We start from the raw sequence: 72089 nt of genomic DNA on the forward strand, positions 1-72089 counted from the left end.
CCAACACAAAGTAACCACTGGTGGCCTCCTCTAGGTAGCTCTGCAAAACCAAAGATCATTTCAGCCTGCCTTCCTGGCATCTGTCCCAGAGTTACTCATTCTTCAAAGCTTTTACCATGCCAGAACTTCCAGTTACCCACAGCCCCAACACTCAGCTAAAATTGAAAACAAATGGAGGATTCATTAAACAGTAGCTGAAATGATTCAGTGGAAGTGGCTCTCTGTGCCTCTGGCTGATGTTCACAGAATGAACAATTAAGTAAGAGTCAAAGAAGTAAGAAAAAGAAAAGGGACAAGAAAAACTGCTACACTTAGTAACATGTAAGAATAATGCAATCATGTCAGGCCCAACTGGTCAACCCACATCTTTCTGGAGGAAGAGCCCTGGACTACTTTCAAGTTCTGTTTATGTGCCCACAGGAAGCAGGGTTATAAATATCCCCTGATGCACCAATTGAGCAGCTGGCCAGTCCCAGGGAGTTTCAAACATTAAACATTAATTTCTCCGCCTTCTGGTTCTTCCTATTCTGTGTCCTCCCCTTGCTCTCAGTCTCAAGGCAGAACAAAACTGGGTTCTGAACTTCACTGTAGAAAGACAAAAGAGTTTCTGCAGCTTATTCCATCCGGGGAAGCAGCACAGACTTCAGGTGCTTGGGGAAGCCATCTGTAGCTCTTGAGGCGATGGAACTGGGCTGAGAATGAATGCTTTCTGGCTGCTCTGCTTCCAGCTGGAAAGACCACTGAGGAAGCCCATCAAGTAGCACTGTCTGCAGAATTGCCCTTATCCATCCCATCTGCTGCTTTCCAGTGATGGAGAGCTGCCTGAAATGTCCCAGACCCAGGGAAGGGCTGCCAGGGTTCCTTCCAGAGAGGCATGGGGGACTGTGTTTTCCAGGTGTACCATAGAGTGTTGCATCACACCTGCCATGTGCAGGCAGCCTGAGCCTGAGGCTGGGGCAGGGGCTCAGATATATGTCTGAGCAGATTGGGTGGAAAGGGAGGGATTGATTGTCTCAGGTGTATAGGAGAAGAGAAGCTGAACCATATAAAGCTGCTTTTGAAGTATGCAAACCATAGACCAAACTCTACTCCATGAAATCACAAAACAAATCATGGCACGTTTTAGCTAAAAATGTGGATGTAATCTGACTGAGATGAAATAGATATCTCAAAGGTATACACAAAGGAAAGCCTAATAATGTCCTGGGAATGTGAAAAAGAAATGAAGAGGAGCTGAGGAGAGAGAAAGGCAAGTGAGCAAGGACAGGAGGGAGACGTACTTATCCTGTGTAAGCAATCTCCGGGGAACAAGGACCTTCATCTCCCTGCCCACTGCTTATCAAGGCACATGGGAGAGCAAAGCACAGTGTGCTTTTTGTATGTTTTTTCATCATTTTTTTTTTCAGTATGTTCTGATTGAACCAGAGCCTCCATGTGGCACGCTAACAATACCCTTTACCCTCCTTTTATCCAGCCTGTTCTCCAGACTTGTCATTATTTCTCATACCCCACGTGTTGGGTTCCTTTCATCTTTTCTCAGAAATGATTACCTTCAGACCTGTTATGTGAAAAGCTATGACATAGTACATAATACCCAAGACCTTTCAAACAGACCGCCTTGAAAAATCCTTGTTAGTACGATGCAGGGACCTTCTGGATTAATGTTTGTCATATATTATTAGCACAAGATATGTAGGAAGATACCTCCAGACACACTTATCTGTAAGATGCTGGGGAAGACGAAGAGAGAAATCTGAGATGTGAATCCACTTTATGTTTTTTTTAGAGAATAAATATTTTTATATTTGGTAAATTTATATATAACCTACTTCTAATAATGACTTGAGATGTCTTATGCAAAATACCTTATTCAACAATAGGCACAGATAATTAGAATAAGAAAGATGGAGAAGAATATCAATACACCAAAAATATGAACTGTTATAGGAACAAGCAATGCATTTATCTTCCTGGAAGCCAAGCAAAAAAAAATATAAGATACTTATTAATAGTTGAGGAATGAAATCAAAATGGTTAATTAATGGGGACAAATATCTTTCTGTAAGTAAATTCTAAAATATGTTTCAACATATTTGGATACCTTTAGTTAGATAAATAATCATGGGAGATGAACAAAGTCATGGAAATATTTGTGTGTGGCTTTGAGAACCACCTTATTACTTCAAATTTATTCCTCATATGTTGGTGCATATATGTAAAGGCTCTTAAAACACAGTGGTATCAAGCTAGAGCAAAGCACATCAGAATTAGGATGGGAAATTTTTTAAATGTGCGCATTCTTTGTATCTTCCAGAAAATTCTGATTTGAAGGATGTAACAGTAAGGAATATGTTCTTAGTAAGTTATTGAAGTAAATCTTTCCCTTCCATATCCCTTCCTAGTAGAGAATTTGCTGGAGCAGCAGGGAGAAGTAGAAAGAAGGTAGCAGCCACTGGGGATGGCCTTGTTCTTTAAACTAGGCAGGTGTGATCTATAGGACATATCTGATTTTAGCTTTCTTAGGATATTTTCCGGTGTAACTAATATCCTGGATTTGTTCTGTCCCATTAAGATACAGAATCTTTTGGTTTCCACCTCATTGCCCTGATCACTAAAAAAAAATGTATTTTTTTCTGAGCTGTACCTTGCAAAGGACCCAAAATGTTCTAAATAATCAAGAAGTAGGAGACATTTCTTCTTTCTTTAAATGGTCCTTTGAGATAAGTCCTCTTCATTGTCATTTCTTGAGTGGGGGGGGTTTGTCACAGCTCCATCCATGCCATCACTATGGGTTTTCACTAAAGTTCTGAAAACCTAATCTTGTAGCATGAAACGCATCAGCAAAGGATGTCACTATGGCATTCAGTCTAAAATGTAATGATTACTATCATTTGTTGATATCTAATAATGGCCAAGAATATATAATTTCATTAATGAATCCTATGAGACCAGTATTACTACCTTCCTTGTTTTACAGATAAGTAAACTAAGCTAGTGAGGGAAGTAACTTTCCCATGTATCATGAACAAAATAGATGGTAGAAGGCATTCTGGGCAGGGCCATAGATCTCAGCAGTTATTACAATGAACTTGCACTACCTCATGTACCCCTAGTGGTCATGATCTTATTTACCCCCTTCAAGATTTCACACCAGATAGAATCTATTTTGGAAAGTTCTTTAAAGCAAGGTCAAGGGCTTTGCCAAACCTATGCCAGCATTCTAAGAATATCCCCATTGAGCATCAGTGAAAGGTAAGCCCCTGTTCATTGAGTTAATTTCTCAACTTGAGAGTATCTGCAGTTAAACTGTAGCTTTGCTGCTAGAGAAGCATAGACCCTGGAGTCATACTGTCCATGTTCAAATCCTTCCTCGACACTTATTAGCTGTGTGACTCTGCTCAAGTTAATAATAATATCTCTATGTCTCAGTTTTCTTTCCTATAAAAAGATAGTAACTGTGGTGCTTATCTTAGTGGTTTCTGGTGGGAATTGAATGTGCTTTTTACAGGTATAGTGTTTATAAGATACCAAGCACAGAGTATGCATTCAATAAGCTAAAGTTAGCACTGTTTTTACTGTTTTTTTTCTATTAAAATTCATCTGTTTGTCACCTTCTTTGGACATCACATTCATCCTGTTCTTTTTCCAAAGAACACGCATTTTAGGGTAGACATGTGTGAGTCCAGTGACACTTGAGGCAGCATCAAAGACAGCTTCCCTTCCAGGCCTCACAAAATGCAAACCTTTACCAAGCTACAAAAGAAAACTCTATTTCTCCTCCAAGGGTTGCTGTGCCTTCTGGCTCCTAAGTCAGAGCATCTGAATGAGGGAAACTTTCTCTCTGGCTCGGTCTCTTTCCCTTTCTCAAATAAATGCACAGAATTTCTTACAAGATATTTTTCTTTCCATATCACAGTCTCTTTTTTTTTATGTTTCCCAATTTTAAATTTAACAGACTACCTATGCTGGGAATTGTTCAGTGATGTTGATTTATGAGACTTATGCAAAAAAGGACAGCCTTACCAATGCACGTATCTATTTGGCAAGGCAGCAGTGATTTATAAAAAGACAGGCTGGTGACACTCATATAAAGGCAGCTTTCATGTGGCAAGTATAAAGGCAAAAAGAAAATCTCCTACCAATTGAATGACAAAATCATTGGCTACTTTATGAGTAGAGTAAATTCCACCCTAGCTTCAACTCAAAGTCCACCTGTGGAGAATGTGCCATCTCAGATGGGGTGCCCAAAGTGAGCTTGTATTAACTTTTCTTGATCTCTAAAGTTCAGTTTCAAGTTAGGTTGGTTGGTTTTTGTCTAATCACTGTTCAATGGGTCTGTCGGCCATGAACTTCTCTCAACTTCATTAAAGCTCTGTACATTTTGTAGAATTTTTTCATCTAGATGACCTACTGGGGAAATGGTATGTAATATCAAGATTCTTTTATTTGTCCTAGAAAGATAAACTTTATATTTTGTAAGATGTGTTATATGAAAACTAGACTTGGGAAATTAGACTTCACTCATTAGGTTTTTCTAGACCATTTTCCAAAGTCCTAACCTCAATTATCATTGGTCTTTTTCTCTCTTTTTTTAATGTTTATTTTTGAGAGAGAAAGAGACAGCATGAGAGGGGGAGGGGCAAAGGGAGAAGGAGACACCAAATCCGAAGCAGGCTCCAGGCTCTGAGCTGTCAGCACAGAGCCCAACGTGGGGCTCAAACGCACAAGCCATGAGATCATGACCTGAGCCAAAGTCGGACGCTTAACTGACTGAACCACCCAGATGCCCCTTATTAGTCTTGTTCTTGAGACTCACTGTAGTTCAGCACAAACAGAAATTCAGTTTTGTCTCCAGCCCTTTCCCTGGCAATGCAAAACCTATCAGACAGAATGGCTGTAGTGAATTATCAAACCCTTTCCATGACTGCAGAACATCACATACATTGAATAGAAGTGACTGCCTGAATGCTTCCACTTGTCACATCAGTTAAAAGTTCACCTTTATCTGTCAAGATAGGCTTGCTGCCAGAGACTGAATGTCTAAGTACCCCCATCATATGTTGGTTATAACCACTGTTGCAGCAGTTTACATCAGCAAAGGTTATTTCCTACTCAAACTGCATGTTTGTAATGGGTCAGATGAAGCTCTGTTCCTTATCATCTTCACTCCTAGACATTAATGGAATAACCTCTATCTTGAATTTTTCCAGTCTTGTGGTAGAAGAAAAAGGAATCATACTGAAAACTATGAAAATGGCTACTCAGAAGTGACCCACATTTCTGCTCAAATTTCATCAGCTGAAGCAAAGCATACAGTCAATATGTACTAGTCAATAATCCTCCTCTCAGGAGGGGAACCATTGGAAGTAAAAAATGGAATATTTTTCTATAACAGAGAACTAACATGATCCTTCAATTTATGATGAAAACTAAAGGAGCAGGAGTAAGGTGGTCACTGCAATAATCCTATAACTGGGTCTTAGGATAAGATGTTCAGTAGTGGAATGATTGGGGCAAGCCATTTTTTCAATGAACATAAACACTGGAAACTTCTAGAAAGAAGCAGTACCTATTTACCACATGTTCATCATGTGTATAAGTTATGAATGTTAGCAAAGCAGGAAGGTGATAATGACTGGTTTAAATTGTTAGACACTCTGAGAATTCTCCCAGAATAGTTTTTGTAGAGGGCAACAGACATAACAAAATCAGAGAGCCTGGGCCCCACTTAAAATAAACTTTTCCCTACCCTGAGGGTCAGCAAAGTAAAGAATGACCTCCCTCTTGAGAAGGGAACTGCCTTATATGGTGAGCAAGAGATACTATGCAAGGGACTGACTGGGGGGAAATGCTTTGCAGTGAACAGAAGCACCAGACATTTCCATATAGAATAGAAATTCCCTTTACTTCCAAAAAGGAAAGTAGCAGCTGAGAGTGGGTGAACATGAATTGCAAAGAGAGGAGCATAGAACACTAAGAAATGGAAAAGGAAAGGAAATTGAGAGCTTAGGTTGAGGGGAAAAATGGGAATGCTAGTTAGGGTGAGGGCAGCGGACAGAACAAAACCTGGAGGAGAAATGAAAGATAAGGAATCTGGAGAAGGAGAATATTTTTTTCCTCAAAAATCTTAGTAGTGAGAATAGTAGCCTTGCTTTCTCAAGTCAACAAAATCTTCATATTCTTCTATGGTAGGCTCTATGCCAGATCCAGAGAATGGAAAATTGAATAATACACAGACCCTGACTTCCAGAAGCTTATATTCTAGTATGAATGATGGTCTATAAATAGAAAAATTCAATATTGTGTGATTAATCACAAACAGAATTAAATTAAGATGGTAATATAACACAGGAGAAAAGCACCTGGGTGGCTCAGTCAGTTAAGCATCAGACTTCAGCTCAGGTCATGATCTCACAGTTCGTGAGTTCAAGCCCTGCATCGGGCTCTGTGCTGACAGTTCAGAGCCTGTAGCCTGCTTCAGATTCTGTCTCCCTCTCTCTCAAAAGTAAATAAACCTTTAAAAAAATTTTAAAACAGAACACAGGAGAATGGCATCTAGACAAACACAGAGAAGTAATGGAGAAAGACCAAGAAAGATTTCCTAGGATAGTAATACTTGACTATCATACTGAAGGATATAGAAGACTTCACTATACAAGGGAAAGTTAGAAAAGTTGCACCTCTTTGCATGGCAAAGAGCAGATGCAAGTGCTTAGAGATGTCAGAACCGTTAAATGGAAGGTCACATTCAGGGAACTCAGCACGAGATGTGTTGTGTGGCTAAAGCTGAGGGGATAAATATGAATCACAGTCCAGGGTCCTTGTGTCAGCTCTGACACTAATAAGCTGAAGGTTGAGCCAAGACTCAGCTTCTCTGGGCTCAGTTTTATTTCTGGCTAAAATGATGGTGTTGAAGGAAGTGAGACACCCTTGACACCTGACATTATAAAAGGTCAAACTCAAGAATTTTCAATGGATGGCTAGACATCTGCGGCACTTTATTAATTAGCTGTTGGTATCTCTCCTCTTCATTGCCTTTGCTCTAAGTCCTAAAGAAAGAAGAAGCTCAAAGTTTGTTTAGGTCATTTATCTTTTAACTCCAACTTCCCACATTCAGCATCTGTTCTACCCCCTTCCTGAAAGGATTATGTCTGGGAGCTCATTACCACCATGGGCAGCCTTTTTCAGTGACAGGCCCCTTTAATGTCTGGAAATGCTCCTTAGACTGTGCTGAAAGACCATAGATGAGGCATGGCAGTCACTGCAGCATTTCCAAACTCCCCCACAAGTGCTTAAGAGATGTCACCATGTAAGGAACTGATTGCAGAGAACAGAAGCACTGGACATTTCCACATCAGAAGAAAGAAGGTGCAGCAAACATGGATTGTGGAGAGCAGAGAATGTTCAGAAGTGAAAAAAGAAAGGAAGTTGAGAATCTGAAGTTGAGGGAAGAAGAGAGGACACCAATTAGGGTAAGGGTAGCAGAGAGAATAAAGCTAGAGAGCTGGTGGATGAAAAGGAACCAAGGTGAAGGAGAATGTATTTTTCACCCATAAAGTTCAGTAATGCTTTTAGAATTGCAAATATGCATTTAAATTTAATAATACAATTATGGTATATTAAATGTCAAATGACTGTTACAGAAAAGCACTTAAAATTAATACATATGCATGAGATAAATCCTGTCTAGTTGTCAAGGTCTGAATTCAAAGTTACATAAGCCAGGCTTTTGCACTGAATTTTCTTACAGCTTAAGGTTGCAAAGTTCCATGAATTTCACTGGTATTTAACAAAGAAGCATGAGTAAACCTTACTTAGAACCAAGAGAAAAGACAGGTGTCCAGATAGTGAACAACCAAGCCCAAATGGTATTCAAATAAAAGTAAAGTTGAAGGCACTAATGGTCTTCATCACTCTTGTCATTATCACCATCAATATTGACAAATGGTTACTGAATTCAGTATAGCTCTATTACCAAGGAGTCTCCCTTTCTTTCCTCCCTTCCTTCCTTTTACAAAACAACAAACCCACAAAGTTCATATATATGTATATATATACATGTATATATACATGTATATATACATGTATATATACGTATATACATGTATATATATACATGTATATATATACATGTATATACGTATATATACATGTATATATACATGTGTATATATGTATATATACATATATGTATACACACACACACACGGTTTTAATCCTAAATATATGCAGTAAATATATATTTAGTAACGAGTGAAAATTTCTTGTCACCATCAGTACTCCTCCACCAATTCTACTTTCCAAGGAACTCTTCTTCAACAAATTTGTGGAATACTTCTAGAGGACCTATCATTTTGTTAAGCAAACAATGGACAGTGGGCAGACACAACAGGCATGCTTCACACACATGTATTCTGTACACAATGGGGCTCTGAGAGAGGGTCACCATCTCCCCATGAGTGGAGGCTCTTGGAGAACATACTTTCTCCACTTATTATTTTTTGGTATAATTCAGTTCCTTATGGTTGTGGGGCTATGTCCCTATTTCCTTGCCGGTTGCCTCAATCCCTGGATGACCCCCTATATCCCTTGATACATGATCTCCTTTATCTCCTTATCTAAGGTAAACTGTGCCATGTATACAAGGGGAGTGAGTAGAAAATCTTGGAGGCCACCTTAGCATTCTGCCTACCACAAACCTTCTTCTGACTTTGGAACCAATAAAAAATAAAACATAGGAGATGACTATGAAAATGATAAAGCTGATTAGAGAATATGATCTTTGGACTGTGACAAAAGGGATTACAAAAATTTCCCTCAGAAAATTAAACCATATTACTTTCCCCATCCCTGACAACATGTACAATTTCAGGTCTCTCCAGAATAGGATACTGACTTAATAAACATATCTCCTATCAGGAGAGGTAAGCCAGAATGCATCTTCTCCTTAGCCAAGCAAATCTGATGGGTCAGAAATCAAAACACAAAAGCAACAATGAGTTGGGACTGAATCATTCTGAGCCATAATATATTTTATGTATTCTTCCATGTTCTCTCTCAGCATAACTCAGCAGAGTGAGAAGGTGGAATCAGAAGATGGAAGAAGTTTGAATTACCAAGTCCATCAAGTATAGGAGAACCCGAAAGAAGATCCATTTGACCAACAATGGGCTTTTTGTGAGTGAGGGTTAAACTTTTTTTGCATTCAGCCACTAAGATTTAGGCTAGCTAACACTGAATTCTCTGACAAATGGCCAAAAGATTCATTATAAACTTAGCATACTTTTCCAACTCCAGCCATACAGTCCATATGTTTTCACACTTCTGTTCCATTACTAATGTTGTTACCTTAATCATCACCCGAAAACTATTCAGCCAGTGACACCAGGAGTGTTTTTTTTGCCCTATTCTCCTTATTATCTCTTTCTGTATCTATCATTCAGAATCAAAATGCAATACCATTATAATAGCATCATATGGTGACAGATGGTGGCTACACCTGTGGTGAGCATAGCATAATGAAGTTGCCCAATCAGTATGTTGTATACCTGAAACCAATGTAACATTGTGCATCAACTATGCTTCAAAAAAAAAAGTGCAACACCATTAAACAATCCCTATTTTTAAAAATAATCTGACAAAAAATTATTTCCAAGTATTAAAATATACCATAAATCTATGTTAATTAAAATATATGAAAAAATCATAAAAAATGGACAAAAAGTTGGGGCGCCTGGGTGGCGCAGTCGGTTAAGCGTCCGACTTCAGCCAGGTCACGATCTCGCGGTCCGGGAGTTCGAGCCCCGCATCAGGCTCTGGGCTGATGGCTCAGAGCCTGGAGCCTGTTTCCGATTCTGTGTCTCCCTCTCTCTCTGTCCCAAAAATAAATAAACGTTGAAAAAAAAAATTAAAAAAAAAATGGACAAAAAGTATTTACTATGTGGTAGTAATAAAGGCCTTTCAAATCAGTAAATATAATGCAGTTAACACATTATGTTGCAATAAATAGCCATTTGGGTAGGGAGGAAAATATGGATCATTTTCATAGTTATAATTATTTAAATACAACATTTAAACATAAAATTACCAAGAGTAAATAGGTGCCTGGCTTTTTAAATATTAGCATAGAGAAGACCTTTCTAAGCATAATTCCAAAACAGAATAGAGCAATAATTCACAAAGATTTTATATAAATCGTGAATCATTAGAAAAAAATGAAAAACCTAGTAGCAAACTAGGCAAGATAAAAAAAAAAAAAAAGCAATTCACAGATTAAATTAAAATAGTCCCAAAACATGTGAAAATATTTTCTTCATTCCATCTGAATTTAAACTTTATGAAGACAGGCTCCTTTTCAAATTTGTTCATCAACATACCCTACCAAGGAATGTCCCTGGTAAACATTAATTTGATAAATAAAAGACTGAATAAATGTATGAATCAATCAATAAACCTTAAATATCAGTCTGCTGTCTTCTGTTTTTGCTTATTAAGTTAGCTTCACTAAAAGATCTGTTGATATACAATGCCAACTTAGTTAAATTTTCTGAATAAGACTTTCCAATACCCTTTTATAGGTAAGATTCATATAGATAAAAGAAACTAACAGAATAATCTAATATTTGTTTTATAAGCTTCGGAAAATATGAAAAAATACTACTTTTAAAGACATCTGTATATGGTATGTGGAAGCAACAACAACTAGATGAGCTAAAATTCCAGAATAACTATCTTGAAATAAATACCAGTTGCCATTCATTTTGTTCCTTGGGGTATTTATCAAATCAGGCATGTGCTATGTATTGAGCCAAGGGAAAGGACACTACTATGGGAAAGAATAATTAGCGAAGCTTTTAGTGGTGATACAGGGATAGAAAACAATATTGGGTATTGCTTTTTCCTTGGCTGTCCTTTCTTATGTAACTTCAATTATACATGTATTGCAAAAGCAATATCTAAACCTATATCATTTCATAATTTTCCAGAAATATTGAAAGATATCAAGCCACAGATTCAACAAGGTCTGAGAAACCCAAGAAGAATAAGTGTAAAGAAAACCACAGGTTGACACACTATAATAAAGTTACTAGAAACCAAAGACAAAATAATGTATGGTCAGCAGAAGACATGCATCCAAATGTTCAGATCAACACTATCTGAAACACTAACTGCAAACTACCCAACTGACCTTGAGCATCATAATGGATAAACATATTTTGACATATTCATATAATGGAATACTGTAAAGCAATGAGAGTAGACTTTACATGGTAATATTAATACAACCTACAGACAATGTTCAACAAAAGTATCCAGTAACAAAAGAATATACATTATATGATTCCATTTTTAAATATAAAACTGTCAAACTAAACAGGTTTTAGAGAAGTAGTGATTAGAGAAGTGGTGATTATATACTGGTGATACAGTTGTGGTTAGGTCAGAAAACTCTGACTATACATGTATGATATATACACATTTATGTATGTGTATTATACTTCCATAAAATGCATTAAAGTAATTAAAATTATGGGAATTGAAAAAGTCCAGTTTTTGACCTTAGGAGTAGATAGCAGAATTAGAATATAGGTAGAGTTAATTGGAGATGAGAATTTCAAGAATATAAGCAGCCAAATGTTGGATACACTGTTTAAATGGACATGGGGGAAGGGAAGGAAAAATAAGATAAAAACAGAGAGTCTGGCAAACCATAAGAGATTCTTAAAGAGAACTGAGGGTCGTATGTTAAATGGGTGATGGACATTAAAGAGGGCACTTTTGGGGATGAGCACTGGTGTCATATGTAATAGATGAATCACTGGGTTATACTCTTGAAGCCAAGGCCACACTGTATGTTATATAACTTGAACTTAAATAAGGAAGGAAGGGAGGAAGGGAAGAAGTGGGGGGGGGGGGATAAATGGGCATTGGCTGTCCTCCACAGGAGAACAGAAATTTTCAAGGCAGAAATTGAGAAAGACTGTAAGCCAGCTGCTAAAATGAATACAGCGGAATGAAGAGGTTGGAAGGCAACGTTTCTGATAATGTTCATATGATGGCTTTTGGCCAAGAGTAACCTTTGAATGGGACAGTGAAAGGTAATGATTTGGGATTAAAATTATGGGGAAAAAAAGAGGGCCCATCTCCCCAAAACATGACAAATGGGTTGTGAGAAATAAGGATCCCTAACTTTGGAAGAATGCAGGTCAAGCAAAAGACTCAGGATAGAGCTATTTTTTTGTTATAGTAAGAAACAGAGGTAACACATAGTAATACTTTAGGAATATAGGAAATACTTTGTACCATAGAAAATGGATTCCAGGCACACCTGAGTGGCTCAATCAGTTGAGTGTCTGACTCTTGATTTTGGCTCAGGTCATGATCCTAGAGTTGTGGGATTGGGGCCCTCATCAGTTTCTATGCTGAATGTGGAGCCTACTGGGGATTCTTTCTCTCCCTCTCTCTCTGCCCCTCCACTATTCTCTCCCTCTCAAAAAAAAAAAAAAGTTGGGGGCAAAAAAAACTAGTAATACTAGAAAGATGTGAGAGAGGAGTAAAAGGTAGCAAGGTTAGAAACACTGAAAGAATGAATAAACAGAGGAGCCCAAATATTAGATGTTACCAAGGATAACAAGCCTCAGAGTATATCTCAAGCCATGTGACTGGGCTTTTAACCTTGATTATTCAGTTTGTGGCATATACTTTCCAAAGTACTTGAAGATAATGACACATGCTATAGTGGTATGCATGGGGAATGAGAGGGAAGAGTGGTACCCTTTCTTTATACTATAGCTCCAGCTTTATATAAAACTTAAAAGACCTCAGTTACTTTGATCAGGTAGATGTACTGGAGATCACTTACTCCAAGCATGCAGACAATATAAGACTCTTTTATAATATCCTTGAAAAGAAATCCTCTACTCTCTCCTTTAATACTCTAAGCAGTGGAGAACTGACTGCTTCATGAAATTGCCCTCTTCAATTTCAAATAATTTCAATTATTAGAAAGTTCTTCCTAATCTCAAGTCCACATCTGCCTCCATGTAATTCTCACATATTAGTCCTAGTTCTGCCTGATGGAGCCAAACAGAGCAAGTCTGCCTCCTGTTTCACATGACAGCACATCAAATATTTATTGACAGTTTGCATGTCACCAGTGTTTTCTCCAGGCCAAACTCCCTTAGGTCCTAGCTGTCTCAGAATCAATGGACTATGGCAACACAGATGATGTATCCTTCATTTCCAAACTACTAACACCTGTTTCAGATACTAAATGGTAGCAAAATAAAGAAAATCCTGGTCAGCATTTACATCTAGGCTTCCAATATAATATAATAAGACAAGTCTGTATATGGAAAATCAAATGATTCATCTTCAAAGTGATACCATTGTACAGTAACTTCCAATACCCCTAGTGGATGCCTGAAACTGTGGATAGTACCAAATCCCATGTATAGTATGTTTTTTATTGTATCTGTATACCTATGATAAAGTTTAATTTATAAATTAGGCATAGTAAGAGATGAACAACAATAACTAATTATGAACTAGAACAATTATAATAATATGCTGTAATAAAAGTCATGTGAACCTGGTCTCTTGATGATACTGTACTCACCTTTCTTTCTTTTTTTTTTTTTTTCAACGTTTATTTATTTTTGGGACAGAGAGAGACAGAGCATGAACGGGGGAGGGGCAGAGAGAGAGGGAGACACAGAATCGGAAACAGGCTCCAGGCTCTGAGCCATCAGCCCAGAGCCCGACGCGGGGCTCGAACTCCCGGACCGCGAGATCGTGACCTGGCTGAAGTCGGACGCTTAACCGACTGCGCCACCCAGGCGCCCCGTACTCACCTTTCTTATGATGATGATGATGATGTGACATGATAAAATGCCTATATGATGACATAAAGTAAGGTGAAAGACATAGGCACTATAATGCCATGTTAGGCTACTACTGACTTTCTGATATGACAGAACTAGGATCATCTGCTTCTAGACTGCCATTGACTGCAGGCAACTGAAACTGAGTAGAGTAAAAGTGCAGATAAGCAGGGACTACTCTATTGATAAATACATGCTCCACTTCTATTCAAACAGAAAGAATACTTTACAATCCAGGCATATATTGGTTTCAAATCACAATTACAGTTTCATGGTTGATAAGTACCAGTTATAAAATACTGATTTTATGAGAATTGTGGGTCAAATGAACTGAACCATGAAACAGCAAATTTGTCTAAAGATAATATTCTGTCACAAGGTTAAGTTATATTCGTACTCCAAAATTTTACTTTTGAGAACTTAGGAGTAAAGAATTGCTTTAGGAGTTTCAAACAATACCAAGCTTCTCCAATTAACTTCTACTTGTTTCAGAAGTGGCTTCTAGACTCACTTGAAGCAAGAAAGGCAAGGGAAATTTATTTTTTCTCTCTAGTGAGATGGAATATCCACATGGGTTGAACAGTATGACAATTATTGACTATGGGTCTTTTTGCTTGCATTGCTAGCACGATTCACCACATAATGCAACTCTTGCCCAACTAACTACCAAACTACACACACCTTCTCTGAGCAACATGTTTAGATGTTATAGTGAATTCTGCAGGTGTGTATGCCACTGTTTTTTTCTTTAAAGAGCTTCCAATATGGTTGAAGAGAGAAGACTAAAACTACAGTGTGATTAGCCTAGAGTGATCAATCGTAATGACAGTGAAGGTATGAATGATAAATGTGTGTGTGTGTGTGTGTGTGTGTGTGTGTGTGTGTGTGTGTATAATTAAAGAGCTGCATGTGAATCCTGGCTTTATCATATATTAGCAGCATGGCCCTTGACCAATCACTAAAATTTTATAAGTCAATATTAGGAGGATAGTAGTGACTTCTATATTGCTGTATTACATGGCCTCTTCTCTAATCTTCTTAACTCCAAAATGACATGGAATATCACTGATTTCTCCCTCATTACTGAAGTTTTTGTCTAGGTGTCCATAATACCATAGTCTTTTGGTTCTGTTTTGCTATTTTTTCCATCTCCTCCATCCTCACACAACAGAGAGGTTAATCTTTTTAAAAAGTATAGCTAGGATAAGTATACTCACCTGCCTAAAATAAACAAAACAAAAAACCCAAAACACTATAGAGGTTGGGGTCCAAGATGTCAATGTAGAAAGACCCTGAAATCATCTCTCCATGGAACGTACCAAATTATACCTATTAATAGACTAATTCCTCCTGAAAAACATAGGACTGAATGAACAACTACGAAAAACCAAAGATAGAACAGCAAGAGAGACATGGTAACAAAGAGAATCCCTACCCCTGACGCTGCCAATGGCAATGGGAAGGATAGTACTGAGGGACAAGGAACAAAGTCTTCTGTACTCAGGCCCATTAAAAAAAAAGCTGTGGTTTAAAAAAGCAACTAGCATGGAAAAGAGACAATGCTAGAATGCTGTGAAGCACTGGAGGAGCTGTAGCAATGTTATCCAGGTTACGAGGACTGGAAAACAATGACCATCAAAAAAATATTGACTGCTATTTACTTTGGATGTTATATAACCTCATGGTACTCACAAATCCAAAACCTACAATAGATACACAAAAAAAATTAAAAAAAGAAATCCAAACATAGCACCATAGAAGCTCATCAATCACAAAGAAAGAGAGCAAGAGAAGAAGGAACAAAAAAGAACTACAATACAGAAAGAACTGGAAAAAATATTTTTAAATGGTATATACCCATCAATGATTGCTTTAAAACTAAATGGCCCAAATGCTCCAATCAAAAGACATATGGTGGCAAAATGTACATATATATGTACAGATATATATATATATATATATATATATATATACACAAAATGTACAGATATAGATAGATAGATAGATAGATATGGGTATATACATCCATAGATATATATGGATATATATCCATAGATATCTCATATCTAAAGACACATACAGACTGAAAGCGAAGGGAAGGAAAAATACAATGCAAATGGAAGTGGAAAAAAAAAGCCAGGGTAAAATACTTATATCAGACAAAATAGACTTTAAAACAAAGATAGTAACAAGAGACAAACAAGAGCATTACATAATGATAAAGGGATCATCCAAAAAAAGGAAAGAACAATTATAAATATCCACGCACCTAACACTGGAGCACCTAAATACATGAATCAAATATTAAGATACATAAAGAAAGAAATTGATGGTAATACAATAATAGAAGGGGATTTTAATATCCCACTTACATCAATGGATAAATCATCCAGACATAAAATCAGTAAGAAAACAATGTCTTTGAGTGACATATTGGACCAAATGGATATAACAGATATATACAGAACATTCCATCCCGAAACAACAGAAAACACATTATTTTCAAGTGCATATGGAACATTTTCCAGAATAGATCACATGCTAGGCCATAAACAAGATTCCATAAATTTAAGAAGATTGAAATCAGACTGTGCATCTTTTCTGATCAGAATGGTATCAAACTAGGAATAAACTACAAGAAAACAACTGGAAAAAACACAAATACATGTAGACTAAACACCGTGATACTCAATAACCAATGAGGGAATGACACAATCAAATAAAAAATTTAAAAATATATGGTGACAAATGAAAATGAAAACACAACACTCCAAAATCTTTGGGACAGAGTGAAATCAGTTCTAAGGGAAATATATAGCACAACGGGTCTGCTTCAAGATACAAGAAAAAGCTCAAATAAATAATCTAACCTTACACCCAAAGGAACTAGAAAAAGAAGAACAAAGAAAGTCCAAAGTGAGAAGAAAGGAAATAAGAAAACAAGAACAGAAATAAATGGCATAGAAACAAGTAAAAAGAGAATATCAATGAAACTACAAAAGTCCATTGCATTCTATACACTATTAAGAGACAACAATCATAGGATCATCTCAATAGATGGAGAAAAGGCATTTGACAAGATCCAACATCCTTTCAATAGAGTTAGAGGGAACAAACTTCAACATAATAAAGGCCATATATGAAAAACGCACAGGTAACATCATACTCATTTGTGAAAAATTGAGAGTTTTCCCTATAAGATCAGGAACAAGATGAGGATATCCACTCTTTCCACTTTTATTTAATATAGTACTGAGAGTCCTGGCCACAGCATTCAGACAAGAACAATTAAAACAAAAGAAAGAGAGAAAAATGAGAGGCACTCATATTGGTAAAGAAATCAAAGTGTCAGTAATCTCAGACAACATGATACTATACATACAAAACCCTAAAGACTACACCAAAAAGCTACTAGAAGTAATAAACAAGTTCAGTGAAGTGGAAGGATACAAAATTAATACCACAAAATTTGTAAAGTTTCTATACACTAATGAAGTAGCAGAAAGAGAAATTAAAAGAAAATACCATTTAATATTACACCCAAAAGAACAAAATACTTAGGAAAAAAACATAACTAAAGAGGTGAAAGACCTGTACTCTGAAAATTATAGGACACTGATGAAAGAAACTGAAGATGATGTGAACAAATGGAAAGATACTTCATGCTCATGGACTGAAGGAACAAATACTTTTAAAATGTCAACGTTACCCAAAGCCATCTACAGATTTAATGTAATCCCTATCAAAGTACCAACAGCATGTTTTTCTTACAAAACTAGAGTGAGGAATCTAAAATTTGTATGGGACCCCCCCCCCACACACACACACACAAACCCAAATAGCCAAAGCAATCCTGGGGTGGGGGGGCAGGGGGAAGCTTGAGGCATAACAATAGAAGATTTCAAGATATACTACAAAAATATAGGAATCAAAATAGTATGGTATTGGCACAAAACAGACAAATAGATCAAAAACAGACAGAATAGAGACCCCAGAAAAAAATTCCAGGATTAAATAGTCAATTAATATGACAAAGGAGACAAGGATATGTTATTTGGAAAAATTCATTTTAATAAACAGAAAATTGGACAGGTACGTGTAAAAGAATGAAACTGGACCACTTTCTTACACCATATACAAAAATAAACTCAAAATGAATTAAGGATCTAAATGTGAGACCTAAGACCACAAAAATCTTAGGAGAGAACGCAGGCAATGATTTTTCTGATTGGCTATAGCAGCAGTTTTCTAGATACATCTCCTAAGGCAAGGGAAACAAAAGCAAAAATAGATGATTGGGACTACATCAAAATAAAAAAGCTTTTAAAAAGAAAAGGAAACAACCAACAAAACAAAAAGACAACCTCCTGAATGGGACAAAATACTTGCCAATATTATGTCTGATAAGTGGTTAGTATCCAAAACATATAAAGAACTTATACAACTCAACACCAAAAAAAACAAACAGTACAACTAAAAAAAAAATGGGTAGAGGACCTGAACACACATTTTTTTTCCAAAGAGGACACAGGGCACATGAAAAGATACTTAACATCACTTATCATCAGGGAAATGCAAAACTACGAGATATTACCTCATACCTACTATAATGGCTAAAATCGAAATGACAAGAAATAATAAGTGTTGGTGAGAATTTGGAGAGAAAGGAGCCCTTGTGCACTGTTGGTGAGAATATAAATTGGTTGCAGCCACTGTGGAAAACAGCATGAAGATTCCTCAAAAATAAAAATAGAAATACCATACAATCCAATTATTCCACTATTGGATATTTACCCAGAGAAAATGAAAACACTACTTTGAAAAGATATGTGCACCCTATGTTTATTGCAGCATTATTTACAGCAGCCAAGACACAGAAGAAACCCAAGTGTCTTTCAACAGATGAATGGAATACACACACACACACACACACACACACACGCACGCACTGGAATACTACACATCCATAAAAATGATGAGATGGTGCCAGGTGAGAATAGAACTGGAGGGTATTATGCTAAGTGAAATAAGTCAGACTGAGAAAGCCAAATACCATGATTCTATTCAAAAATGTAATCTAGAAAAATGAATACACAAAAAATAGAATCAAACTATAAATACAGTGAACAAACTGATGGTTGTCAGAGGGGACAGGGGTGGGGGACTGGGAAACCAGGTGAAGGAGGGAGGGAGATACAGGCCTCCAGTTATGGCATAAATAAGCCACGGGTATAAAAAGCAGAACATAAGGAATACAGTCAGTGATATTTTAAATAGCAATGTAATGGGACAGATGGTAGCTATACTTACAGTGAACAAAGCATACTATATAAGCTTGTCAAATCACTAGTTATACACCTGAAAGTAATGAAACATTGTGTGTCAAGTACACTCAAAAAAATAAATCTTTTTAATTAAAAAAAAAAACACTCCAGTAGTTTTGCATTTTATGCTAAAAAATGGAAACTCTTCACATGACCTATGAGGCCTTACATTATCTGCTCTGGCTACTTCTCAGACATCCCCTCCTACAACTCTCCCTTTCCTTGCTGTGTTCCAGCCATAATAGTCTCATTGAACATGGTGAGGGGTCATTTAGTCCTGGAACCTTTATAATAGCCGTTCCTTCTGCCTATGACCTGTGTCCCACATCTCTTCATGGTTGATTCCTTCTTTCATCCATGTCTATTCTTCTTCTAGGAAAACTTCTTTCAGTGTAAAATAAATGTGATAGTCACGAGACTGCTCTCAGACACTCACCCATAGAGAATACAACTGAAACAACTGTTGCAATTTGGTACGCATCACTGTCTTTGCACCAAACTCATGCCTCCTCCAGCCAATGAGAGTTTGGTCGATATGAAGGCACACCATTGGCAGGAAACATGCAGCTCCCCTGATAGTCATCTTTAGCTTGAAGACACATATGGCCTTGCCAAACCTTAAACTGCACAACAATCTATGATACATTCACCCAAACTTCCTTCCTGTCTCCTTCACTCAGGGTCACACTTGCATCAGGGTATTCTGTTCCCCCAGCTTCCCTCATCTCCTTCCCTCTTTTCTTTGACATAGGCATTTTCACTAGTAAAAATCTTAAACATTTAAACCTTTGTTTGCGCCTGTTTCCTAGAGAACCCCAATATGAGATATTAATGATTTTTAAAATCTGCACATAATTTAAAAATTGTTTTATTGTTACATTATTCACCCCACATACAACACTATCCTCATTTTATGCATTAGTTGCTGAGGCTTAGAAATAATAAATGACTTATGCTAAGGATCATAATAACCAAGTGCAAAAGTAGAATTTGCCTTCTCACTCTAAACCCTTTCCACCATATCTATTGTATGCCCTCCTCCGTACAAAGGAGGGCTTCAGAGATGCCTAAAAAGACTGAAAACTCCACCAGATCTGCATCCAAATTATGCTCTGAGGGTTTGGACTTTGGTTGTCACTGACCCTAGGGTTATGCATTTAGTTGGGGAGGACAGAATGCTTAGCATTTTTATTATACATGACATTCTTCCTCAGCAGTAACACACACACTCTTTACATTATGCAAATGCATTTTCTTCTGGCCTCTCATTATTTTAGTGAATCGAGTCTACCAAAGGTCAATGTCTTTGTCAGCAATAGGGTGGATGCTGGCAGTGTGACGTGACAAAAGCTGCAGCCTGTTAGCAGTCACTGTCAGCCGTAAGCTGTGATCCTACCTCTACTGCCTTAGCAGAGCTGTTTTGCTCTCCCTTCACACCAGCCCAGAGGAAAGAATCCCCTCTTCTTTTAATATTTAAAAGCCAGACCTACCTACTTGTCCAAGGACCCAGCAGAATTGCTGCTGGCTGTTTGGAAGGGTCACTTTATCAACTCTTTACTGTAAATACTTTCCACTCCTTCACTCAGCTATCATTCCTGAACCAACGCTCTTGCTTCTCACTTCTCAGAAGACATAACAAACCTCAGAGAGACTGGGGAGTGCAGCCACCCACTTGCAAATTCTGAAATATTCTAAGTAGCAGGAGTTCTCAATAGGACCAGTACTTCTCTGTGAGATCTGGATGGCATGCCATCATCATTTCCTTTGGAAAAGCACTGATCTGCCAACCTAGCACCCATATAAACTTTGCGCTATTTATTCCAATACAAGTTTTCTTCTAAATTTTATATTCAGATGTATTTTCATTTTATATATAGGTGTGGCAGGAAACTATTTGTTGAAAAAAGTATGTGAGGAGAAAAAAAAAGACGTTTGCTGTCAGAATCATAGGAAAAGTGCCACCATATATTTAAAGGATGAATACATGGTGGTGAGGGAGCATAAGCAAGCTGAGGGCAAAGTACCAGCTAACAGCACCCATTTACCCCCAAGGTGGCATATGTGTGATATTCCTTGGACACCCCTGGCTGCCAAAGAACAAAGGAAAGGAAAGAAAGACAAATGGTTGACTGATGGAGATCATAGTCATGTGGGACAGGAGTTTCCTTCAGTTTATGGATAACTTAGTAACCTGCATGAAAAAGGCAATCTTGTCCATAGCCTGATCTCCAGAAACTTATAGACTCCATATTCTGGAGCCCTAATATCACCCTCATCAAGATGAAAGGGGATTTAAGTGCTTGCTGTGGTGATGTGGGAACAAAGGCGAATGAAAAAGTAAGTTTCCTTACTGTCTACAGCCCATGGACAAGGCCTTGAAACAGGGAGAGTGACCTTCCTGTAGGAGCTCAGCTGCCTCAATGATGATTCTTTGCAAGAGGCAAAAGGGAATCTTGCCTTAACATTATCTTGACCACCTCCCCCCTCAACAGGACCTGTGAGTCTCCTTAAACACATAAAAATTCCTTTACAAACCTCCTTTATCTTTAAGCCCCAAGCATATGCTGACAATTATGCTCCAAGCATGTGGCCCCTGACATATCTCTGAAGGGTCTCATGACTGAGGTTTTACTAAACAGTAATAAATGATGTTTTCCTAACAGCAAAACCCTCAAGGTCCTAGGAATCTTGCTTCCAAAATTCCTTAGAGATTTATGCTGTCTCTAACCCCCTCCCAACCTGAAGGTATATAATCAGTCACTCTTCACAACCACAGTGCAGTTTTTTATGCCCATGGGTCCTGTCCCCATGCTTCAATAAAATCACTTTTTTTTGCACCAAAGATTTAAGAATTCTTTCTTGGCCATCAGCTCTGAACCCCCACCATCACCCCAAAACCCCACCAGTGGGATTCTAAAATAATGAGACTGATTTTCAAGTGTAATTTACAGATACCTGCTTAAGAATCATATCCATTTTTTTTTAATTTGCATCAACTACAAATTATTATGTTTACCAAAGTTAGAGGATATACTGTAATTTTTATACAAAATCTGGTTAGTATGAAATGCCACTACTAAAATTTTACAAAGTGAAGTTTTCTGATAGCAACTTTATATGAGAATCAGTTCACTCACACAGTATTATCTTTTTGCAGAAAAGTAAAACTGGAATGCAAAGAGAAAAATTAAGTTTCCCAAGGTCATACATCTGGCTAGTGACTATAAAGGGATTAGAATCCAGATTTGCTAATACATAATTAATTTCATGCTCCATACTCATCTTGCAAATATCTGAATACCATAGTATAATTGGTTCTTAACAATATACTCCCTATATGATACACCAAGGTAAGATGACTTTATCTTGGAAGTGTTGTGGTTTTGTATTCCTAGAAGTGTCCAAAGAGTAACTGGGAACAAGCTATCAGGAAGTTTAGGGAGATTTCTACCCTGGTTTGGAAAAGGTGGGACTTGACTTGAGCTTTGAAGAATGGAATGAGATCCAGAGCAACCAAGAGAAGACAAAGAATTTAAAGAACAGTCCTAAAAGAGAAAAGAGTGAGAACATTTGGGGGCAGTAACTATATTACCACAAACAGAAGACAGGCTGCAACACAGGCTGGAGAAGTCAGGGGAACCAAATGTGGGGCTCTTGATAGCTTACTGGAGAGGAGATGGTGGTTAGGTGTAATGAACTTAAGTGGGAGCTGGCCTAGATAAATGGCCAACGCAAAAAGAGCTGGCAATGAGAGAGATATCTTGGAATTTTTCAGAACCTTACTTTCTGCCCAGACCTAATTTCTGACACAAACTTGAAATCAGAATTTATATGCTCTTGCTGTACCCAAAGGTGGGTGCACATTACCTGCAGCTTCTAAACAAAACTTATAGTCACATATGGGAAGGTGGTTTTTCAGAGAGCCAAACACACCGAGCAGTAACACACAATGCAGACTCAGGAACCATAGACTTGACTTTCCATAACTTCTCTGGAATATGGTCACAAGGGATCAATGCAAGAAGCAAGTTGAAGACCACAAAAACAAGCGGGGCAACTCTTAGCAAGGAGAAGAAAACAGTGATTGATTTACAGAGAGGGAATTGAGGGTTCTAATACTACAGATAAGTAAAAAGAGGAGCATGTAAAAAAAAAAAAAAGAAAAATTGTTTCATCTTCCTTTTCTCCCTACCTTTACTTCCCACTTCCATGCAAAAGGCATCAGCAAGTGCTGAAGTACCATCATTCATTATAAATGTCCTTAAAGCAACTGAAACATGTGTCTCAGAAGCAGATGCAACCTCACAAAGGTTCAAGAGCCTACAAATGACAATACAGACTGTTACCAGCATAAAACATGTAGACAACCATCAAAACTCAGAGAAAAAACCTGTTTTCATATTAGGCAAAAAAGTAGGCCAATAACTTAGGTATTTAAATTGATGCATGAACCCCACAGGGCAGGAGGAAATCCAATGTACTCCAGAACCAAATTACAAGGTAGAAAAGTTCAATTCTCATAAATACATGGATTAACTGATCTGAGAACTGGGTTCAATTGTCACCTTTGGGAAAATAAAATCTGTCATATTAATAACAAGAGTATTAAGATGATCCTCCTATTCAAATGCTAATCACAATAAGGGCTTTTCTGCATGTTATCAAGCAAAATAAAACATTTTTCAAATATAAAGATTCTGCAAACTTCATAATACCTCCAGAGCCTTATTAAAAGTGTTCACATATTTAAGTAAAATTAAATTCCAGCTTAATCACCTAGGGCAGATATCTTTCCATGTGAGGTGGTTTGCCCCCGGAGTGACATCTGAAGAACCATACGCATGGGATTTCACAGTCATTTATCTCTTAGGGCATTACATATATTGAATTCAGATTATTTATGTTGTGAAACTTGTGGTTTAATGATCTGGAGGCCATGTCCACAACCTTAGTACCTGATCACCTTGGGCAGTGTTGAAGAGAGCTGATATTAAACAAACAAACAAACAAACAGACCAAAAAAACACAAAAAAATCTCCTAGAATAAGACTTATTTCTGGAAGGCAAGGCTGCCAAACCCTTATACCTAAGAAGGATTACATTTTATATTCAGAACACCACAGCCTGGATTCTTCAGGTAATTTGGAGATAAATGACAACCTCATTAACCACAGAAGCTTACAGTCCCGTACCCTCTGCACTCACAGCAACAAAGCCAAAGACTCAATCCCAGACTGAGTTCCTTGAAGATTTCATTCAACTATCTAGCCTAGTGATGAGCATCATATGATATTTAGCAAAGTCCTATGGATTTTATTCTCATCACTTTATAAAGTGTACTAGTGATGAGGGAGAAAAGGCAAGCTGAGGGCAAAGCACAAGCTAACAACCCTTCCAGCCACCCCTACTCCCCAGGTAGGATAGGTGTGACATTCCTCAAAAGTCCTGGCAGCCCAAGAACAAAGGAAAGGGAAAAACAAATGGTTATATGATAAAGATCACAGTCATGAAGGACAGGAGTCTCCATCAGTTTGCAACTGTCTTAATGATTTACAAGAAAAGAACAACCTCCAGAAACTATAGATTCAGTATCCTGGAGCCCCAACATCACCCTCCTCTCCATAGGATAGAAAATCTTTTATAATCAGTCACTCCTCACAACCCCAGTACAGCTCTTTCTTCCCACGGTTCCTCTCTGTGCTTAATAAAACCACCTTTCTATTTCTACACTGAAGACGTCTCAAGAATTTTTTCCTGGCAATCAGCTCCAAACCCCAACACTCCAAACTGTATCTTTAGGAGAATGAACAACACCCAGCTACAGAAACTACCAATTTCTCATTCTGTGTGATTTAATACAATGGAAGCATATTCCCATTCACCTCACAGTCCCCTTGGCTTTCATCGGGCAGACTCCTGGTTCTTATCGACTTGTGTCACCACCATATTTGAGGGCCTTTTCTCACTCCTCCACTGAGTTATTTACATTCACTTAGCAAACTAGTAAAAAGAATAAGTGTAGAAAATAAGGGACAAGAGAAAACGGACTGATAATCCAGTCTCTGCTCTGTAAACTGCCTAATTTGTATATAAATTCAAAAAGAGGAATTTCATAGGAGAACATGGGAATGGTAGAACAAATGACAAAATCCCCTGAATAAGCTATAGCTTTAACAAAGAAAATTCTCAAGAGAAAGTTTATGCCCCATACATCCATTCCCCAGTCAGCCACTGATGCATACATTGTCCACCTAGTCTTTTTCACATTCCCAGGGCTGGATTTGAGCCTCTACAACCATCCCCATGCCCAAGAGCATGCAGAATTCTGGAAGAGTATGTAGGAAAGGGGAAACAATTAATAGAGGAATACAATATGGTGGGAACAAGAACAGAAACAATTTTAAAGGTGCTACCTCTTTTGGATTCCTCTTTGTGTCTGCTTAGTCTCAGAGATTCTTTGTGACAAAAACACATTTACCTTTGAATTGCCACTTCTTGGTCTCCCGGAAAAGGTGTGAGGACCATGGAGTGTCTAAGAGCAAAAACAAGAGGAAAAATATATAAAATACACAGAATTTTAAAAAATTAAATATTAATGCCTAGTCTATAGCAAAAACCATAAAGGTATTCATTTTTTCTAAGGTAGTCATTCTTTTCATAATAATTTATCCTAAAGAAATCATTCAACAGAAGCAAAATGTTTTATAATCAACAGATCTACTGAAGAGTAAGTTATAATAGTTAAAAAAAAGGAGAACGAATAGCCAAAATATTCAATACTAAACTTACATTTACTTGATGGAATATGACAGACTCATTAAAATCATACTAAGTTGCCACATCAAAATGTTTATGTCACTGCTATTTTAATACAAGAAGACAATGAAATGTTTCTTTCACATAGACTATAAAAAATGAAAGTAATTGGCTTATTGGGATGATGAAATGACAGGTAATTTTTAATTCAAACATTATCTTTAATATTGCTACATCAGCTCAGTAATTAAAACATTTATACTTGGGGCGCCTGGGTGGCGCAGTCGGTTAAGCGTCCGACTTCATCCAGGTCACGATCTCGCGGTCCGGGAGTTCGAGCCCCGCGTCAGGCTCTGGGCTGATGGCTCAGAGCCTGGAGCCTGTTTCCGATTCTGTGTCTCCCTCTCTCTCTGCCCCTCCCCCGTTCATGCTCTGTCTCTCTCTGTCCCAAAAATAAATAAACGTTGAAAAAAAAAAAAAAAAAAATTTAAAAAAAAAAAAAACAAAAAAAAAACATTTATACCATCTGCATGTGGGAGAAAAAACACAATTTATTATTTATTCTGAAAAAAATGTCATTTCGCAAAATTACTAGCATTTGTCATCTAAGATTTTTTACTTTGATTGCTTAGCCCTCAGAGGGCTGGATTCCTTGGGAATGGGGAAAGCCCACAGACATGGCCATTCCCAGCAGTCATGATTTGCCGTCTCTTTCCTAAAATCCAGAAAATCCCTAAACTCTGGAGCACAAAGGAATTGTGTTTGCTCTGAGTCATACTTGAGGCAGGAGGTAAACTATAGCTTCAAGACACAATAAATGTCCTCTGGAGTTGAGAACTAAATAAGATAATATATGTGAATTCTCAGATTAGGAATGCTTGGCTCTGTAGTAAATTGCTTCAGGTCAAAATCTGACTTGTCCTCTTACTGTGATATTGAGCAATTTATTTAAAACTTCTGTGCCTCAGTTATATCATCATGTGAAGAAGGGGAAAGAGAAGAGGAGGAGGAGGGGAACTGCTACCACACAGAGGCAGCACAAGGATTAAATGAGATAACGAACATACTTGCTTAGAACTATCTTGGCATATTGTGTATACTCAAATGGGTCAGCTATTTTCTCAGTAATAGTTATGAGGGTGGAAAGATATTGTATTTTCATTTAAATACAGGTGAATTTTATAGAAGCGACCAGGTGTAAAATTCCTCAACTTTCTTCCCTCCCTTCTGTAATTGTCATCTGCATCTCAGGTGACAGGTATCCTTGTTCTTACCCACTCCACTTGTGTTCTTGTCCCTATCTCTTCAAATCCTCCATATTAACCAATAATTCTTCTCTCATCTTTTCTTTATCTTCAACCAGCCCCTTTTGGTTATCTTTCAACCCACTCTTGTAAATATATTCAAATTTCTAACATTCTCTGGGAAAAAAAAAATCTTTCCCAGATCATTTTTAAGCCTACTCTTTCTTTCCCCTTCAATTCTCAACTCAATTTCCAGCTGTAGCCATCTGCTCTGTTACACTCAGTTTTTAATCTACCCTAAATAGTTTCTGGCCAGACCATTCCATTGAAACTGCCCTGGCTGAAGCTATCAATGAGCTTCATATCAGCAAAGAATATTTTTCATTACTTATTAGATTTCTCTAGTAAATCTAGTATAATTTTATTATTTATTTCTGTTATTTATGTTTATTTTCTTCAGTCTTTCACTCTTATTATCTGTACCTCCTCGGCTTCTGTAATTCTATTCATATCTTTCTGTCTGCATCCGCTACTTTACTACCTTTTCATTTCCAGATTCCTCCTCCATCAACCAGTAAAACCTGAGCATCCCTCAAATTCTGCCATTTAATCGCTGCTCTTCTCTCTCCCAAGAAATGCTCGTCAACCTCCAGTGACTCCTAGTTTTACTTATGATGTCGAAATTGATAACTTCCAAATCTATATTTATATCCTTGACCAGTACTCTGAGCATATTAGAAACAAGAGCGAAATAGCACTAAACCTGGTACATATTGACAATAAATATTTGTGGAAAAAATACAGCATTTCAATGTCCCAGACATGCCTCAATGGCCAAAACTAACCTAAGGAGAAATTCCAGAGGGGAAGCAAAACTTCTCTTTATTACTAGTTTCTGTGAATGGCTACAACACACAGCCATTTACTCAAATCAGGGATGTGGATCTCATCGAAACTCTTCAATCTATCCTCTTTCCATATCATGCTCCTTCAAGTTACCAGTAAATAGTGTTGATTTTACCTCCTGGAATATCCCAAATCCATTCTTCTATTTCATCTCTACTTCTCTAGATGATTTCATCATCTTCTGCCTGAAACACTGCAGTAAGGAGCCACCTAATTGGTCTTGCCTGAGAGTTTGAACTGTCTGAAATTTACTCTGCCCTCCAGAAAATCTACCTAAAACACAATAAATACTTCTCTCTTTGCAGACCTTCAGTGGCCTTTGATTACTTGTATTATTCTGATAATGTGCCAGATTTTCAGCATGCCATGCCCCTTCAACCATGTTTGCTCTTTGACTCACCTTGGTATGTACTTGACCATTTTTAAGACTTATTTTCTGTAGTAAAACATAGTATATAATGAAAAGTCTCAGTTTTATAATTCTCCATGCACTCATGAAAGCAAACTCAAATTCTGTAGACTCAGAACTTTCCTTCAACTATAGCCTCAAATAATTAAAATATAGTTTTTAGATTATGACATCATAGGCAAAAGTCACCAAACACACAAGAAGGCATCCTGAACAGGACCAGACAGAAACAACAGATCATAGAATCAGATGTCCAAATACTTTAACTGTGGAATTATGAGACACTGAATAGAAAATAAATATGTTAATACATTAAAAGGGAAATTTAAAATGTAAGAAAATACAAAATGTGAGACTTATTTGGAAAAAAAAAGCCAAATATGTCTTCTGAAAATAGAAAGTATAGTATTAGAAGTTTTGAAAAATCTATAACGGCAGGCTTAAAGGTAAGTAGACATGATTGAAGAAATAACTGATGCAATTATCTAAAATGTAGCTAAAACAGATGCAAAGTATGAGAAAGAGGTTATGAGACAAAGTGAGAATATCCATAATACACCTAATCTGATTCTAGAATAAGAATAGATGAGGGATGAGTAGAAGCTGTATTTTAGGAGATAATGACAAAAAGTTTTCTAGAACTGGGGTGCCTGGGTGGCTCAGTCAGTTAAGCGTCTGATTTGGGCTCGGGTCATGATCTCACACTTTGTGGGTTTGGTCCCCACATCGGGATCTGTGCTGACAGCTCAGAGCCTGGAGCCTGCTTCAGATTCTGTGTCTCCCTCTCTCTCTGCCCCTCCCCGCTTGTGCTCTCTCTCTCTCTCTCCCAAGAATAAATAAAACACTAAAAAATAAAAACAAAAATAAAGTTTTCTAGAACTATTAACAGTTAGACATCAATAGCTTCAGGAAAACCACACACCTATTTAGCTAATTACTAACTATCAGAAACAAGCAGATGACTCTAGAAATGGCCATAGTAAAAATACAGATTACTTACAGAGAACGATTATTGGAATAGCAGCTGCTTTCTGAGCTGCAACGATGAAAACTGGAACACAGTATAATAAAATATTCATTGTCTAATAGGCAATAACTGTCAATGTAGAACTGTGTTCACAGTGAATGTATCTTTCAAGAATGAGGTATAATAAATACAGTTTTTGACAAGCAAAAAGTGTGAATTTGCTACCAGCAGATCTCACATACTACTGGTAGGGATGTAAATTGATAAGACCAATTTAGAAAACAGTTTGGGATTACCCATTCTAGTACACTTGGACATGCACACACCCTCACATCCAAATTCTACTCCTACACATGCACCATAGGAAAAACTCTCATATATAAGCACTAAGAAAAATGTATGGGAATATTCATAGTGGACACAATGTCAATAAGTAGGATATTAAAATGGGAAGCTATTATTATTATATATTAATACAATGTAACAAATAGGTAAATCACAAACTGAAACAACAAGGCACAGAATATATGTAGTATGACCCCATAAATTTTCAAACATATGGAAAGCTAAACCATGTATTATTTAGAGGCATAAGTGTATGGTAAAAAATAAGAAAAAATAATAAAGAAAATCAAGAATCTGATAAATGCAAAAATAAGGACAATGTTACCTGAGTGGGGGTGGAAAGCAATGGAATGAGAAGTAATATCATGGACTTCATGAGTCATGACCATTTTTAAACGGAGAAGAGGATACATGAGTGCTCACTGTATTGTTATCCTTTATCTTATCTTTGTTTTTATAAATATTCATATGTATCTACCCAATATTTAATCTGAAAAGTTAAAGTGAAGAAAAGGCATCCAGTCAATACTCAGTTTTCTTCCTAATTGCCTGTACACAAGCTTCTCCTGTGTGGAATACCGCTCTCTCCTACTTTTGCCTGGCTAATACTTGTACTTACCTTTACTCTCAGAACCTTTTTATCAACCCCATGGTGGATTTAAGGTCTGTCTTCTGTAACCCTTCCCCCAAATACAGATATACACGCCTTCTTTCATTCTTTTTGAGTGCAAACCAATCTTTATCATGTTTTATCTAATATGCTGAAGACACTTTACTTTCACTTCCCCAACACATTGCAAGTTCTTATAAAGTGGGCATTTCCTCTTATTTTGCATGCCCAGTGTCTGGCTCATAGTAGATGGTCAATGAAAATTACATGGATTGTCACTTGGTAGTAGAGTTATGTCCCTATATCCATCAGAGTCATTCTGGAGGAGGTGAAAACTGAACAAGTTCTGAAGGGAGAAAGAGGAGGAGAATAAGGAATTTGAAGGCTGAAATGACTAGGAATTCCATCAGGATTATAAATTATTCTGGTGTTGTTTCTACAATTATGGGTAGAAGTTCTTACTGCCCCAATAATACACATGTGCATCTGTGCTTCCAAGTCTTGCTTCAATCCTTCTTTCTCTTGGTATGTGGAATTTGCTCCTCTTCCATTCACACTCAACCCATGTATTAAAGAACTTGATCCTAGGAAGACAACTTTCCTCATTCATCTCCAGTGATTATGGATCATTTAATTATATCATAAATCATTAACTGAGCTGGTGGCTAGCTGGTCACTTTATGTTTTCATGACTCCTGTTAACCTTCGAAATATAAATAGCCCTGTAAGACAAGTAAGCCATTTGGGGTCTAACTTCTGTAAGATTTTTTTTTCCAAGGACAATGTTTGCCATATAAGAAAACACATCAAGAATAACTTTAGCTATGGATGAGAGATAAAAAAAAATAAGTCCAAGATTTCTAGAACCCAGTTCTCATATAAGCAAATATAATACCCTTGTTTGTCATCATCAGCAATACACATTTCCATAGTACTGTTCTCCAGGGATATATCTTCTCAGGGCCAAACAAAGAGGTTCTATTGAGTACCTAATATGCATTTAACTCTAAGGAAATAAGGAAACAGTACTTTGTCTTAACCTTTATGATGTAAAAATCATTTGTTGAGAAAACAGTAAAGCATCCATTTGGCAGCAAATAATATAAAGAGGCTATTCAATTTCATTATAAGTATTAATGAACATCTATGACATATACAACATTCTTCTAGGTGTGTGAAATAACTATGATTGAATTATGTTGTGAAATCTAGTCTTCCAGATATTTTGAATAGCCATCAAGCCTCCTCTATTTTCGCTGCCTCTCAGGCTCTAGAATGGTGCTTTAAACAGGTTCCATGCTCAATCAAGGTGTGTTTTAGACAATCATGGCAGCTATGTCTATATAGTGGAAGTTGGTGAACTAGTTTGTTGTTTTAGAATACCTCAGTGGCTTTGGAATTGTATAGGGCAAAGACATGGTTTTGAGTTTATTTTATGTGTATTTATTACAAGCGGATTCTGACTATTGCCTCCATGGTGGTACTGTCCACTAACTACTGAACTCATACTTCTTCCATTAACCTGACTCAAGGGTTGCTGGACATGCTATTGGTCTGAGTTAGCATGAATTAGGCTATCAGTCACAATTGTCCTGTGAGCACCCTCCACTGCCCACCCAACCATGTCTGGATCACTATCTAAAGATTGCCTGAGAGCTGAAGGAACCAAATGTGGAAAAAAAGAAGGGTGGAGGGTAGGACTACATTCCTCTGGCTTACTCATAATGCCTCAGGTTTAGAGGAAAATCACAATGGGATCCTTGAGTTCTCCATCATCTTTACTACAGGAAATCCAGGCTCCTATTTCCTTCCTATCTGAGGACATACACAGCTTATGCACCCCCTTCCTGTCAGCCATTTCAGTTATTCAATACAACAGTTTATTCTCTTTTATAATAGCTCTTTCCTTTCTTACTAGTCCTAAGGGATAAAAACTGGTTTATTACATTTTCAAAGATCCCGCTTCTCACTCAGTGTTCTTCATCTAAAGACTCTGTCTTTTGGCTTCATTCTCTCTTCCATCAGTGATGGAAACATAAAGGGCCAGGCATCATTGGATATGTACCACAAAGGCCAGGCAGCTAGTAGACACAATCTACTATAATTCTCAACACCAAATCAGCTGTTATTATTATCCTTATTTGCAGATAAGGGACCTACATTTCAGAGAAATTAAGTGAATTGCCTAAGCAATTCTGAATTAAACCAACCATTCAAACTTTCAAACAAATTGGATCAAACCCAACCTTGTGTTGTTTACACTAACCCTACCATAACCCTTTGTTTTGTTTTGTTTTTTAATTTTTTTTAACGTTTTATTTATTTTTGAGACAGGGAGAGACAGAGCATGAACAGGGGAGGGTCAGAGACAGGGAGACACATAATCTGAAACAGGCTCCAGGCTCTGAGCTCTCAGCACAGAGCCCGACGTGGGGCTCGAACTCATGGACAGCGGGATCATGACCTGAGTCGAAGTTGGCCACTTAACCGACTGAGCCACCCAGGCATCCCTTGTTTTGTTTTTTAAATGTTTATTTATTTTTGAGAGACAGAGCATGAGCAGGGGAGGGACAGAGAGAGAGCGAAACACAGAATCCGAAGCAGGTTCCAGGCTCTGAGCTGTCAGCACAGAGCCCAATGCAGGGCTCAAATTCATGAACCGTGAGATCATGACCTGAGCTGAAGTCAGAAGCTCGACCAACTGAGCCACCCCCAAAACCCCTTGTTTTTTTTTGTTTTTTTTTTTTTTTTAAATTTTTTTTTTTCAACGTTTATTTATTTTTTGGGACAGAGAGAGACAGAGCATGAACGGGGGAGGGGCAGAGAGAGAGGGAGACACAGAATCGGAAACAGGCTCCAGGCTCTGAGCCATCAGCCCAGAGCCCGACGCGGGGCTCGAACTCACGGACCGCGAGATCGTGACCTGGCTGAAGTTGGACGCTTAACCGACTGCGCCACCCAGGCGCCCCAAAACCCCTTGTTTTTTAAGGAAGGAAGAAACACTAACAGTAAGGGAGATTCTACTCTCTAAAAAAAAAAACTTATAGAATTTTATCATGAGAACTTCACTAGGGAATATTTCATATTTCCTAAGAATATATGAATATAAATATTTCATAAGAAAAGAAGTTTTATGTGTGTGCATATATGTGCTAAATCTTAGTTCACTGTAAATTATTGACCCTTTTATATAAAGAATTTGAAAATATTTGTATTTTTTTTTTTTTTTGCAGATTCCAAGATTTTCATTGTTCTTACATTCTTAGGAATTAAGAAAAAAAGAGGATGGTCTCTGCAGTGTTCTTTAGTAATCCTCAAAAGAAATATAAAATGTGACCTATACTTCCTTAGCCAAAACTAAATATAAAATCTGCCACCCTGAGATGAGTAGTCCTTATGCTAACTCTTGGAAAGGAATGGCCTGTTTCCTCTCAATTCCATCTGGATCTTTCTATTCAGCTGAGATTAATGGATTCAGCTAATGAGTCACCCTGTCAGTGTCTAGTTGTTTAGCACTGGAGGAAAAAAAAAACTCCCACCTCTCCTTATAGCAATTAAATTTCTTAGCTGAAGAAAACATGTTAAAGGAATATATAAAGTTATGAAAAATAGAAGATCTGCTTCTTTCCAAATAACAGTAAGGGTATTTTATGATGTATGATTCCAAAATGGCCACATTTGGATGGGTTCAGATATAACAGGGTATGTACAAATTGGATTTGGTATTTACTGCAGCAGTTGAATGAGATATTATGACCTTTCCTTTACATACTTGGCTGCCCAATGTATTACATGTGTGATTAATGTGGATGTGTGTGTATATGTGGCTGTGTGTGCTTACCAACTCTGCCTATTTCCTTTGTGGAACATGATGGATGATGACTGTAAAATGATTACTTATGGACTACCAGAAACTAGAGCCCCTTAAATAGGGAATCCCAACTTTATGCCCTTCTTTTTCCTGTAATTGACTTCCTCAAGAATTAGACTTAGGTGAAGAAGAAGGAGGAAGAGGACATTTCTGAGTGCCTCTGATTCACAGGAATAGCTTATTTATGTTGGTTGTAATTATGTCATTCCAGGTGATGAATAAGAGAGAAAGAAAGAAAAGGCAGGACCAGAAGAGCCACAAACAATATTTCAGGACAGATATAATGGTGAGTACAGGTGATGACCTACAAATAAGGATTTCTGGGAGAAAAAGATCACAATGAAGCACTGAGACAAACTGGAGATAAATATGCCAAAGATAAAAGAAAGTTGCGTTTTATAAAGTTTCACGTACCTGGAAACAAAATCCCAGTTTATGACCCAGGAGAATGCATAGTCTAACAAGACGAGAAGCCCAGGACATTAATCTGCAGCACTTTCAGGAACATTCAAGACTCAAAGTCTCAGTAGTTTTAATAAATGTCACATGTGTTAGGTTAAGATGTTCAGAGTCAGTTTTTGGAAGTAATGAATGGTTAAATACAACAACTTGTATCTCCTAAAAAATAATTACAGAGGATGAACCTGGGACGCACTCATCAGAAAAATGCTAAACTCATGAGTCTTTAGATGTGGTCCTGGGAAGACTATTTCCAACAAAAGAAACACACTTCCTAAGGACTGAATCAGCATCAGGAAGGCTGGACTAGCACTGACATGGAAAGAAAGACACCATGAAAATTGTTTTCCACAACCTTGAAAGTGGAGAGAAGCCTTGGGTGTTTACTACTTCAAGGGGCTCCTCTGGTGGTGGGAAATGCAGTGGATTATGTAAACAACATATATATATATATATATATATACACATATATATATATATGTATGTATATATATGTATATATATATACATATATATATATATGAAAAGTATAATCTTATAGATAAAGGATATTAAAAATCAATATGATATTTATCTATTCAAATATTCAAACAGTTGAATGACCCATTTGGTCATACTGTATTATTATTTTTATATATTATCAAATCCAGTATGCTAAAATTTTCTTTAGAATATCTGCATCTGTGTCATAAAGAATATTGGTCATAAGGTTTCTTTTCTTTTTTTCTTTTTTATTATTTTATTTTTCATCATGATAAGTGTACTCTTTAATCCCCATCATCTATTTTACCCATCCCCTCACCAACCTCCCCTGTGGTAACCATCAGTTTGTCATCTATAGTTAAGAGTCTGTTTCTTGGCTTGTTTCTCTCTTTTTTTCCCTTTGCTTATTTGTTTCTTCAATTCCACATGTGAGTGAAATCATATAATATTTGATTTCTCTAACTTATTTTGCTTAGCTCTACTAGAAGCTAGCTAGCTCTATTAGAAGCTAGATACTCCCTAGCTCTATTCACGTTGTTACAAATGCCAAGATACCATTCTTTTTTTATGGCTGAATATTATATTGTATGTATGTGCGATATACATGTGTATGTGTGTGTGTGTGTGTGTATAATATCTTTTTTATCCATTCATCTGTTGATGGACATTCAGGCTGTTTCCATATTTTAGCTACTGTAGATAATGCTGCTCTAAAGTTAAGGGGTGCATGTATCCCTTTGAATTAGTATTTTTGTATACTTTGGGAAAATACGTACTAGTGGAATTGCTGGATCTCAGGGTAGTTCTATTTTTAACTTTTTGAGGAACTTCCATACTGTTTTCCAGGGTGGCTGCACCAGTTTGCATTTCCACCAACAGTGCAAGAGGGATCCCCTTTCTCCATATCCTTGGCAACACTTGTTTCTTGTGTTGTTGATTTTAGCCATTCTGACAGGTGTAAGATGATATCTCATTGTAATTTTAATGTGCATTTCCCTGATGATAAATGACTGTTGAGCATCTTTTCATGTGTCTGTTGGACCACTGTTGTATTCTTTGGAAAAATGCCTGGTTATTCCTTCTGCCCATTTTTAACTTGGAATATTTTGGCTTTTGGGTGTTGAGTTGTATCAGTTCTTTATATATTTTGGATACTAACCTTTTATCAGATATGTCAGTTGAAAATATCTCCAACCATTCAGTAGATTGCCTTTTAGGTTTTTTGTTTGTTTGTTTTTTGTTTCATTAGCTGTGCAGAAACTTTCTATTTCAATGTAGTCCCAATAGGTTGTTTTTTTTTTTTTTTTGGCTTTGATTTCCCTTGCCTCAAGAGACATATATATAAAAATTACAGTCTGTTGTTACAGTCTGAAGGTTTGTTTTCTTATAATATCTTTGTCTAGTTTTTTCATTAGGGTAATACTAGCTTGAAAACATAAGAAGTATTCTCTCTGGTTCAATTTTTGGAAAGGTGGGTTTTTGTTGTTGTTGTTGTTGCTGTTTTGTTTTTTGGGTTTTTTTGTTTGTTTGTTTTTTTGTAGAATTGGCAGTATTTCTTCCTTAAATAATCACCAGAATTCACCAGAGAATACATCTGCATGAAGGATTTTCTGTGTGGAAGATTTTTCACTAGAAATCACACTATTGTGGTTGATTTAGACCTATAACATTTCTCTCAAAATTAGGTTTTCTAGTTGGAGTCAAAGAATTTGTTTGTTTCTTCTAAATTGTAGTGATTAGCATAAAACTGTTCAAATACTGTCTTATTAACATTTTAATATGTGTCGAATGTGTACCAATGTCACCTTTTTCAATTCCAACACTGACAATTTTGTATCTTTCTTTCATTGTTTTGATTAGGCAGGTTAAAGATTTATCCATTTCTTAAAATCTTTTCAAAGAACAAAAAAGATCATTTGGTTTTAATGTCTTTCTCTATTTTTCCTGTTTTTATGTATACTGATTTTTATCCTTTCTTTTCATTTATTCTGTAAGTAATTTGCTCTTAATTTATTAGTTTTGCAAGGTGAGCTGAGGTCATTGGCTTTCTATGATTCTTGTTTTCCAATATAGGCATTAATGGTATAAGTTTCCCCCCAGCTATTGCTTTAGCTTTATCCCAAAATTTTGATTTCTTGTGTTTTATTTGCATCCAGGACAAAATGTTAATATCTCTTTTGCTTCTCTTTTGGATATGGGTTATGTAGAAGCATGATATTCAGTTTCTAAACATTTGGAAACTTTTCAGAGATCTTCCTTTTTTTTTCTAATTTAGTTCCCTTGTTGTCAGAGACTATATATATATATATATATATATATATATATATATATATATATATACACACACACATATTAAACAGTGAAATCTATTTTAATGCCTGAATATTTTTTTCCTGGTAAATGTCCCATGTTTACTTGAAAAAAAATATGTATTTTGCTATTGTTAGGTGCTGTGTTCTATAAATATCAATAAGCTCAGGTTGGTTCATTGTTGTGATGAACAATTTTATGCATCAACTTGAGTGGGCTAAAAGATGCCTAGAAAGCTAGTTAAACATTATTTCTGAGTGTGTCTATAACAGGGGTTCTAGAATAGGTTAGCATGTAAATCAGTGGACTGAGTAAAAATCACCAATATGGGTGAGCATCATCCAATCTGTCAAAGGCCTGAAAAGAACAAAAAAGTTGGAAGAGGGACAAATATGCTCTCTGCTTGAGCACCTAATTGTGCCATTGGACATCAGAACTTCTGTTTTCTGGGCCTTTGGATTCAAACTGGAACATATAACATTAGCTCCCTCATTCTCAGGCCTTTGGGTTGGATTGAAACTGAACCAACAGCTTTCCTGGGCTCCCATCTTGAAGATGGTAGGTCATGGGACTTGTCAGCCTCCATAATCATGTGAGCCAACCCCTCATAATAAGTTTCTTTCTATGTATCTTTTTATAGACATTCCATTGGTTCTATTTCTCTGAAGAATCCTAACTAACACAGTTGTGTTATTCAAGTCCTTTATATACTTAATGATTTTCTTTTTACTTGTTTTATCTACTATTGAGGTAGGAATACTGAAGTATCTAATTACAATTGTAGCTTATCTATTTCTTCTTTAAGTTATATCAAGTTTGCATGTATATTTTATTTATTTAATTTTATTTTTAATTTGCATCCAAATTAGTTAGCATATAGTGCAAAAATGATTTCAGGAGTAGATTTCTTAGTGCCCCTTACCCATTTAGCCCATCCCTCCTCCCACAACCCCTCCCATAACCATCAGTTTGTTCTCCATATTTATGAGTCTCTTCTGTTGTCTCCCTCCCTGTTTTTATATTATTTTTGTTTCCCTTCCTTTATGTTCATCTGTTTTGTCTCTTAAAGTCCTCATATGAGTGAAGTCATATGATTTTTGTCTTTCTCTGACTAATTTCACTTAGCATAATACCCTCAAGTTCCATCCACATAGTTGCGAATGGCAAGATTTCATTCTTTTTGATTGCCGAGTAATACTCCATTGCATATATATACACCACATCTTCTTTATCCATTCATCCATAGATGGACATTTGGGCTCTTTTCATACTTTGGCTATTGTTGATAGTGTTGCTATAAACATGGGGGTGCATATGTCCCTTCAAAGCAGCGTACCATTATCCCTTGGATAAATGCCTAGTAGTGCAATTGCTGGGTCATAGGGCAGTTCTATTTTTAGTTTTTAGAGGAATCTCCATACTGTTTTCCAGAGTGTCTCCACCAGCTTGCATTCCCACCAACAATGCAAAAGAGATCCTCTTTCTCCGCATCCTCTCCAACATCTATTGTTGCCCGAGTTGTTAATATTAGCCATTCTGACAGGTGTAAGGTGGTATCCATTGTGGTTTGGATTCATATTTCCCCGATGATGAGTGATGTTGAGCATTTTTTCATGTGTCGGTTGGCCATCTGGATGTCTTCTTTGGAGAAGTGTCTATTCATGTCTTTTGCCCATTTCTTCACTGGATTATTTGTTTTTTGGGTGTTGAGTTTGATAAGTTCTTTGTAGATTTTGGATACTAACCCTTTATCTGATATGTCATCGGCAAATATATTCTCCCATGCTGTCAGTTGCCTTTTAGTTTTGCTGATTGTTTCTTTCGCTGTGCAGAAGCTTTTTATTTTGATGAGGTCCCAGTAGTTCATTTTTGCTTTTGTTTTCCTTGCCTCCAGAGATGTGTTGAGTAAGAAGTTGCAGCAGCCAAGATCAAAGAGGTTTTTGCCTGCTTTCTCCTTGAGGATTTTGATGGCTTCCTGTCTTACATGAGGTCTTTAATCCATTTTGAGTTTATTTTTGTGTACGGTGTAAGAAAGTGGTCCAGGTTCATTCTTCTGCATGTCGCTGTCCAGTTTTCCCAGCACCACTTGCTGAAAAGACTGTCTTTATTCCATTGGATATTCTTTCCTGCTTTGTCACAGATTAGATGGCCATTTGTTTGTGGGTCCATTTCTGGGTTCTTTATTCTGTTCCATTGATCTGAGTGTCTGTTCTTGTGCCAGTACCATACTTGATGATTACAGCTTGAAGTCTGGGATTGTGATGCCTCCTGCTTTGGTTTTCTTTTTCAAGATTGCTTTGGCTATTCAGGGTCTTTTCTGGTTCCATACAAATTTTAGGATTATTTGTTCTAGCTCTGTGAAGAATGCTGGTGTTATTTTGATAGGGATTGCATTGAATATGTAGATTGCTTTGAGTAGTATCGACATTTTAACAATATTTATTCCTATCCAGGAGCATGTAATTTTTTTCCATTTTTTTGTGTCTTCTTCAATTTCTTTCATAAGCTTTCTATAGTTTTCAGTGTATAGATTTTTTATATCTTTGGTTATATTTATTCCTAGGTATTTTATGGTGCATGTATATTTTAAAGCTCTATTTTTGGGAATATAAATGTTTGGGATTGTGATGACCTTTTGATGAATTGACCTTTTTAACATTATGAGGTGACCTTCTGTTTACCTAATAATATATTGCCTCTCTGCAATCAAATTCATGTGACCTTAAAAAGTCACCATAGCTTTATTTTCATTAATGTTAGCATGCTATACCTTTTTATATCCTTTTATTTTCAACTTATATCATTATATTTAAAGTGCATTTCTTTTTGGGTCTTCCTTTTTATTCAAACTGAAAATCTTGAATTTTTATTGGGATTTTTAAACCATTTACATTCAGTACAATTTTGAAATGGTGAGGTTTAAGTCCAATGTCTTGAAAACAATTGTTTCATACATTTTATCTGTCTTTTGAATATTTGGAGGATGAACTCAGATACTTTTATTCCATGTTAACCATATGTGGAAATTGTTATATTGGAATTTAATTACATGTTTACATTTCTGTCTCATACTCTGTCATTAATGCATTAAGAACAGAAACTGCCTCATTCATCTATCTTGAACTTTTGACATTATTGGTACTTTAGAGATAGAATCTAAAGTGCTTGACTATATTTGTACAGCAGATAATGGCATGGATACATCCATTCATTCTTCACAGAGGAGTATCAGTTGCAAATGGATGCTTTATATTAAAGTTAACTCCTCATTACAAGGCCATAAATATCATCTGGGTTGACTATTGTGCTTCTATTCTATGATCTCAGAGTCTATTTTTAAGTTTAAAGCACAGTGGAGGGGGACACTTGGAACAGATTTGATGTTTTATCAAATATACCACAGGTATTCCAGTGGGAGTGTTATTGAATCAAGTATATGTTCCAACGGGATGTAAGAGAGAAAACTAGCATTAATTACTTGCCTGATGACTTCTTCTTGTCTTACAGAATAAGATACTTGTTTTTAAGCGGCATAAATGCTGTTAATTCAATACTGGAAAGAAACAAAAAGGAATATTTGACAAGCACAGCTATTGCATTTGATTGAAATACTGGTTTTATCCCTCTGCAAATCCCAAATGTGGAAAAGTGCAAAACCATATGAGAAACTTGACCTGTCTCAATTAGTCAGAATTTCTTTTTAAGTTTATGTATTTATTTTGAAAGAGTGTGTGTGTGTGTGTGTGTGTGTGTGTGCGCGCAAGAGAGAACACATACCATGCGAGCATGAGTCAGGGAGGGAAGAGGGAGAGCAGAGAGAGAGGGAGGGAGAGAGAATCCCAAGCAGGCTCTGCATTGTCAGCACAGAGCCCAACATGGGGCTCGAACCCGCTGAGATCAAGACCTGAACTGAAACCAAGAGTCCGACACTTAACGGACTGAGCCACCCAGGCACCCCTCAATTAATCAGAATTTTTAAAACAGTAACACTGAATTTAAAACCATCTTCAAAGAATTAAAGAACAATTGGTTCAAATTAAGTTAAAGAATATTATTTTATGAATACATGTATTAGGATTAATTGAACTTGATCAATATTAATGCTATAAATACACTTTTAATTTCTTTTTTAATGAACAACTTTTGTGCTCATTGAGGTATAACAAACATAAGATGCTTGGATTTACTTATTAAGCCACAGATAAAATTTTGCTGTACATTTGGACTGGTACTAACTAGAAATTTTAAGGGGAAGAAAAAAACAGCCACATCTTATATTTTGAAGAAGTTGTAGAAAATCTATCCTTAAAGAATGCATTTTCCAAAAGGAAGAAAAGAGAATATGACTTTCTCTCCTTAAAAAAAAACTATGAGAATATGAGTGAAAGATGAAAAATGATTCTTTCTCCGTACAGTGAAACCACAGGCAAAACAGAATAGTTTTGCCATCTTTGGAGCTATAGAGTGAAAAATGAGTACCTAGGAGTAGATAATTCTATTCTGGTTGTTCAGTTAAAGCAACTTAAGGGAAACATTTTTCCATATAGATAGATAGATGGATAGATGGACAGATAGATGTATATACTTGAAATATTATAGATTGGCCAACATATAAACTGGTAATATTCAAAGTATATGAAAGACAAAATTATAATTGGACATCTTTTATCACAAATGACTTAAAAGTGAGATTGGGTTCCATAGAATATGAATCATCTGAATACTTACATATTCTGTTGCATCAACTTGGTGAGCTATTGCCACTGCTGCTCTAGCATGTAATTTATTAATAGTAATATTAGGCAATATTCCCTTGATTTCCATAACTGTAGTTTCCTAGGACAGTGTGATGCCACAAATACGCTAGGATAATGGTTGTTGTCATCTGTATTCATCATTTTGGAAAGCTGCTCCAAAAACAGAACTACTAGTAATTGTTACCATGTCTGATTTTGTGTTCAAGAAAGTGTTATGATTTTAATAAATGCTTGTCCTGTTATGAACTACAGTTTGCTGGTCTCCTGCCAGCAACACTGAAGTTTACCTAAACCAGGTAGGTCTTTAAGGGACTGTTCCCAAAGGCTTAAAATTACCCAAAGGCACACTTAATAATTTACCTGGACTGAAGTTGCACTTCAAGGCATACTGTCCCAACCAGTCGTATAGGCTGGCAAGATAGTTTACATATACAAGAACTCACAGTCCCAGACTTTCCTCCCCTGAGGGATGTTTTTCCAGTTTTTCTTTAAGCACATCATACTGTTCCCTTCCATTTAAAGGCCTTGGCCTTCTACCACTGGATAATAGCATGTTTGAGTAAAGAAGTGACATTTGGAGAGCAGCTCTTGAATGAGGAAGACCTGAAGAACTGTGGCAGGAAGGGTAGTTTACAAATGTCAGAGATGATTATTCCCCAGAATATAAAATAAAGGTAAATAGCATAAATCTTGCCTTTCTACACTGAAGCTTTTATTGTGTTTCCCCCTAGTTATTGCAAATCCAATTTTCATTGGAATCCCATTGGGAGTGTGGCTCACACTAATTTTTGAGCTTGAAGAATTATCAGGGAACAAAATCATTGTATTGCTTTTGGACTCCAATGCAAATCTAGTATGAATATGGAATAGGCATTTCTGTACATTGAGAAAGTGTGTTTCTTTTCAGCTTAAAAAAACAAGCTACAAGAGACATATTTCTCTCCAAACATTAAGAAACAACTGAGCTAAGTTGCAAAATACCTTCTCTTCCTAGGTTGCCAGAACATGAAAAATTGCAGAGCTTCTAGGCCTTGAGCCAACCTTTTCAGGACTCAGAAAATTAAAAAAAAACAGTCTGGGTAAATTCTCAATGCAAACTGCTATGGGAGCATGTTACTATGTAAGCTTAAAGAGAGGATGCACCTGTACGTCTGTCTTGCCTTTTTGTTATTCCATCCTGGGCAAGAGGCAAACCAAGTTTAAATGCCTCCCTTTCACTCAGCTCACTCAGGTAATCTTTACAGACTGCATCCACACACTGTGGCTACACACATTTCCCAAGTATTTCCAAATCAAGTGGTCAGATTTATCAATTACAAGGAAAAAAGTAGATAATAGTCACATTGTATGATTGAACTGACAAGGTCTAAAACCAACAAACAATTCCACAACAGCCCTGATTTTCTACTGTGTTTAATTCCAGATACTTTTCATCAGTTGAAATAATCCCCCAAAATCCAATATATTAAAATGAATAAGCCAGAGGACTCTGGCTTAAATGTTCACAGAGATCTTTGAGCCATCCTTCCCCTTCTAGAGTACTTCCCCTTCCCTGAACTATTGCTAAGACCCCATGGCTTCACCTGGCTCAGTGTACAAATCTCCATCATAGGATTACCCAGGCTCAGATGCAGGCCATGTGTATCCCAAACCTATAATCATCACTAAAATGAGGTATGTGTTGAAGTGGGACAAGATTAATGGAAGAGATACTAGTATTCAAATATGTATTAAATAGAGTCTAAAAGAAGCCAGATGAAGTCAACTCTGATCTTGATATCTGTCTAATGATGAGTAAATAAAATAGTAACCCCTCCTTATAGTCATGATCATCTCATTCTTCATCAGTTCTTGAGGATACCTATACATGATTCTCCTTTTGAACTTCCAAGGAGATGGAAATGCTCACCTCAATATGCCAGGGACCCACAAATCTAAAGGCCATTGTTTCTTCCCAGACTAACACCGTCTTCCCTGTGCTTGAATCTCTGATGATACCTTGAGCCCCTCTGACCTTCTGCAACCATCTCCTAGCAATTTTCTATTCCCAATAAATATGAAGCTCAAGAAGGCTCCTATTAGAATTGAGGCAGATCTTTGTTTAACCCAGGCCATAGATACATTCTGGTTTGCTCTTCAAGATTAACTTAACTCGAATATCTTAGTTAAAAGAATTCTAACCCATACTGGCCAGGTACTCGTCCCAATTGATGTTCCTCCATGAATCACTAAGTCTCCTGAACAGCAGAAAACATTGCCATGTCTTCTACTGCTTTTCCAGAGGCCACCAGAAATTCCATGTCTTTAGACAAGTGACAACCTCTTTTTACAATGGAAAACTTAGAGAGTGGCCCTGGACTTCATATTAGGCTCTAGGAATGCTAGTTGCTATGTAACACTCATGCTGATATTTTCCAAAATAACCCATCCAACTTATGTAACAGAATATTCAGGGAACAAAAAAAAGTAAATCTTTTCCCAATAGGGTAGATAACTTGCTCTAGAAGGAATTAGTTTTTGAATTTTCAAAGATAAAAAAGAAATGACTAGAGGCTGAGTATGTGTCCAGGTAGGGAACATATGGGAAATCTCTGTAACGTCCACTCAATTTTTCTGTAAACCTAAAACTGTTCTAAAAAATAAAGTCTATTTGAAAAAATCAAACTAGTCTAAAATAAATACAAACATCTGGAATAAAATAAATTTTAAATACAGTGAAACCCTGGATTGTAACTTGGTCTTTTTGATAAACAAGCAATGTCTTGCAATACGAGTAGTAGTGACACTAAACATAACATGATCACAACTGAGCCAATGGTTCTTGAAATTTGCTTTGATATACAAGTGCTGGATTACATGCGTTTGCTGAACGAATTATGCTCACAAACCAGTTTTACTGGTAACTCTTAACCTTTGCCCTGTCAATACTATTCTGATTTTTACTTTTTTTCTATTTTTAAAAGTTTATTTATTTATTTGAGAGAGACAGAGACAGTATAAGTGGTAAATGGGCAGAGAGAGAGGGAAAGAGAATCCCCAGCAGACTCTGCACTACCAGCACAGAGATCAACGTAGGCTCAAATTCACAAAACTGTGAAATCATGACCTGAGCTGAAACTAAGAGTTGGATGTTTAACTGACTGAGCCACCCAGGTGCCCTTTTTATTCTATTTTTAAATACTGTAATAAAATATATGTAACATAAAATTTACCATTTTTACCATTTTAAGTGCACAATTCTATGGCATTAAGTCAATTCACATTATTGTACAATCATTACCACTATCCATCTCTAGACCTTTTATATCTCCCCCCAATAAAACTCTGTCTTTATGAATTTGACTACTTTCTAGGTATCTGAGGTAAGTAAAATGACACAATATGTTTTGTAACTTTTTTTTTCCATTTAACACAACAACAAGATTCTATGTTGTTACATGTGTCAGAATTTTTTTCCCCTTTAGTAAAACACTGAATGATATCCTGTTGTATGTATATATCACGTTTTGTTTACCCATTTATTCATCAATAAATACTTAAGAGTGTTTAATTCTGTTTTTTAACCATATATAATTTTGAAGTCTTATACAATAAATATGAGAGAACTTTATATCATCACCATTTCCTTAAAAAATAACCAAATGTCATTCTGAGCCATAAAACACATGTTGAGAAAGATGAAAGAAAGAAAAAGAAAGAAAGAAAGAAAGAAAGAAAGAAAGAAAGAAAGAAAGAAAAAAGAAAGAAAGAAAGAAAGAAAGAGGAAGGAAGGGAGGAAGGAAGGAAGAAAATTATTTAAAAAATGGCCATATCTTATCAGCATGAGAAGGCTTACTCATTCATTCAAAACTCAAAGTAGAAGAAATACGAGTTACAGATTCTAGAAAGTTATTATGTGACTATTGTAAATTTAATGGAGCTTTATACAATGTCTTTATTATAATAATGGTGATATTATGCCCACATTTTCACCTTCTTTTCTTACTGCTTTTCTTGTTTTTATTTCCGTGATTCACTTAGAATGGCTGTCCTCTCCTCCATTCATTTTTCAAATATCTCAAATCCTATGTCTTGCAGAAAGTCTGACATAGCTGCAGTTATCTGCCCACCCTGATATTGTCTTCATTCTACAAACATGTGTTGATAACTGCATGTGAAAAATTCTTGTCTGGGTAATCAGGGCTAAGAGCTATGACTTATTTGACTTTCTTTTGCATGTCTACATATATTGATTGAGACACACGGATTTCCCATACACATATTTGCTAATGGCTTCATGTGTCTTAGTCTCTTTTGGTCTCTGCTATAATGTCTCATTGAACTGGCCAGAGTTAGCACTCAAAACATACTTACTGATGATTAATGGCATGTTTGCTCAGCATGTGTCCACATGCCCTCTCTCCAGTAAAGAGACAGCACACTCTACTGTCAACTGGGTATAAAACCTAGTGGGTTAACTTATGTGATAACAACAGAATGGTTGAGTTCTGAAGGAACCACACTCATTACATAAGTACCTAGCACAAATATAGGTATCAGATACTGAAAACTACTAGAAACAATTAGAAGGCATATTGTAAGGGTGACCCACAGCAGGACATACGTGTTCAATGCTTTGGTCAGAGCTTGAACTGTAGAAAAAGATTTTCAAATCTGATGCCTTTTGTGATATCCATCACAATCTTTATCGTTCAATACTAACCATACTCAGCTAAGGGTAAATAACTCAATGCTAGTACTCTTCTTTATAGACAAGGCTGTGTACACCTGACCCAAAGTTCTAGGTATTATGGAGTGGAATAAAAACAATAAATATACAAAATTCCAGTTACATTTGATCATGCATATACCTCATAGAGAAACTCCAGGTTTCTGGCTATTTCTTCCAGGTCCCTCTGAAGAGAAGAGAGCAGGGGAAATGTGTACTGCTAGAAGTCAGAATATCTGGGTTGGCCTCACATCTGCCATACTCAAGCCATCTTAATTTAGTTCGTTTTCTCCTCAAATCTGAGAATTTTTTTTTCCTCTTGAAAATAAGTTCAGTAAGGCTGTTTCACCTTTTGTGAAGAGTCATGCCGTATCGAATGTGATAATAAATGTGAATCTTTGTTGTAACATCTAAATGGCTATATATATTCAAGGGAAGTTGGTTCACATATTATCTATGAGGCAAAAATGTATAGCATAGAAATAGTGAGTATACAATACTACAGATATTAAATGTTGATTTTTTTCTATTCCACCAAGATTTGATTTCATATTATTACCTAAACAGTCCCAAAGGAAAAATTTCCAGATCACTAGGATGGTTAGAGGCACAGATCATGACAAGAAGCATATGGGAATCCTGGATATTTGAAGTGCAGGTGCATCTAGATAGTAACTTGTGCACAGATTCAGATATGTCTCTGTGGGTAAGTGCAATCAGTATGCAATGATAGACACGTAGTAAACATGTACAAGTGCTGGGCCCTGTAAGGATAACAATGGCAAATGTTTATTAAGCTCTAATTTGTATCACGTACTGTTCTAAAAACTTGACATATGCTATCTTATTTAAATATCAAAGCAACCCTAATAGTCAGTGACTGTTAATATCCTATTTTATATACAAGGATACTGGGGCACAGAGAAGTTGAGAAACTTGTCCAAGGCCCCTCAGCTAGGATGTAGAAGAGTCAGAATTCCAAACCAGGCACTTGTCAGAAACCATGCTAAGCATTTTTCTGTTCCCAAGATAACAACAAAGCAAAGCAGAAGCCTGGCTGAGTGAGGAAGGGATAAAAAGTCTCCATGAAATAGCAGCTGCTGACCATTCCCATCTTCTTTTCAAAACCCTAAATATAGACAGTTATAACCAGGAGAAAGAAATTCTTAGAAAACCTCTAGATTTTCCTAAGGAGAAAGAAAGACTCGTAGTGACACAGCAAATGGGTATGTCAAGGCTATCCAACACTAAATTCACTAGAGGGAGCAGAAGTCTCTATATCCTGATAAACATGACTAGCTAAGGTAAATGAGCTGAAAGAGAAACATAAGAAGTCATCTGAGTACATACTTTAACATAGGATGTCTATTCTGAGTGTAGTCTTTAAAATAGTTTGTCTACTCCATGATTCAGAATAAATGGAATACAGAGATCAATATTAAAAAAAAATAATAAATATCTTAAAAGAGCTAGGATAGGATATACTGATGACACTGAAAAGCAATACACAGTTATCAAGAAGAAGCAAATAGACTTACTGGGTATAAAAATATAAATATATTTCAAAATCACAAGAGATGGATAGTTAATAGACTTGATAAAGCCACAAATTAAATTAGTCAACAGGAAGATCAGATCTAGGAACTTATTTAGAAGGTGCTAGAAAACAAAAAAGTAATGGAAAGTATAAAAGAGAAGTTAATAAGCATAGGTGATAAAAACACAATTGCCATCAACCATTTATAGCAGTTCCAGAAAGAAAGAAAAAAATAAATGAGGGTGTTGGAATAAATAAAATAATAATCTACCAGAATTTCCCAGGATTTAAAAGTATTAACACCTAAGATAAAAGACCTTGAAATGTACAAAATAGTAGAGACAGAAAAATCTCACACATATGCACATTTTATGGAAATTTAACAAAATATTCCACATTATTTCAGAGAGTAAAGTTATTTTCAGGGGAAAAAGTTTCAGATTGATGCCAAATTTTTCATTACCAACACTGGAGGCAAGATGAGAGAAGGCTAACATTTTTCAAAGCGTTAAAGACTTTTAACCCTTTATCTACCGACTGTTGTTTTGTTTTGTTTTGTTTGTTTTGTTTTGTTTTGTTTTGTTTTTTTAGAGTGCAGATGATTCCCTGAATAATAAAACCCCTCTTTGAAAAAAGTAAGAAATGAATCCTAGACAACATTATGTGAAATTTGGGAAATAAGTGTAATCAAATAACTTACTAAAGTTTATTACTATCTAAAAATCAAGAATATAATGAAAACTTAGAAGAGGTGATCATGAAAACAGAAGGGAGTTTCCTAACCATGTGGGGATGGATATCCACTGTATCTCTCCATTTTTCTCAAACATTTCTGGCTAGTGATTTATAATCTAAAGCAAAAGACTCCTTTCAGTGTTTCCTTCCTCTAACCTTTTAAAGACAAAAACCTGTCCAGAAGTGTTGCCTGGTGGTATGGGAGCCAAAAGGAATAGTCAAAAAAAGGACCAAGGATATACTGGATTTTTTTAATGTTTATTTATTTTGAGAGAGAGAGAGAGAGAGAGAGAGAGAGAGCAGAGTAAGGGCAGAGAGAGAGGGAGAGAGAATCCCAATCTCTGCTGTCAGTGCAGAACCTGACATGGGGCTGGATCTCATGAACCGTGAGATCACAACCTGAGCTGAAATCAGGAGTTGGAAGCTTAACCAACTAAGCCACCCAGGTGCCCCTATACTGGTTTTCTATTGCTGAATAACCAATTGCCACAAATTTAGAGGCCTAAAACAGCATACCTTAATTATTTCCCAGTTTCCGTAGGTCACAAGTGTACACATAGCTTAACTGGGTCCTCTGTTTTGGATTCTTATCAGGCAGCAATCTAGGGGTAAGTGGGTTTGCAGTCTCATCAGTGGTTTGACTGGGGAAAGATACACTCCCCAGATTCCTCAGGTTGTTGGCAGAATTCATCTCCTGAAGCCATGGGACTGAGATTCCCATTTTCTTGCTGGCTATCAACAAGTGCTGATTTTCATTCCCAGAGGCCACCTGTGATTCCTTGTCATGTGGCCTTTCAATAGGCAATTCACAGCATGCCTGCCTTCCTCTTCAAGACCAGCAGGAGAATCTCTCCCTCCAGTCTGTGAAGATGAAGTCATATATAACAAAATGTAATCATGGGAAGACATTCTATCACCTTTGCCCATGTCTATTGCTTAGAAGCAAGCCACAGGTTTGCTGGCACTGAGGAGGAAGGGATTATACAAGGACATGACCTATATATAGTAGGTGACCTAAAGGTGTGTCCGCTACACGTACCTAGGGTTTGCCACCTTGGAGCCTATTTCCTCCTCCTATAAGACTGCCAAGGTAGGCTTAAACTTGAGCCTTTCTGTTACTGCAAGGGATGACATTCAGGGAAATATGAACCGGTATGCCAAATTTTCAAATACCTACAGAGTACAATCGCTACACAAGAAAGACTACAAACCAAACAGCATATGCTACATGAAGCAGAATTATTGAAACAGATGGCCTACAAATATAAAATAAGCACAATAAACATCCTCAAAGATAGGATGAAGTGTACTATTAATATAGAGCAGGAGCAAGAAGTCATAAGCAAGTTGGAAATACTAAGTTTGCAGGATACAGTAGCTAAAAGTTTTTAAATAGTCTATTAGTGTGAGTACAACTGAAGAGGGAATAAGCCAGCTGAAAGATCAGATTGAGGAACCCTCTCAGAAGATGTTGAGAAAGGATAAAAGAGTAGAAGATATAAGGGAAAATTGGGAAATAAAGAGCTTAGAAATAGTGTCAATAACTGTAATATCTTCAAAAAAATGAAAAATAATAAACAGAAGAAAGAAGGTATTTGCAAAAAGAATGAAGATAAAAGAAAGAAGATATTTGCAAAAAGAATGAAGAAACTTGCCTGGAAGGGTCCATATTGTGCAAAATGGGATAGGTAAGGAAACATCTGTACCTACACATATTAGAACACACAACACACAACGACACTATCCATAAAGAATGTAAGTTGCACTATAATGAAACTGAATGAGACTGGCATAAGATCCTAGAATTCTTTGTTTAGCAAAATTGCCATTAAAATATGGGGGTGAAAAAAATATCCTGCTTGGAAGAAGTATTCAAATAAGAATATGTATATATCAATTGAGAATATATATATATATATATATATATATATATATATACACACACACACACACACACACACACACACACACACAAAGGGATGCCACAACGCATATGAGAAGTCAGGATGATTAACTATTTTAGCATAGATTATAGTTACCTCTCAAACAAGGATAAAAAACGAAAGCGGTACTCTGTATTGTGCAATAAACTCAGAACTAAAACCCAAAGGAGATAAAGTAGAAGAAAAAGCGAAAATGCCCTGAGAATGTTATAATTTTGTTTGGAGGAAAGATGCAGGTAATAATTCAAGAAGTCAATATGGATATAAATGTGAGGAGAATTCTTTATTGAAAGGTAGCAAATATAAAAATAAAAGAAGCAGGTGTAATTTCAAAACCAACAGAAGAAAACCTAACGTGACCAATGTGTATCAAAGTAAACAGAAAGAAAGCACATTAAAGGGAAAATATTAAATAAGATCACAGAAACAATTCCCCATGTAATTATGAAAATAAGATTAAACTCACCAATAAAAGGGAGTAACTCAGACTGAAAACAAAAAAGTTCCAACAACATATTGTCAGTAATATTTGAAAATAAAATAAGAATTGAAAGTAAAAAATGGAGAGAGATAGGTCACACAAATATTAACCAAAAGGTATCTAGGGAAGTATTCTTAATATCTAGCAAAATATAGCTAGAGACAAAGAAAATCACAAGAGGTAAAAGTGGATCATTATATTGGTAAAAAGTGCAGTGGAACACGATAATAAAACCATCATAAACAGCTATCACTACAATGATAAAATCACAGAATACATAAAGTCAAAATGGAAAGAAACTAAAGAGAGAAATAAATAAGTGATCAATTGTTGCTAGAGATTTTGTTATGCTTCCCTCAGAAATGGATACAGAAGCCAAAATAAGTAGAAATATGGAAAATCTGGATAACTGAACTACTGTTCTTTGAAGGACACGGTTATCACAAATAACACAGAAATATAACTGTAGGGACAGGCAAGTCATAAAACAACATCTGTAAAGTCAGGACAATATGAGCACATATTACGAAAGATGTGTATACTTGTATACCAGAGGCAGCAATGCAACGTCCGAAAGAAACCCAGGCTCCCTCAGCACTAGCACTAGTATCTAGTGAGGGTACACTCTCAGATGGGACACATGCCGGCAGAAATACGACAAGGGTACAGTTGTCAAAATCAGTTCATCCTAGGTGATCCGAGCTGGCATTCAGACTGTGCTTTAATTTAAAACCAGAAACAACAACAGCAAAAAAGAAAAGACAAAAGCCTCACTCTCTGCAGGAGGCAGGTTGGGGTAGGTCTCACCTAACTCACTCCATGGAGGTCCCAGATGCCCAGAGTTCTCGAGGACCTCAGAACCTGTCTTCTTAAGAGACCTCACCCTCCAGTGCTGCTTAGTAATGCCCTTAGGGTGAGTGGCTTAATCTCCTCATGTTTTATTTTCCAAGAGTGAACCCTGAATGTGGTGGGTTCTCCTTTCCTATGCCACAACATACATCATATAACTGTATATAACAAATCAACGTTAATCTCTTACTGCAAATTAGTTTCTGATTAAACATGATAATTATGATCTGTTAGCAGGTACCAATTTAGTATTGACTAAAGGATAATATATCGTAATGATTAGTTAAACTTGATTGTTAAGAGAACTTCAGCAAGTACCCCCTGATCTAATGGTTTTCCAACTCAGTAATGATCACCCATCAATTTCTCCATGTATGTTAGCACTGCATGGTAATTGTCACATAGACAGAAATCCCTTTTTTACCACATATTCATGACACTTTGTGATTGGTATTGTCAAAATATAAGACATCCAGTTAAATTTGAATTTGAGATAAATAACTTTTTGGTATAAATATTTCCCAAATATTACTTATATTAAATATGGAAAATGCTTATGATCCACATTAGCCTGGATGCTAAATAGCAGGACTGTTGACATTTAATATTCTCTTATTTATGTTGACTTTTGTCAGAACTGAGTCTCATTCTTCTGGTAATTTTTCATTGCCTGTAAACTTTTGTCTTGCTGCCAAGACAAAAGAAGAAAACATGCATCCTGAATTCTAATAAAATTACGGCATGGGTGTTATTATCCCCAATGTACAAATAAGAAAACAGGTTTATATATTCAAAACTGTACCTGGGATCACGGGGCTAGCCAGTGGAGTCAATCCTCGAAGGTGGAGTTATCTGAGTCCAAAGTCATTCCCTTTCCACTTAACCATACTGCCTATTAAGAAGAATAAAGGAGAAATTCAAAGCCTTGGCAATGCACTGGGGTGGGTTAGTGGGGCAATATCTTTGCACTGAGTAAGGAGTTTTGACTAAAGTGGGATAGTGTCTAAAATACATAAAGCACTTATAAAACTTGACACCCCCAAGTCAAATAATCCAATTAAAAAATGGGCAGATGACATGAATAGACATTTTTCCAAAGAAGACATACTGCTATCCAATACACATGAAAATATGTTCAACACCACTGATCATCAGAGAAATACAAATCAAAACCACAATGAGATATCACCTCACACTTGTCAGAATGGCTAACATTATCAACTTAAGAAACGACAGGTGTGGGTGAGGATGTGGGGAAACTGAAACCCTCTTAGGCTGTTGCTAGGAATGCAAACTGGTGCAGCCACTGTGGAAAACAATATGGAGGTTCTCAAAAGTGAAAAATAGAACTGCCCTGAGATTGCATTACTAGGTATTTACCTAGTAATTGCATTACTAGGTATTTACCTAAAGAATACACAAATACTAATTTGAAGGGATACATGCATCCTGATATTTATAGCAGCATTATCTACAATAGCCAAATTATGGAAAATCATATATATATATATATATATATATATATATATATATATATATATATATCACTTTGAATCTGTCCATCATTACAATCTGGCAATGATTGCTTTTTTGTTTTGTTTTGTTTTTTGTCTCTTTCAACCATAAGTGACTGCTCTTTCTTAATTATGGGATTGTGTGTGTGTGTGTGTGTGTGTGTGTGTGTGTGATGGAATATTACTCAGCCATAAAAAATAATGAAACCTTGCCATTTGCAATGACATGGATGGAAGTAGAGAGTATTATGGTAAGCAAAATTTCAGCTTGAGAAAGACAAATACCATATGATTTCAATCATGTGTGGAATTGGAAAAAAACAAAGGAGCATAGGGGAAAAAGGGAGAGAGAGAGGCAGACCAAGAAACAGACTTTAAAAAAATAATTTAATGTCTATTTATTTTTAAGAGAGAGAGACAGAGCATGAGCAGGGGAGGGGCAGAGAGGGAGGGAGACACAGATCTGAAGCAGGCTCCAGGCTCTGAGCTGTCAACACAGAGCCCAATGCAGGACTCGAACCCACAAACCATGAGATCATGACCTGAGCCGAAGTTGGATGCTCAACCGACTGTGCCACCCAGGCACCCCCAAACAGACTCTCAACTATGGAGAACAAAATAATGGTTATCAGAGGGGAGGTGAGTGGGAGGGATGCGTTAAATAAATGATGGGGATCAAGTAGTACACTTGTGATGAGCACTGGGTGTTATATGGAAGTGTTGAATCAGTACACTGTACACCTGAAAATAATATTATATGCATGTTAACTAACTGGAATTTAAATAAAAACTGTAAAAAAAAGAACTCCAGACACTGATTTGGGGATCTCAGGCTGCCCTAGAGCATTGGTGCCTGGACCTCTGTCAGTTTCAGAGCTGAGCTCACTGTGTTCTTGTAAGACATCCACTGGAAACCCAGCATGAAGAGCCATCCTGGACATGTAGACAGAAGAAAAACCAAAAGCAGTGACTTGAAACCCCATATACTTGTCCCTATTCTCAGAACCCCAGAATAAGTCATCTTATATCTTCTTGCTTTAGTCACCAAATATAGAACAAAACAAAGCCCAAATTCTAAATCCTAATTCTAGGAACCATGTACAAAACCCACTGCCCTTTCCTCCACCTGTCTTCCTTCCCTGAGAAGACACAACTCCCCTACATTTAGGAAAATCACTCAAATTATGTGAGCTAATTATCCATGTTGTTCACCCCTCCCCTCTTTTTTTTCTAAATTATGGTCACCTTTAAAAGAATTCAATTGTTTTTTTTTTTCAACAGAAGATTGAACCACCTATTAGAATGTAAAAGAATGTGCTAATTGGAGTTCACATCAAATAATGGGGCACAGTTTAAATTTACACCTATAAAACAAATTATCCTCACCTTTGCACTGCTAACTCCATGGGCTCAAAATAGCAAAACGACCCAAAGTCACCTTGAATCTGTCCATCCTCACAACCTGACAATGATTGCTTTTTTTGTTTGTTTTGTTTTGTTTTTTGTCTCTTTCAACCAGAAGTAACTGCTCTTAACTGTGAGATTATGCAGCTCTGTTTGGAAAGCTTTTGTGAGTCCCTGTAGTATAATGACTTTCCTTTAGAGAGCATGTAATTTTAGGTTCTTGCATAACAGCACAGATTTTTATGGTATTACTAAACTTTGTAATTTTATTTCCCTCTGACAATTAAGTGCACATTGATGTTATGGAATTTTTTCTTCCTTCCATCACAGTTGGATGAAATTGGAAAGGCAGACTGTGCTGTGTTGGGAGTGCTCATGTCTAGAAGTGTAAACGTTTTGTGATTCCCTTGTTGAAGATCCATTTCACACATAGGCAAATCCATCACATTGCTACTGTTTGCTTTCAGTTACAAACAAGCTGTAACCCAAAACACACAATGCACCAACCAAAAACAATCAATGTGCCATTTATGCACTCCCTTTGTTTAGAAAATAGTTTAACAGTTTACAGTACATTAATTTAGATGTTTAAACTAACCTTTCTGCAGAAAGTGAGCATCTTTCTTTCCTGCTTTTTTTCTCTTGGAATTCATCATTTCTCGTCACTAGTCATATATCTCTTTCTTGTCTGTTGCATTCAGACCTGGGCAGTAACACCTGTCTTCTATAGAAGATGCTTCCCTTTGGTATATAAATGAGTCATATCACCTGTTCTGATTCAACAGCTGGATGCAGACAACTGTGAACTGAGCTACCCCCATTTGGATATGTATGATTCACTCTGTACCTTGAAGGCAAGGTGAAGGTTTCTCTACAATAAAGATGAGTGTTCAATATCCATTAGGCATATGACGATGGGCCCCTGAGTCCCTCTAAATTGAATTTTGTAATTTATCTAAGAATCTCTCAGAATGATAATGCTCTCTTCTAATTTTCATTTGTTGGCTTTAATCCATTCCCTGATGATTAGAGTTTTGCAGACTTGCTAGAACTTAATGATGCTTCTCCTAGAAAGGTTTATATGATCAATAATAGTATGATCCCAAGACAGGTGGATAGAAACTCTGAAATTCAGACTGGCTCAGCCTCTACTCTGTGGTCAGGTGCAGACATTTCCCACTGCAAATCACTTCCCATAGTTGTCAGATCTCACATCCTAATACTCCATCACTCAGATTTGTGAAACAGAGGCATTAGACAAATATTTTGAACTTCACTCCATGTAATAACTTTACCTGAAAATCTACCAGTGTCTCTTGCTCCTTCCCCAACACTTGGATATACTCTCTTATGGACAGTGTTTATGCCTCTTCCCGCCCCCCAAAATTTCATATGTTGAAGCCCTAATCCCTAGTTTGACTGTATTTGGAGGTGGGAACTCTAAGGAAGTAATTAAGATTACCATTGTGTGTGTGTGTGTGTGTGTGTGTGTGTGTGTGTGTGTGGTGAGAGCACCTGAAATATACTCTCTTAGAAAGTTTCCAATATACAACACATTATTAACTATCGTCATCATGCTGTACGTCAAAACATCATATTATTCTCCTTAAGTATATACAACTGTCATTTAAATTTTTTAAGAAAATCTCTAAAATCATTTTTAGTTGGAAAAAAAAGACAGAATTAAGGTCAAGTGAGGTTATAAGAGTGGCCTGATCCTATAGGATTAGTATCCTTATAAGAAAATGTACCAGAGGATTCTCTCTCCCAGCACATATGCAAAGAGAGAAGGCCATCTGAGGACACGGTGAGAAGGAGGCCATCTACAAACCAAGAAGAGAGCTCCTACAGAAACCAACCATGCTGGCACCCTGTTCTCAGAATCTGCCTCCAAAACTGTGTTGAATTACAGACTGGAGGGCATTCTATTGCTTATGCCCTCCAGTCTGTGATATTTGTTACGGCAGCCTGACAAACTGATACATAGTCATGTGTAGAAATAATCCTAGACACTATCTTAATATTTTTGGAGTTCTCACCAAAGAAGTTGCAGGTAATCTGGACTCATTATCCACATACAAATCACCATCTCCAAAATCATACAATCGAGAAATGAATATATGTAGACGCATGGTCTTGGATTTAGCAGACTTGGCATATAATTATGGATTTATTCCCTCTAAACTTTGAAGCTTGTTTCTCTGAACTATTGTGAATAAACCCAAAATAGTTAAAAAAAGGAAAGAAAAACAAATGTTTCCCCATTAGTGGTCTGTCCACTATGCCCAGAAGCAATATCTCAGAGCTCAGAGATTTTGCTGAGATAAGGATAAGATGGCAGTCTGTTCATCTTTAACACCCTAAATACTCACTTTTTACATTGGTTAAACCCACCAATTCCCTGTTGCTGTTTCTAACAAGTTTTTTCCAGATTCAGGAAGTTCAATTGTTAGGCTGATTGGATTGCAGTTTAGTGGCTGGGCTTGCCTAAGTGTGAATACACAGACTAAAGCAGCCCCCACACCCTGCTGCATGAGGATGACCCTTCTGTGGCCTCTCTATCCACCGTCATTCAAGAAATTCTCCAGCAAAACTGACTTACGTAGGCTTACTACACAATTCAATTCAGTCCAAGAAAATAATCAGGGAACTTTGCCTGGTGTATGAATGTAGACTGCAAATCTATAGCTGTGTTTCTGTGAGTGCGTGTGTGCGTGCGTGTGTGTGTGTGTATATGAGAGAGAGAGAGAGAGAGAGAGAGAGATGTGGGCTGGGAAGCTTTCATTGGAATTGTTATTTTTTAAGCATGCATGAAACATCCTATGTACTGAAAATTGTGAAGATTTGAAGATACAAAATGGACTTAAGTGAGCCACCCACACTTCAGGAGCTCAATCAGCTTTAAATTTCTTCTTTCTCACAGGTGTCTCATTCCAGCTGGTTCTCCCCACCCCCCACTCTTCTTTCCTTCCCAAATTGAGTGCTTTCAGCTAAACTTCCGGGGCACTCCCTGAACTATGAGTATTCTAATTGAGAATAGGGATAAATAAATGTGGAGAGGATGAACTTAGCCTGCTCTCTAACTGTGAGGCACCTGTTTAGTGAAGGTTTATCCAGCAAGAACTCAGTGATCCTGGTTCTCAGAGTGAAGAAATTATTCACCCTATGATGTGATTTGCATGCCTACTTATAGTGACTATAGATTATGATTAATGCCTATCTCACCACTCATCTGGCCCTGATCCCCTCTAGACCCTCCTTTGGGACTATGTAGTAATACTAGAAGTTCATTTCTTTACCCCAAACTCCATCTCCCATTCCTGGAGTGATTCTGCAGCTTCCTGTTGAACAGACAGGGTAGCCTATGTACACGCTGGCCAAATTCAAAGCAGGATTTATGAATCCTGAGCAGGATTTTCATGCTGTCTATACCACCGTGAAATTATCTGCTGATTCCATTTAGTGAACAAGGCAGGTTGAAACCTGCCATTCCCAAGCCCAGCAGAGGGATTATGTGGTCACAATGTCAATGTGATAATGCAGAGACTAATGAACAGGACTTCTATTTGGGGAGGTGGGCTTACCTAACCCAGAATTGCTTTTCTAGTGCCTAAATAGGAGGCAAATGAAGGAAGGTATGTTTGTGTACTTTCTCCCACTCATTACTTAGGCACAGTGTAAATTATTAAAAATAAGCAATTGTTCCAAAGGAAAAAAAAATAACTATTTGCATTTCCCAGGAGAGAATTTGCCCCCTTGAGGAAGTTAATACCAGAGGGCAAGAAACCACGGCCTAGAACAGAAGTAGTACCATATTCCCTCCACAGGAGAAAATGCAAATGCTTCAGCCTGGAGAGTCCAGCCTTTCATATCTTGGCCCTGCCCAGTCTGATTTCTTTGACTTCACAATGCCAATATGGTCCTGGCTCTTGAGCTGGACTTAGTTCTTATTCAAAATAGAGACCGATGTTGTAGGCACCAATGTTTACAAAATTGTGGGTGGGACAGCCTCCACTACTCACTTGTTTTGGTGAAATATACACAGTGAGCATTACAGTATGAAGCTGATTCTTCTTTATAAATCCTTTCTTAAGTACTCTACCCACAATGTTTTTTCCTGAATTTGTAGAGCAGTGGTTTTCAAATTTTCATAAGCAATCAGAGTACCCTAAGAGGCTTGTAAAAAAAATATTGCTGGGCCTCACCCCCAAAACTTCTTAATCAGTAGGCCTAGGTTGGACACCAATAATTCACATCTATAAAAACCTGCAGTGATTCCTATGCTGCTAGTCCAGGTACCAACTTTAATAACCATTGTTCTAAAGTTGTGCTGTTCAACCCCAAATAGTCAAAGCAACCTTGAAAAAGAAGAACAAAATTGGAGGTATCATAATCCCAGATTTCAAGATACATGACAAGACTACAGTAATAAAAACAATAGGGCACTGGCACAAAGACACATAAATCAATGGAACAAAGCAAAGAATACAGAAATAAACCCAAGAGTATATGGTCAATTCATTTTTGACACAGGATACACAAGAATACACAATGGAAAAAAGTCTCCACAAATAGCCTTAGGAAAATGGACAGCTACATGCAAAAGAATGAAACTGGACCACTTTCTTACACTATATACAAAAGTAAACTCAAATGGATTAAGGACCTAAATATGAGAACTGAATCCATAAAAATCCTAGAAGAGAGCATAGACAGTAATTTCTCTGACATTGGCCTTAGCAATATTTTTCTAGGGAAATCAACTCTTAGGTCTACATCAAAATAAAAACCTTGCACAGTAAAGGAAACCATCAACAAAACTAAAAGGCAACCTACTGACTGAGAGAAGATATTTATCAGAATGACTTATGATGAAGGGTTAGTATCAAAATATATAAAAAACTTATACAACTCAACACCAAAACACAAATAATCCAATTACAAATGGGCAGAAGACATGAATAGATATATCTCCACAGAAGACATACAGTCTGTTAACATACAGTTAACAGACACATGAAAATATACTTAGCATCGCTCATCATCAGGGAAATGCAAATAAAAACTACAATGAAGGGACATCTGGGTGGCTTAGTTAAGCGTCTGACTTCAGCTTGGGTCATGATTTCATGGTTTGTGGGTTCGAGCCACACATCAGGCTCTGTGCTGACAGCTTGGAGCCTGAAACCTGCTTCAGATTCTGTGTCTCCCTCTCTATCTGCCCCTCCCCCGTTCATGCTCTGTCTCTCAAAAATGAATCAATGTTTAAAAAAATTAAAAATAAAATCTACAATGAAATATCACCTCACACCTGTCAGAATGGCTAAAATCAAAGCACGAGTAACAACAGATGTTGGGGAGGATGTGAAGAAAAAGGAACCCTCATGCACCGTTGGTGGGAATGAAAACTGGAGCAGCCCTATGGAAGACAGTTTGGAGGTTCCTCAAAAAAGTTAAAAATAGAATTACCATATGATCCAGTAATTCTACCACTGTGTATTTACCCAAAGAATATGAAAACAGTAATTTGAAAAGATATATGCACCCCTATGTTTATTGGCAACAATAGCCAAATTATGAAAGCAGCCCAAGTGTCCATCAGTAGATGAATGGATAAAGAAGTCATGGTATATTTATACACAATGGAATATTACTCGCCCATATAAAGAGTGAAATCTTGCCATTTGCAACAATACAGATCAACATAGAGAATATTACGCTAAGTGAAATAAGTTAGAGAAAGAATACCTTATTTCACTTGTATTGGAATTTAAGAAACAAACAAAATGAACAAAGAAAAAAAGAGAGAAACCAAGAAATAGACTCTTAACTATAGACAACAAACTTATGGTAACCAGAGGGGAAGTGGGTGGGGAGATGGACCACATAGGTAAAGGGAATTAAGAGTACTCCCATTAAGGGGCACCTAGGTGGCTCAGTTGGTTGTGCGTGTGACTTCAGCTCAGGTCATCATCTCACAGTTCATGGGTTCGAACCCCGCGTCGGGCTCTGTGCTGACAGTTTGGAGCCTGCAGCCTGTTTCAGATTCTGCGTCTCCCTCTCTCTCTCTGCCCCTGCCCTGTTCATGCTCTGTCTCAAAAACAAATTAACATTAAAAAAAAAGAGTACTCCCATCATAATGAACACTGCATAATGTACAGAATTGCTGAATCACTATATCATACACCTGAAATTAATATAACACTATATGTCAGCAATACAGGAATTAAAATTTAAAAAAAAGGTTGTGCTGTCCAATAAGGTAGCCACTAGTCACATGTGGAACTGAGTACCTGAAATGTAGCTGGTCCAAATTGAGATGTGCCATAATTATAAATACTCATTGAGTTTCTAAGGCTTTGTACAGAAATAGAATGTAAAATACCATATTAATTTGTATGTGAGTATATGATAAAACTATAATATTTTTGAATATTTTAGGTTAAGTATAACCTTATTAAAATTAATTTCAATCATTTTTATTTTCTATCATGACTACTGTAAAGTTTAAAATTATATACATGGATTACAGTATATTTCTATCTGACAGCACTATTCCAGAGAATTATATATGGGTTAAAGATGGGATACTGTTGTTATGAAATTAGATAGTGAACATAGATTCAAAGTGTGAAACCAAATTCAACTACCTGAGGATTAACCAACCTTTCCAAGATCTTAGGAGAGCCTATATCAGAATCATAGCAATATACAGGAGCTATGAAGTAGCTACAATAATCCGATTCAGAGGAAATGGGTTGGTCAAGGAAAGAGAGAACTTGAAGAACAATCTAGGTCAAAATCATCTAATAGAATCAAGTTTTTTAGAGTCATAACATGGTTTTCCATCTACCCTGTCTTACAGGTAATACCAGCATATGAAACACAGCTCTTATTATCCAATGAATGTGATTCCTATGTGTACAAATTGATTCTTCAGGGAGATTCTTAGTTTCACAAGGACAAGAACTAATCTGTTCCTTTATGTAATTTTGGACACTTAGCACTGCTTCAATCTACATTATACAAATAAGTGGAATGAATGAATGAATGAATGAAGACATCTTAAATATTTTATATCCCTAAGCCAGGAATAAAATCATGTTTGTATTTTGCGGGACTGACATCATGTCCAGAGAAACATTTCTCAACTGGTGTTGAATAGATGTTAAAAATCAGAAGTTACAGCAGTTTAGGAAAATATATATACAACCTCTCCTTGGATATTCACAGCAACAACAACAAAATACATTGAATACAAAATTGAACTGAGAAGTCCTACAATTATTAAACATTTAACTTTATTTTACTGAGCATTTTATGTAAACATGAGATTATTTTTGCTTACAGTATCTATTAACTTTTCATGAAGTTAAGATTAACATTTCAGTTTTTATAAAACTCACTTCTGGAAAACCTAGTCCAGTGGCAAGAGGTTTTTTGTTCACAATTACCCTTTTAGGCCAGGAGAAAAGAATCAGAAAGGCTACTTTCCGGATGAACCATGTAGACAAATCCTCTCTGGTACTCTCTTTACCTTTGGCTCTCCCAGTGTATGGAGGCAGGAAAGAATTCTATCATTTTAGCTGCATCTAATCCTTTCTGGAATCAGCAAAACCAAGTACTCTGAGGTGAGATCTCTGCGTGGTAAACCTCTCCCCAGATCTTTCACTTTCTGGCCCTTTTCTCGGAATTTCTCAGTATTGGTCTCATGTCTTACCCATGACTTGAAGAAAATGACCTCAACACGTTCTTTTGGTGGGCTACCTACCAAGTTCAAGATAGCTCCTGGCCAGCGGCCAGTATGTGATAGACCCAGGCAGCAGTCTGGCCAGGAGAGCAAGAGATAGAGAGTAGGAGAAGTGGAGGAGAGCAGAGCTGTGTTCCAGGGTCAGGGGCCCTGCTTCCAGCCACTCCCTCTTAAATATCTTTAAAGGTGCTTAAAAACAATTTTAATAACGTGTATTATTTTTCATAAAATCTATATGGTTACCTTTGGACAAAAAGGATTTGGTCTTTCATCACAGCAGAGGCTAAAGTAATTCAAAAGGTAAATATTTAAAGTAAAAATATGATGTTTGCCTTAGCTAGAAATCACAAACAACAATCATTCTCTCTTATAAATTGATTTGGGATTCTCTAGGACAGCGTTTTTACTCCAGCTGTACTGTATCCCCCAAACTCCAATCTGCCCTGTAGACGACAGACCAGGACTGAATTATTGTTTTTTCCTGAACACTAAGGTTGTATTGCTTGGTTATATGTATGCATATGATGCAGCTGCACTCCTTGGAGAGGGGCTATGTAAGTTAAAGGCATTGTTGGAATTTCTTTGTTTTATTATTCTTCATTGTTATTCCCAAGCCTGAGCAAAGAGTTTTCTCTGCTGATTCAGAACCAGAATACACTGTTCTTACAAAGTCAATTGGTGAAGATCTGCTTCAGTAGGAAGGTCAAGAAACTATCCTTACCACATTTTTTGTGTTGGAGAATCCAGCTCAAGCTAAATCACTCTTTCTTAATTTCATAAATATTCATCTTCTAGGCAGGAATTTATCCAAGTCAAACTATGTTACTCTTGTAAGTGACAAAGGACAGGGGATAAGCAGAGTTGGCTTCCTCAAATCCCAAGGTTCCTACCCTGTCAAGTGATGGCATGATATTTCACTGATGTGGGTTTTCCTTTCTGCTTGGCTGTATGGTAGGTAGCTAAGAGAAACCAATTCACTTAACATATTAGCATTCATCGGGAATTTTTTTTAACTCTACGTGATTAAAGCACCATGGAAATAAATGTAGTTCCTCAAGTCAGGTGTGAGTGTGCTGGCCCCTAGTAAAACCCTAGGCATGGAAATAGGGGAAAAATTTCAAGTCGACATGGAAAATTTCTCTCATTACTTCACTATAAGAATCTTAATTAGTCCCAAAGGTTTTTCTCACTCATTTTAAAGCAAACTCAGGTAGATCAGACAACTAACTATGTGTCAATCAATCTCTCCTAGAGTGGGCTGCCCTTATACAATCTGACCCTCTATACTTGAAATTGTGAGTTGGCTGGGATTTTGTTCTATTCTAAATAGAAGGTATGCAAGTGGAATTGTGCCGATAAACGGGCTTTTCTAATTGAGTTCATCCTTGTAAATTAATAAAAAAATTCCTGCCAATCAAACATGTGCATGTTTGCAGGAATATTATCTGTAGGTAATAGAGATAATTAATACTTCATGACATCAAGGTCTGAAATTAAAATCAAATCTAAGACTTAACTGCGATTATTAAACCTGAGGAAAATTATCTTTCCGATGACAAGTGTCACAACCTTCAGCACCTGAATTAATAACAGGGAGCGAGCCTCCAAAAACATACTGCATGCTTCTTTTTTTTCTGTGTTGCAATAATTACCACTTCGTGACATCAAGGACCTACATGTCTGGCTCAAGATAATATTATACATCAGTGAAGCATTATTGCAGCAGGAAACACAACTTTCAGGCAAAGTATCTAGTAGAAAAATATAAGTGAAAGGGTACAGGATGGGGAGATGGGAGACACTGGCTATAATACTGACTTTTTGAGACCTGAGTTCTAGCCCAGAATCTTGCCGATATCTGTCTCTTTGACTCGAGTTAATCAAATCGTTTCATCCAGCTTGTTCGTAGTTCTTTCATCATGTGAAGCTAATTTTTGCTCCATTGATAAGATTCATGTTGGATCAAACAGGAGTGTTTTTGAAATAATTATGTTTTCTTTTATCTTTTCATTTTTCCAAGATGTACTGAGTACCAGTCATTATGTGAGGCGTTTGGGAATGAGAAATTAGAAAAGACAAGACATAGAAAAGACAAGTCCCTGATCTCAAAGGACTTGACGATCTGATGAGAGAATTGTCTACATAAAGCGTACCAAGATGGACAGCAGCTCAGAGTCCATAGGAGGCATGTCTCATGCAGCTGTGCTGAGGGTGGGTTGCTGGCAGGGAGACCCTGAGAAAAGAAGATGCTGGGCTGAATCTTGCAGGACACCCATCTTTTAACAGACAGATGAATGTCCAAGAGAACAAGGGAACTGTTTAAATTATTTTTCCCACCATAACTAGGTTGGAGTGGTTGATTCTCAGGGAATAGTTACATACTAATGTGTTAACTATCATAGGTTCATGCTGAAAACAAAACACTGCTTCTCAAATCACATCTGCATTCTGGAAGTGGAGTGTTACAGTTTATAAAAAGAAAAAAATAATAATAACTTGCCCGAGGATAGCTTACTAGAAAGGATTGGAGCTAGGATTTGAACTGTGTGGCTTAATCTGTATATGTAAGGTCTCTTTCTGTTGCCCTTGCTAAGATCCAAGAATCACTGGGGTAAGGCCCATGAGGACCCTTTCTTATAGGGGCAGGACCCAATAGAACAATTGGATTGAGGACAGATCACAGACCCAGAGAGGAAGCCCAATGCCTCTCAGGGAGTGCAGTCATAGAGACCAAGCTGGTTTTGCAGGAGTGAGGAGAGGGGTGAGGGCTGAGGAGAGGGATAGGGCTCACCAGGGCCTGCTAAACCTCAGACTGAGGGCTGAAGAAGAACTCTGATACTACCCTGGGATCTCTGAGCTGACTTTCACCCTGGCTCCCTCTACCAGGACTGACGCTTCTTGCAACGGAGAAAGGGAAGGGAGAGGCAGGTCCTAACAGCACCAAGGGGTGATGGAAGGGGGAGTTAGAATCCTGTGTTCATCTGGATCTGGCGAAACTCTCTGTGCTAAGGGCTAGATATAATATCTACAGCTGCCCCTGCTGCTCTTTGAGCTATACCTTCTGGCATACAGGCCCTGAAGCTTTCTCTTCTGTACAAGCTTGGCAGAAACTCAGGTGGTATGCACGCACACTGGTGGTTAAAATGTGAAGAATCTTCCATCCTGGTGTGTAAATAACCACAATCCGAGCTTCCCCCTCCCTCCACCCTAGCCCCTGCCCCAGGATCTTGCAGGGCTCCCATCAGGGGACCTTCAGGGCCCCTCTCCAACACTAGAGCTATTGTCTGTCCAGTGGCTAGGCCCTGTGCTATAGACACTCTAAAATATTTTGAATGTCGCCACTAAGTCGAAGAACAGTGCTACCCCTCAGGCCCAGGGAGGAGGGGGCAGATCCCCCTACCCCTGGTCCCACCTGCTGCCCAAATGTGAAATCTCCTCTCAGCTCAGATGGGACTGATTCAAAACTGTTGGAAAACACAAGACTTAAACTCAGTGCTGGCCTAGCAGATGCCCTCTTCCAGCGCATGCCAGCTTACACTGTTGTTTTGTTTTGTTTTGTTTTGTTTTGTTTTGTTACTTTCTTGTCTGATTAAAAATCCTTTCTATATTACTTTGTAGATGAGACATAAGATGTTCAAATTGTGTTAAGACAAAGGCTCTGCTAACATACAATTTCCTCTTTCCTCTACCCATCAGAGCTTGCCATTCGTTATCTCACTTCTTCTGAGCCTGTCAGATGCTGGGAGTCTAATTTGGGACACCAATTATCACTTTGGAAGTGACAGTAGCCGGAGGCACTGTCCAGTTCTATGACTGAGCACAAAGGTTAGCCAGAAAGACTTGGGCCGGAGTCCTATGTCAGCCACTTAAAAGATTAATGAGTTTGTATAGGTGATTTCATCTCATCAAGTCTCTGTTTTTCAACTATATAAATAATGGAGACATTAAGAATACCTAATATATCAGGTTGTTGTGGGGGTTAAATTTGACTATGGACACTAAATGTTTAGAATACTTTAGTGAAAAGTAAGTGCTTAATAAATGCTAGTGGTTATTGTTCCTTATTATCACCTTTGCGGTATATTGTGCTCCAATTCTCAGAGAACAAGTGTGCTCAATCCTAATGTGAATCCTTGAAACCCAGACACAACGTTATGGAATATCACGGGAATGTCACACACCACGGGAGACTGCCGAGAGGGGTTGGAGGTAGTGTGCTTACCCTGCCGCCAGCCACCTTCCCTTACTGACGATGTGACTGAGTGCTTCACAGACACTGCAAAAGCACTGAGACCAACTCCAAAATCTGGGTCTCCGGAGAGCCCTGCAAAATAGGGGGTTTGGAATTGACTCGAAAAGAGACAAATGCACGCTGCGTTGAAAGCTAGTGAATTTCCAGGCCATATCTAGTCTTCTGGGAATTTGGTGTGTATTAGCATAACTAGAGAAATCATTTTTTAAGCAACCCTTCCATGGCCAGAGTTGCTGTGGACTCTTTGTTAGCACAGAAAGCCCTGGTGTGCTGCATGTCAGCTTTGTGTGCTCCAAAGAGAAGAATCTGGAGATTCTACCTACCCCCCACCCCCACCCCCACCTTGGAACAATGTTTATTCCCTGTTTTATCCTCCAAGTGAAGGCATATGTTTCTTCGATTTGTTGTTTGCAGCAAGGTGCAGCTTAGAGGGGAGTGTGGATGCGCTTGTGTTTGCCATGAAATTAAATAAGAGCAATGATACATAGCCAATGTGCACCCATAAATTTCAAGAAGGAAAATTCCAATGTGGCATGAGGATAGAAGTAGCTGATATATTAGAAGGGAGCGACACTGAATCTTGTGCAAAACGAGAGAAATATAATTTCCCTGCATTATCTTGTCCCTCTCTTAATTGCCTACCAAGATGCATTCATCAACTAGCTTCCCTAGGCTCAAGCTTACGACTTGCATGCATTTTTATATAAAACCAGCTTGTGTTTTAAGTATAAAACACACTGCTTGTGCTATCACACCAGACACAGCAAATGGATAAAAATCTTCACTTGTCAGTTTCTGGATACAACGCACTTTGCATTTCAAGATTGGGAAATAGGCTGCAAACACCAAGGACTGACAGTAAATATGGGGGTTTGCAGTATCAGCTGGACTATATTTATCATGGAGCAGGTTCACACCACTACCTCACTACCTGGGGCTTTGTGCAAGCTTGGAGTTGACAGAGGGAAAGGATGGCTAGCTGTCTGGGTGATTCCCATTCTAGTGGCAGGCTCAGTACCCCACTTCTAGACTTGGAATTAGTTACTGAGAGATGCATTCAAGCTCTGTCCAACCCTGAAAGCCTGAAAGAAAGGCAAATTTGGAGAATGTGGGCTAACCAGCAAGTCAGGGCATAGAAGAGAAGACTATGAAGACCATGAAGACCATACAACGAGGGCACATAAAATCCATAACAATAAGGCCCTCAGTCTGTATACCCCAAAAGGGCAGAATATAGAAGCTGATGATGGTCTCCAAACAAGAATGCCAATAAGAAGTAGAATGCTAATCACGCTTAAGTCCAATGATCTCTGAGGTGGCAGAAGGAAAGCTTCCATCTGCATGTGCTTTTTAAATGAGAGAAAGCAGCAGAGAGAGGGGTGAGCAGCAGAGAGAGGTGGGGAGTGGCAGGGAGAGAGGGAGCAGGAGGAGCAGGAAGATATGGGGGAGGGGAGGGGGAGGGGCAGAGAGGGACAGGAGCAGAGAGGATCTGAGGCTGGCAAAGATGACAGCAGAGAGCCTTGTACAGAGCTGGAATTGCCGAAGTTGGACGCTTAAACAACTGAGCCACTGGCTGCCCCCGAGCTGTGTATGTTTTAAAGGGCCCTATTCCATCTCCTGCCAGCCTGTCTCACCATGCAAATGGTGTATACAGTAAGAATTTGGCACATAAAGCCGGACACACATGGAAGCAATTCTTAGTTCTGACACTGGGTGATTTTTGGCAAATTATATAATCTCTCTTAGCCTCAGTTCCTTAATTTGGAATTTGGGGATAATAATAATATCAATCTCATAGAGTTATTGTGATTATTGAATTAGATATTGCATGTTAACAGCTTAGCAGAGTGCCCTGCTATATGGTAAGAGCTGAGTAAATGTTAAGTATCATTATCGGTTTTGACTGAAGTTGCACAAAAGCAGTGAGTATGCATAGAATTGCAGTGGCCTTTGTTTAATAGCTTAGGTTTTTGAGGTCAAGAAAGAGTCTATGACTTTATCCAAAGCCACACAACTAGTCAAAGCTTATACTCTTTGATTTCTTTCATCATCATTTTGGGGTTTTCTTGTATATATTTTGTTAGATTTATACCTACTTCGCTCTTTTTTTTTTTTGGTGCTGTTATAAATGATACTTAAAATAATTTTTAATTCCAATGTTTCATTGTTAGTATAGAAAAATACAATTGATTTTTAATGTTATTTGTATGCTATAACCTTGCAAATCTTATGTATTAGTTCTAAGAAGGTTTTTATAGATTATTTGGAATTTTCTAAGAAGACAGTTATGTCTTCTAGGAATAGAAACAATTTTATTTCTTCTCTTATGTGTACGTCTTTTATTTTTCTTTCTTTTTTTAAAGTTTATTTATTGATTTTGAGAGAATGAGAGAGAAAGAGAGAGAGAGAGATAGGGAGAGAGTGTATGTGCATAAGTAAGCAGGGGAGGGGCAGAAAGAGGGGGAGAGAATCCCAAGCAAGATCTGGAACCCACCATGTGGAGTCCAACGCGGGGCTCAAGCTCAGGAACCATGAGATCGTGCGCGACTTGAGCCGAAACCAAGAATCAGACCCTTTACCGACTAAGCTACGCAGGCGCCCTGTATTTTTCTCACTTTATTGTACTGACTAGGGCTCCAGTACAGCATTGAAAGGATCAGTGAAAGAGAAAAGTTTTGACTTAATCCTAATAGTAGGTGAAAAACATTCACTCTTTCATATTATATATGATGCTAGCTGTAGGTTATTGGTAGATGCCTTTCTATCAAGTCAAGAAATTGCCATTCTATTTCTGCCATGCTTAAAGGGTTTTTTTTAATTTTTTAATGTTATTTTATTTTTGAGACAGAGAGAGACAAAGTGCAAACAGGGGACAGGCAGAGAGAGAGGGAGACACAGAATCCGATGCCATGCTTAAAGTTTTTATCATGAATGGGGATACTAAACTTTTTCAAAAAAATTTTTACATGTATTGGAATGATCATATTTTTTTTCTTCTTTATTCTGTTAACATAAATTATGTTGGGGTGCCTGAGTGGCTCAGTCGGTTAAGCTTCCAACTCTTGATTTCGGGTCAGGTCATGATCCCAGGGTTTGTGAGTTCCAGCCCCACATCACTGACAGTGCAGAGCCTGCTTGAGATTCTCTCTCTGTTCCTCCCCTGCTTGTGCTCTCTCTCTCTCACTCAAAATCAACAAATAAAACTTAAAAAAAGAAAGAAAGAACCACAAGGCTGATGTTTAACTTAAAAAAAAAATAAATTACATTGTTTTTTTCAGAGGATTTTTTTATAAAATTAGAAGAATCATAACTTTAGTGGAATTCTTTTTTATTTTACCAAGGATAAACATTTTGATTTATAGAACTTTAGCAGAGAAACTGGGAAATAGCTATTTACATAAGTGTTAAATTTAATTAGTTGATATCTCCTATAGGTCCAGAGGGTGGGACATCTGCTTCTGAGTTCAGTGAGTGCTTGTGGATTTGTCCAGGGTGTTCCATGTGAAACTGGCTTATGTCATTATTTCTTAAAATAAACTCATTTGAACATGTTATTTTCCCTAAGCTGAAAATCAAGAGCTATGTAATTCAGCTCAAAGGCTGAAATGTGCTCTAAAAACCCTGAAGAGAGGGTCCATACAGAGACCAGCCAGGCCTGTCAGTGCTGAGGGCTGGAGAAGGTGCAGAGATGGCCGAGCCAACACGTGCAGGCCACAGCGACTACTGGGACACCTGCCCTAAAAGTCCCCAGACAGAGATGATAAAAGATAAAACAAGTTAGTACCTAGGCATTGCTTTCAGAGCTTTCCAGGCTCCAATTAAAATTTTATGTGTGGGAGTTTAAATGGGTGCTTTAATAAAATATTGATTCATTTGAGTTCTGATTTTTATAAAGAAATATATCTTTTGTCTCCTAAACAGTGCTTGTTCCTTCCTAAATAACATTCATGCCAAGTTATACTTTGCTTTCATCATTCAAGTTTGATCTTAGACTCTAAAGAGTCCTTTTGTACTATTGTTCTTGGTTCCTTTGCCCATTGTCCTCTCCATCTCCTATCCCTCTAGCCGATAGTTATTCCATGAAATGAAGTTCAAAAACAAAGCAGTACTTAAACCATTTCAATAAATAAGTGCAACATCTTCCCCTATTTGATTTCCTCCCTTGCAGTCTGGTACAGAGAGGAACCCTCACAGTCCCGGACTCCAGCAGATATTCTGGTTTGCATGTTCCAGATGAAGGAAGCCATGTATTAATTTGGGATGAGCCCTTGCATTTCATCACAGAAAGTGAGTGTTGGCTTGAAATGGAGGACCAGCTCATGTGGGTATGAGATGGTGCAGGGATCACCAACTGCTGCTCCTGGGCAAAGGACCGAATTATTAAAACTGTTGTTTATGGCCCTTATCATTTACAAACAGGTGAACAGTGAAAAAAGACTTGCAATTTCCCTAAATTAATTTGCAGTTGAGGGTTCTCTTGTGTTAAAAAGATAAGAAACTTGTACAGAATTACAGAACAAGAAGTTTACAGCTGTCTAAAGGAACTGCAAGTTGAAGGTTATCTAGTAAATATGGATAAAATGACATTTGCC

Source organism: Leopardus geoffroyi, chromosome A3 (genome assembly GCF_018350155.1).
Source record: "Leopardus geoffroyi isolate Oge1 chromosome A3, O.geoffroyi_Oge1_pat1.0, whole genome shotgun sequence".
In the NCBI taxonomy this organism is placed as follows: Eukaryota; Metazoa; Chordata; class Mammalia; order Carnivora; family Felidae; genus Leopardus; species Leopardus geoffroyi.